Here is a 72,089-nt window from a genome sequence, read left to right on the forward strand (position 1 = left end):
GACTCTCATCTTTAGATTTTCAGGTCACTATAAATAATAAAACCAAATTCATGATTTTTTTCATTAATATTTGTCCAAGTTTCTATCATTTTTTAGGGTTATTTGTTTTTCTCTCAAATTCAATCCCTCTTCACTTCAAAAAATAAATTCCCAATTATATATATATAATTTTTTTTATTCATGTTGTTTTTTATTATATTTTTCCAGGGAGTTTCCTTAAGGTTTCAAAGCACTCGATCAAAATTTTTTCTCAAAAAAATTTCTTAAAGTTTATATTTACACATTTTGTTTTTATAGGGTGAGATTTGGTGCCTCCTTCCTCACTTTCAAAGACAAAAATTCAATTCTTACATAAGTTTATCTACTTTTATTTTTTAATGTTTAGTAATTTTGGTTGTTCATAATTCTTAACTATTACATTGAGGTTATTACTTAAATATGCTTTCAAGTATTATTTTTTAATTATCGAATTCAGCATTTTTCATTTTAATATGCACTTGAGTTTTAATTATGCAAACTCCCTTTATATTTTTCAAACATCTCCTTTTATATTAGTTGCATAGTTATTTACCATATTCCATTCAATTAATTTTGGACTTATATGATTTTTATATTTATAAAAACTCAATCTTCCGCAATATACATTCATTATATAACATAAAGTAAAATGTTACTTATTTAAAAAAAAAAATAGAGCAAACGATTACTTTATTTTTATTATAAAAATTATTATTCTTTATTTTCATTAATTTACATATGATTCTTAATAAAGCCGTGCATCGCACGGGCCTAATACTAGTTGTGGGATACCGAAATTTAATAAGCCATATATGCTATGGTTTTTTTTTTAGAATTGCTCTTGACCTCCATATATGTACCTGTTGTTGTTGTTCAAGATTCTTCATTAAGCCTTCAAATTGAACCCCTCTCTATCTCTTGTAAAAGATCACCAATCACACATAACAAATAACTAAAATCTCTCTGTATATTTATATATTTTTTGTTGTTTGTTTTCACTTAGATTTGATCCATTCACCCCTTTAATTTGATCGTGTTTACTATTCAGTCACTTTTGTGTTTTCCAATTGGTTATACATAGATCAAAACATTAGAATTACAATTTCCATTTATTAGGCTTTCGTAGGTATGGTTTTTGTGTGTACACTACATATATCAATTGCTATTAAAAAACCACAGTTTGCGACCAAGGACAGCAATATCGGCAGCGGGAAAGACCAGAGCAATGGGACAACGAAGTCCGGTGAGCCGTAGCCTTTCTCTCCTCTCAGCCTTTCTCTATCAGTTAATGTTGGGTTTTTATTTTTATTTTTTTAATAATAAGAGTTAACACTTAAATCACTAATTTCTAGGGAGTAATAATGAGATTATTATAAGTGTTTTTTGATCCTTAGATTTAATAGTAATCAATGGTCCATAAAATGTGTAACTCTTGTGAAGTTACACTAGGTGTAAGATGGGTTCAAGTTACACCTGGTGTAACTTCACAAGAGTTACACTTGGTCTAACTTTACCTTTTGTGATCCATTGATTACTATTAGATTTGAGGGTCAAAATGAAAGCTCGAAAATGTGTTAAAAAACACAAGAGCTGTTTAGACCCCCAAATTAAAGTTACGGCTCAATAGATTTTACACTAACTTAATTCTAAGTGCGAAATAGTGTAAATGTGAGTGGATAAATAAACAAGCTACTCTAATCCATAATCAAGACAACAAAGCAGTAAAATGGAATGTAAAAGAGTAGGGAAGAGAGATGCAAACATAAGATAACACGCCGATGTGTTATTGAAGAGGAAACTGAAGAACTCGGCGAAAAACCTCTCCGCCGCCCTCCAAGTGGTAATCGATCCACTAGACAATCAGTTGGCATACATGGGTTAGCAAGAGACCCTCCAAGCCTAATCTATCCAATGTACCTAAGCCCTCCAAGTTCTTAATCCAACAAGACTTCTTGAAACCGTATCTTGTCTAGCTCTCCGGATCCCGCAACAAGCTCCATGTTGCATCTGTCATCCTTGGCATCTTTCAATACTTCCCAGCAACACCAAAAACACTTATTACGTTGAAAAGGTGTGGATTGTGTTTGGGTACAAATCTCCTCTCAAGGTATGATAATGGGAGAGGGAAGGAGAAGAGGCTACAAAGATTTCTCACTAAGGATGAGTAGCCCTCTCTCAAAAAGATGGGTGTATGTTGTAGAAAACCTATCTAAGGTTTTCCTCTCTGAATGACCTCTTTTACATTTGTGGGTAATGAAGATATATATAGCATGGGTGAAGGGTAAGTAAGTCACACTTAAAAAACCTCCAGACAGAAAGCTTCGCGACTATCTCGCGGGAAGGCCTTACCCGTAAGACACTTGCGAAAACGACAACCTAGTAGGACTCTTCAGCTTCCAGACATGTGCTCCTCACGTGACTCTTTCTTGGGTTAGCTTCTTGCAAGCTTCTCGCGAAATCCACTGATTCTTCACCAACTTGATACTAAACCCAATGCAATAAAATCCCACAAAATACAAGGAATAAAATTAAAGCAATTACAACACTTTTTGTTATGGAATAAAGCCAACATAAAACATAGTTGTAAATCACAATTTTATACAAAAAAACACTCATGGTCGTATTATTACTACTCCCTAGAAATTAGTGATTTAGGCATTAACTTTTCTTATTAAATGAAAAAAAGGAAAAAAAAAAAAAAAACCACAGCATTAACTCTTTTTTTTTTCATCCATATCATCATCTTCTTCCTCTTTTCTTTCTTTTTGCACTATACTTTCAAGCCTCCATCATGAATGGTGGTTGGAATAATTCTGAAAATAACATCTCAAGTCTTTTCTTCTTCTTAGACTTGTTGTTGGAAAAAATTTTGAAAATAATTCTCAAGTCCTTTTCTTCTTGCTAGGCTTGCTGTTGAAAGAATTGTGAATATAACATCTCTATATATAAACAAAATATTTTAGTCAAGATTCTCTCTTAAAGTTAATGTGAAAGTTCTTCTCATGGTTCCTTCACAAAGAAATTTCTTCAATAGAAAACGCACCATCCGATTAAAAACTCCTTTATAGATACAAGACTATTATTAATAGTGGTAATGGAAATCCAAATTTAAGAAATATCTTTTCACTGCAATAGTCTTAGAGCACATGTGGTCTCCTCAATGTCAACTATGAAATTACCTAGTAACACCAGACGAATAAACAAAAGAAAAGCTATGTGGCTACTTTCCGACCCAACTATGAGAATTTTATGAATGGTGGAGGCCTGAAAGTATAGTGCAAAAAGAAAGAAAAGAGGAAGAAGATGATGATATGGACGGAAAAAAAAAAAAGAGTTAATGCTGCGGTTTCCCCCCCCCCCCCCTTTAATAAGAAGAGTTAATGCCTAAATCACTAATTTCTAAAGAGTAATAATGATACCACTATGAGTGCTTTTTTACCCTTAGATCTAATAGTAATCAATAGTTCACAAAAGGTGTAATTCCTGTGCAGTTACACCAGGTGTAACTTGAACCCATCTCATATATATACTAGCCTCTGAGCACACGCTTATGTGCATGCCCAAAAAATCTTCTATTTTCTAAATGAAGCTACTCTTCAATAATGAGGGTATTTTTGAATCACTTAAAAGTCCAGTTGAAAGAGGGGAATCATCTTATATATAGTATAGATATATATGACAAAGAGAGACCTTTCACAAAACATACACGTTATCAGCCAATATGCTATGAGGCTTAGAAAGACAATGTGAGACCTTTCACAAAAGGCTTTATAAAGCTTTTTTGTGGACTTAAGCAACACAGGAACCTAATAAAATTTGAAATAAAGGGGGACCATCCATCACTAGTGTATGAAGTCATTTATAAATTTGAGGTTCTGGTTGTATACCCTTTGGATAGTTATTTATCTTTGTATTTTCTACTTGTACAACACAACAATAAGATCACTATTTGGAAGATAGATAGGACCAAGCTTTCGTATAGATATATACAACAAAGTGAGACCTGTCACAAAACATACACATTATTAGCCAACATGTTATGAGGCTTAGAAAGACAATGTGAGACCTTTCACAGAAGGATTTATAAAGCTTTCGTGTGGACTTAAGCAACACAAGAACCTAATAAAATTTGAAATAGTGGATCCATCACTAGTGTATGAAGTCATATATAAATTTGAGGTTCTGGTTGTATACCCCTTTGGATAGTTATTTATCTTTGTATTTTCTACTTGTGCAGCACAACAATAAGATCAATATCTGGAAGACAGATAGGACCAAGCAATAAAATGGCATAGCAAAACCATGTGTATTTGTGCATAATTGGTTCTCATCCATAATAGCAAAACGGAATAGCAATAGTTTTGTTATTAATCAAAGTTATGTAGGCTGTGGCTTTTTTTTTTCTTGGCAGCAACCTAGCCATGGAGTTGGAAGAGCCGTGGAGGAGATTGAGAGCGAAACGTGCAAAGAGAAAGAGAGAGAGAGAGATAGTAGACATATATATTTTTTTTTTGGTTTAGAAATAAGTATGGAATGTATTAAATAAAAAAAATAAATGAGATCAATTAGAATATTAGCATTAATAAGGGTTTTTATTTTTTTTATTTTTATTATTATTACCGTTGGATCTACTTAAATCCAATAGTTTAAAAAATGTGTAACTCTAAAAATTTACATCAGGTGTAACTTGAACCAATCTCTCTCTCTCTCTCTCTCTCTCTCTCTCTCTCTCTCTATATATATATATATATATGACAAAGTTTAGCTACAAAATTTGTTATAAGTTAAAACTATAATATTACTCAATATCTTTTTATTGGAGGCAAATTTTGACAAATCCACAATTGGATTACATTTTCATCTTGATTTCTCCATGCTTGCAAAATTTCTAGAAAATTAAAGATCAATAGCTATGTCACGACGTTTTATTAAAGGAGGCTATCTAATCAGCTTGAAGAACATTATAAATGTCTGGTGGAAAATCTTCCATCTAGACCAACAAATGACATAATATTGCTCATCTTGCTAAAGAATGAGCAACTGCGTTACAATGCCTACACACATGGGAAAGACTACAACTTTGGAAAAAGGATGCAAGGTACTTACATCCTTTGCTAAGTGGCCAAATTGAGCCAAGGAATGGCTTTTGAATTGAAGAGTGTAGATGAGAATTGCACAATCCCCCTCAAGAATGACTTTGTTTACTCCTATCTCAATTGCTAATTCTAGAGCACTTCGTGCCGCTAGGGTCTCTACCTCTAGAACAGTTGAAGGTAATCGAATTTGTTGTGAGAGGGAGGTCATGACCAGACCCGCTTCGTTTCGTACCACAACACCAATACTAGCAAGACTCTCTTGACTGAAAAGAGCTCCATCAAAGTTAATCTTGAAACTGGAATTACCTAGAGTGTTTAATAGGAGTAGTATTTACATATGTAGACCTATATATGCATGATATGTATTAGCAAATATAAATATATGTAATCATATCATATCATATCATATACTGTAAAAGTTGAGCTTAGAAGCCGTGGTTGTTCCAAGTGGCTTCACCAAATTGTAGAAATTTTTAGATTTAATTTTTTTTTCCTCCTATAATTTCTAAGTTGATAAAAATTTTAACTTGGTTACAATCCAGATTCTTCATCTAATTTATCTACTATAATTTTTAAGTTGATAAAATTTTTAATTTGATTACAATCCAAATTCTTCATCTAATCCATTTAATCCTTATTTTTTAAGTGTAGTGTATTATAATCCAAATTCTTCATCTAATCCTTATTTGTACATGTAGTGTATTATAAAAAAAAGAAAAAAAAGAAAAAGAAAAAAAGAAGAAGCAATTTTAACAAAACATGCAACTTATATTAAAAAATAAGTGTTTTAATAAAATATGCTACCTACATTCAACAAAATGTAAAATTTTAAAAAGAGATTAAATTTAGTTGGATTTCTTCTTTGAAAAGTAAATTTAGTTGGTTGGTGCCACATACAACTACAACTTATAATTATGTCTATCTAAATATTATCAACAAAGCCTAAAATAATAGGATAGAAAGAAAAAAAAAATCCAAGGCATAAAATATTAAAATGTGTAGTTGTGTACGTATGTAGAAGTATAGCTAATCCCATGAATTAAAAAAAAAAAAAAAAAAAAAAAAAAAAAAAAAAAAAACCACTTTCATTGGGAGGATATACACACGGGAAGAAATTTACAATAAATTTGTTATCTATTTTTTTTTTCAAATTTTTTTTAAATTTATTTTTTTTTGGATAAATATCAAATTTTTGGATAACAAAAAAAAAAAAAAAATCCAATAACATTAACATATTGATCTTTATGGTATATTAGGTAAAAGTATTGTAATTAACGTTAACAACTTGATTTTTATGGGTTTTTAAAATTTTTTTTTTTTTTATAGGTTGATTTTTATGGTATTTGATTTTAAATGAATTCCCTCTTCTTCTTTTTTTGCTTATAAAAACTTATTTAAAATTTAAAATTATTGTTTTAAATAGAAACAACTTCTTATCAACTTTTTTTTTTTGGTTGAAGTTTTCCATGGTTGAAATTTTGTTTGTTGGATAAATATAGGAATGATTATAGATAACAGTTTACCTACAATTGTGTCTATCTAAATATTATCAATAAAGCCTAAAATAATAGGATAGAAAGAAAACAAAATCCAAAGCATAAAATATTAAAATTTGTAGTTGTATACGTAGAAGTATAGCTAATCCCATACACACAGGAGGAATTAATAATAAATTTGTTATCTATTTTTTTTCAAATATATTTTGTTTTAATTTATTTATTTTTTAGGTAAATATCAAATTTTTGGATAATAAGATATTTATTATACGTTAACAACTTGATTTTTATGGTATTTGATTTTAAATAAATACCTTCTTTTTTTTTTCTTTTTTCTTTTTGGTGCTTATAACAACTTCTTCACAATTTAAAATTATTATTTTAAATAGAAACAACTTCTTACCAACTTTTTTTTTTTTTTTGGGTTAAAGTTTACCATGGTTGAAATTTTGTTTGTTGGATAAATATAGGAATGATTATGGATAATAGTTTTTTTATACCGTAACTCTCATCTTTAGATTTTCAGGTCACTATAAATAATAAAGCCAGATTCATGATTTTTTTCATTAATATTTGTCCAAGTTTCTATCATTTTTTAGGGTTATTTGTTTTTCACTCAAATTCAGTCCCTCTTCACTCCAAAAAATAAATTCCCAATTATATATATATATATATATATAATTTTTTTTATTCATGTTGTTTTTTATTATATTTTTCCAGGGAGTTTCCTTAAGATTTCAAAGCACTCGATCAAAATTTTTTCTCAAAAAAATTTCTTAAATTTATATTTACACATTTTGTTTTTATAGGGTGAAATTTGGTGCCTCCTTCCTCACTTTCAAAGACAAAAATTCAAATCTTACATAAGTTTATCTACTTTTATTTTTTAATGTTTAGTAATTTGGGTTGTTCATAATTCTTAACTATTACATTGAGATTATTACGTAAATATGCTTTCAATTATTATTTTTTAATTATTGAATTCAGGATTTTTCATTTTAATATGCACTTGAGTTTTAATTATGTAAACTCCCTTTATATTTTTCAAACATCTCCTTTTATATTAGTTGCATAGTTATTTACCGTATTCCATTCAATTAATTTTGGACTTATATGATTTTTTTATTTATAAAAACTCAATCTTCCGCAATATACATTCATTATATAACATAAAATAAAATGTTACTTATTTAAAAAAAAAAATAGAGCAAACGATTACTTTATTTTTATTACAAAAATTATTATTCTTTATTTTCATTAATTTACATATGATTCTTAATAAAGCCATGCATCGCACGGGCCTAATACTAGTTGTGGGATACATAAATTGAATAAGGAAATAATGCCACGTGTCATACCCGAGGCAATGCAGTTCCGAGGAGACCATACACTCAGACGATAAGGTCAGAGAGGCGAGCCATGGCCACGTCAATGACACATTACCAGGGGGGCCACACTGTAGAGTAAGAGTTTTAGAGAGGGGGTTAACCTTGGCGTGATTAGAGGGATGGTAGCTGCCACCACATTTAATACACCCCACCAAACCCCCTGGCCGCATTTATGTGGAGAAGACCCCTGAACAATGTTGTCTTGGTTGCTGCAACTCACAGAAGACTTGGGAGAGCGTCTAATGGGATAAGTTCTCGAGTAGTGGCTTACATGATCAACAAATAGAGGGCCAAGATTAGCCAAAAGATGCTATATAATGTAAGAGATCCTCCGGAGATAGGGAGAGGTTCATCTAAGAATCTGTAGAAAAAATACTATAGCACAAAGAACTGAAATTGTAATCAAGTCTAAGAAAAATATACTCAAGAACTACTTTCCTCGAACTTTGCCGAGGAAGGATTTCTTCGCATAAAACCTATTTTTCTTTGTTTTATTTCAATCTTTAATCCATTGTGAGTGTTTTCCAACTCATTGAAACTTAGTTTTCAGCCCACTCTCTAAAAATTCTTTATATTGGGCTCTTTGGGCCTTAACCCTGTTACCTTGTGGGCTTAGGATCCAAAACGTGCCCTTACAATTGGTGTCGTTTGTGGGATCCCAACGCCGAGATCATTTCCTCAACCTTGAACGTAGGATAGATCATGAAGTTAGTGTACATACTACTCAAACTAGTAGGAGCCAGTCTCGAAGTAGGAATCACGTCTTTTATGAAGAGAATACTAAAAGCATGCAATTGGAGATTGACCGTCTGCGGAGGAGGTTATGCTGCGAGCAATGGAGAAAGACTCCTTCAAGCTCTGACCCTTCTTCAGATGATGATAGGGATGGCAACTATAAGCCTAGGTCAAGGACTCCTCCCAGTGTGTCTTTTTCGTATGATGAGGATCGCCATTATAAGTGTAGGAATAAGAGTTCATCTTGCAAAGGTCTGGGCAGCGATGTTATAAGCAAGGCTCTTAACCATATTTCTAAATCTCCTTTTACCTGTAGGATTGAAGGTGGGAAGCTCCTTCGGTGGTTTACTCAGCCAGCGTTCACCATGTATAATGGCAGAACGGATCCAGTGGAACATGTTAGCCACTTCAATTAGAGAATGACTGTTCACTCAAAGAATGAGATTTTGATGTGCAAGGTGTTCCCATCTAGTTTGGGGCTTGTGGCGATGAGATGGTTCAATGGTCTATAGGAAGGTTCTATTAACTCCTTTAAGGAGCTTACCAGAGCGTTTGGGGCTCGTTTTGTTACTTGTAGTAGAGTTCCTCGGCCCTTAGACTCCTTATTGTCTATGACTATGTGAGAATGGGAAACCCTGAAAACGTATTCCAACAAGTACTGGGAAATGTTTAATGAGATAGATAGGAACTTCGATGATGTGGCTATAAGGACTTTCAAGATTAGACTACCCGCCGAGCATGATTTGAGAAAATCTTTGACAAGGAAACCTGTTAGGAGTGTATGTTAGCTCATGGACCGCATTGACGAGTATAAGTGGGTTGAAGAGGACCAACAACAAGGGAAGGAGAAAGCTAAGGTGGTCTCACAGGACAGAAGGGATTTTAGGTTGGATAGATACAACAGCAACCAACCTCGGATAGATTTTGCTGGGCAATCCGAATCTACCGTTACTCAGGTGGTTAGCACTGTGTTCCGAGAGCTTGTGCACCAAATCTTGGAAGAAAATTAAGAGTGAGTCGTACTTTAAATGGCCAAATAAGATGAGGGAGACCCCATGAGGCGTACCCAGAGCCTTCATTGCCAATACCACCAAAAGCGGGGGCATACTACAAAAGATTGCAGGACGTTGTGGAGTCATTTAAAGCAATTGGTTAAGAGTGGGAAATTGAAGCAATTCCTGTATCAACCTAATGGATAGGGTAGTTAGGCAAGGTCGGGAGCTCAGAGAGATGCTTCAACAAGACCACCTTTAGGTACAATTACTGTCATTCTTACTGCTCTAGGAAGAACTGGTTCTTAGCCATCCAGGGTGATGTCTATAGCCTGGCTGTCTACAGAGGATGCGCCCCCTGATTCGAAGAAGAGTAGATTGGAGCCCCGACCAGCTTTGAGCTTTTCCGATGAGGATAAAGTTGGAACCTTGCAACCACATGATGATGCCCTAGTAGTTACTCTTAGGATTGGAGGGTATGATGTGAAGAGGGTGGTGGTGGATCATAGCAACGATGCAGAGATCATGTACCCGACCTATTTAAGGGGTTGAAGTTGAGGCCCGAGGACTTGGCCTGCTATGACTCCCCTTTGATAAGGTTTATGGGAAGAACACCTTTCCGAAGGGCCAAATTAGACTACTCGTTCAGGCAAGGCCAAATTAAACCACAGCAAGTGCACCCGCTCTGATACCAATTGAAAGTTCAATAAGTGTATAAAACACCTTGAACGATTAAACCCCAATTTACAAATTACCAATTCAAGCTTAATATCAAACAATTAATGTGCGGAATATGAACATAAGCTTAATACAAAATTGATAAACAATCTAAACCAAATAAAATCACATCCACAGAAGAAATTAAATGGCAAAGATTAAGGAAAGAGAGATGCAAACACAAGGACAACACACGATGTGTTATCGAAGAGGAAACTGAAGCCCTCGGCTTAAAACCTCTCCGCCGCCCTCGAAGCGGTAAATAATCCATTAAAGAATGTAGTTGGGATACATGAACGGCAGAAGACCCTCCAAGCCTAATCTACCCAATGTACCTAAGCTCTCCAAGCTCTTACTCTAACAAGGTTACTCCGAACCTATTTCTTCTTTAGCTTACCGGATTCCGCTACTTGACCATAACATCAACCAATATGAAATTGGTCCTTTCTTAACTACTTCCTAAAGCACCAAATGGCCTTCTCGCAGATAAGGGTATGGTGAGAAAAGGTTTTGGTAATGTACCACTCAAGGATTTAACAATGGAGAGGAAGTGAGTAGAGAAATTTGAAGAGTCTCTATGTGAAGATTGTGGATGAGTCAATCTTGTTTTTCTCTAGGGTTTCTCTTTCAAAATTCTCTTTGGAAACTCTCTCAATTTCGTGGGTTTAAAGGTCTATATATAGTAGGGTGAAAAGGAATGTGAAAATTCAGTTTTTCCCAAACAGGGTGATCTGGCGACTTGGCCTCGCGACTGGGCTGAGTCGCAAGTTCAAGCCGCAAGCTAACTGCTTGGCCAGCCTGGGAATTTTGTCCTGTAGTGCAACAGCAGGCATGACTCTTCAGCTCCCCTACATGCTTCACACGTGTGCCAACTTTGGCGACTTGCTAGTCGCAAGTCACCCGCGAGTCTAGCTGCGAGTCTCTGCATCCTTGCACAATCTTGAGCATTTCTTCACACTCTCTCACTCACTACCCTTACATGATTCCCACCTAAATACAGGGTTATCAATTTTTAAAATATAAGCAAATTTGGCACGAAATAAAGCCAACAATATGGTTGATAAAATTCAATCTTACAATCTCCCCTTTTGGCTATTCCGTGACAAAACCCTAAAATAAACTCTAGACTTAACATGTAAGTTGGGAACAGTTGAACAAAACTTACTCATACCTAACTCTAGAATCTGATAAGCTCTTGAATCATATGAACAAGAATATCCTGAAACATAACAACACAGTATCATCATTGTATGCAGAAAAACTTGTAATTGCATATGAGACAAGCACAATGCGATCAAGCAAAATGGAATAAGAAATAAACCATGGCTTGACCAAACAGGCAATCACTATAAAATAGTGACCACAATGCTCATTCACACTTGGAATAAACATCCGGATGTACAAGTCAATAAGCTCAATGCAAATCACTTACATGCCTAACACTTAACCAATGCACAATACATAAAATATATGCATCTAGGAACAAAATCATACAAGGGTACAAGAGTGAGAATACTTAAAGAAAAATAGAAAATGCATAACATTTAGGTAGAAGTATTAGACAACATAACATAAAGGCTGCAAAGCATGGTACAAATCATAAAAGCCTACAAACAGCACATGGAAACAAACCCTAAAAGCTTACAAAAGCAACATGGGCACAAATTAGAAACATTTTAAATAGCTAAGCATAATCATGAACTATGAGCAAAGCAAAAACATAGTAAATATAACACAGAGCTCTTTCGCTCTTTCTCTCCCTATCATATCACTCCCCCTACCATGAATCATAGGAGCTGTGATGAACTTGAAACATTTATACCTGCAACCTGAAACACTTGCATAAAACACATTAGACCCTCAAAGTATGGCAAGTAATAAAAAGACAAGTAAAATGAATTTCTCCCCCTACAAATGTGCACAAGAAATAGTATACTCTCCCCCTTTTTGACACGAATAGACAAAGGGGTCAATGAGAAAAGAGGGCAAGAGATGAAGTTATGAACTGTGATAATGATGCATGAGGGAAAAATGAAAAGTGTTTGAAAACGACCTTGAAAATAACCCTCAATATGCAAAACACGCAATTTTCGTGACTGAGCCAAGTCGCGTAAAAGTCGCCAAAACAAGCCGCGAGAAACCTAGAAACCAAAAATTTGAAAATTTTTCTAAGTGTTTTTCGTGACTGAAAAGTCTACCCGCGAGAGAGTCGCGAGGTGAGCCGCGAAAATCTCTGTGTACCCCTCGCGACTAGACCTTTCACCAGCGAACAAGTCGCCATACTGAGCCGCAAGAAACATAAAAACCCAAATTTTGAAAAATATCCTAAGTATTTTTCGCGACTGGGACATTGACCCGCCAATGAGTCGCGAAAAATCTCTATGTGGGCTTGCGACTGGGGCATGCGACTGAACCAACCCGCGACTGAGTCAGTAGAATAGAGCAACACTGTTTTTGAAGATTTTGACAATTTTTTGCAAAAACAAAAAACTTTCCAAAAATAACTAAAAACTCAAAAATCTTTTTGTTATTGATCAACAAAGATTGAGCATGTGAAAACACATTTAATTAAGTACAATCACATGAATGAATATGGCATTTATGGAACATAGACATGTGTGTTGTGTGTGGATATCAAAAATAAAATAGTCCTTAGTCTAATGTGAAACTTCAATGATCAATTCAATCAAGGCATACACAACTAGCACTAGATAATGTGACCCATCTCAATTATAGAAATATGTATATATGACCTCCCACATAAACTTGAGTACAATATCTTTGAAACTTTTCATTTGGCTCCATGTTCAACATATCATTTGATCTTTTTGAATCAACACATCTCATTGTGAGATCGATTCCTGAAATTTTTGATATTTCACTTTGATGAGTTAGCCTTTGGCTTTTTGGGCATCATATACTTTATTTTAGATCGCTTTCCTTTTTTCCTAGTCAAATGCTAGTATGTGCGACAGGCTTTTGCAGTCCATTATCTCTTTTCATTTGGAGATTTACATTTGGTGAGCTCTTTTAGCAAAAACAATAAAATAAAGAGTGGGAAGATATATAGGCACAAGTCTATGCATGTCTCAAGATCAACAAAACATTCACTAATCATTCATGACAAGGTTGAAGATCTATTTACAACAGTCACATAGATTTCAAGATTTCTTCCACAATGATATAAGTGCACAAGGAACAAGTTACGCTCGTAAATGCACAAGGCCATTAGTACAAATGTACAAGGCAAAACATGTTTTGAGACAAAACTCAATAATGTCGATCAACCTTTTTTGATTTTCTACTTTTTATGCATTTTTTGGATTTTTGACACAAAAACTAGAAAAGATTGATAAAAAACAATGTAAAAACATTCAAAGTAAAAAAAAAAAAAAAAAATCAAACAAGCAAAATTTTCAACACATGCTGAAATGATAACAGAAAGCACTCAACCAATCAAAGTCACAAAGCATAGGAAGTATTAATGCATGGACATGTTGTAATGCTTATGCATGTGTACCCTTCTTCACCCACACGACACTTGCGTTTGGGGTGATATCCCTAGAGGATTGGGTACGATCGTTGTGACTTTCAAACCTTCTGGTGAAGCTTGCCAAACAAGTAGTGAAGGCATCAATCATCTTCAACACATCCCTCTGGGATTTCCTTCTTAACCTTTTGATTGCTCAGCAGTCCAATTCCCTTTGCCATGTCTTGGTCCTCTCGACCTTTGAGCATTTGAATTCTTCAATGCTTGAAGCTTATGACAATTTGGTCTGATGTGTCCTGTAATTCCACAATGATGGCAGAAGTGTTGAGTTCTAGAACCTCTTCGTGACTTTGGGAGAGATTTCCCTTTGACCGTTAATTGGTTACGAGGCTTAGTTAAAAATCATTAGTCAGTCACATTCGGCTTCTTTTCCGGCTTCACTTTCTCAACAACTGAAGTTTCTACCACTGGTTCCTTAGCTTTCACAAACTTCATTTCCTTGGATATATTAACCGCCGAACTGCTCTCTCCAGTGTATCCCATTCCACTTTTGTCGAAGAATGGTTTTTGATAAGCAAGCACTTCATCAAGCTTCTTGGAGGAGACTCGCTCTACTTTAGCATTGGCTTGAACAACCTCAAGCTCAAGGAATTTTATCTTTGAGTAGGCTTTGGTCAGCTCTCCATTCAGCGTCTCCATTTCACATTTGGTCTCCTTGTATCGCACTAGAAGACTTCTATAGTCTTCCTTTGCCCTTTTCATCTTTTTAATGTCTACCTTAGCCACTTTTGCATATTCATCGATCTTCTCAATGAGGGAATTATAGGTCTCTTACAGTCCCACTGTAACTTCATCTTCCTTATTATCAGATTCTTTTACTATCCCCATTGATTCCAATTCAGTGTGCTCACCAAGCTCTTCTACCAACACACTCAAATCATCTGAAGAGTGCATAGGTGCAATGGTCATGTATGCAGAGTAGTTTCTCTTTCTAAGGCGAAGACCTTCATCTAAAGATCCAATGATGTTTCTACCTGGATGGTTTTTTATCACTCTTCATAATGGCTTCTTTGAGATGGACACTTCATCATTCCTGGAGATAGGAGGATGAACTTATGGAGGAGTGAGAGGACTTGATGTTCTAGACATTGATCTTGCTTCCAATCTTGAGTTCACAGGAGTTGATTTCTTTTCCGGTGTAGGTCCTTCAACTTCAATATCTTGGGCTTCGCCCTCAGTTGTGAGTTCTTTGGAGCTTGGCACTTCTCCATCATCAACCATCTCTACCTTTGTTATAGCATCATCAACTTCCACATTGATGGACTCCATTAAAGTCTTTGTTCTCTTGTTGAATACTCTATATGCCCAGCTATTAGTAGAATACCCAAGGAAGATTCCTTCATCACTTTTCGCATCAAACTTCCTAAGGTTCTCACGATCATTGAGAATGTAACACTTACTTCCGAATACTCGGAAGTACTTCACTTTTGGCTTCTTTTCATTCCAAATTTCGTATACGGTCTTCTTTGTTCCCACTCGGAAGAATATTCTATTACCAATGTGACATGAGGTGTTCACGGCTTCTCCCCAAAACTTTTGAGGAATTTGCTTGTTGAGTAGCATAACTCTTGCCATTTCTTGAATCACCCGATTTTTCTTCTCAACCACCCCATTTTGTTGAGGAGTTTTGGAAGTTGAAAATTCCTTTTTGATTCCATTCTTCTCACAAAATGACTCAAATCTTGCATTCTCAAACTCCTTGCCATGATCACTCCTTATCTTGACAATAGGAATCCCTTTCTCGTTTTGTAGTCTCTTGCAAAGAATTTTCAATTTCTCACACGCTTCTGATTTTTCTCTAAGAAATTCAACTTAAGTGTATCTTGAGAAATCATCAACAATGACCATAGTGTACCTTTTTCCTCCTAGACTTTCAGTTCTTGTGGGCCCCATTAGATCAACATGAAGAAGCTCTAAGCATCGTAAAGAGGCGATCACATTCACCTTGTGGTGACTTGCCTTTGTTTGCTTCCTAATTTGGCATGCACCACAAAAGGTCTTCTCTATCTTTCCAAACTTTGGAAGTCCCTCAACAGCTTCAAGTTTAGATACTTTAGCTACTTGTTTGAAACTTGCATGCCCAAATCTGTGATGCCAAAGTTCCAACATGTCAACACGAGCACTTCTACAAGAAATTGGTGCCGTAGGAACTACTTCGTAGCAATTGTCAGTAGTCCTATTTCCTTTCAAGACTTGAATCCCTTCTTCATCAATGATTATACACCCCTTCTTTGAGAATTGAACAAGGAAGTCTTCATCACATATTTGAGTGATACTTAAGAGATTCGCCTTCAACCCTTTGATGTATAAGACATCCTTCAATAGAGGTAATCCCGATATCTCAACAGTTCCTTTGCCAAGAACTTGAGCATGACTTCCATCACCAAATGTCACATAGTCACCAACCTTCTCTTTAAGAGACTTAAACAATGATTTATCCCCTGTCATGTGATGAGAACAACCGCTATCAAGATACCATAAACATGAATTGAAAACCTTCAAAGAAGTGTGCACAAATAAGCAAGCATGGGACAAGCACTCTTGACCTTCAAACAGAAACTTATCTTCATTTTCCATGCTCTTGCTAGATTGAATTCTCTTTTTCAAATTATCAACCTTATCACACAACATTCTATTTCTTCTTTTATACTTTTTAAACAAAGAATTAGACTCACATAGACTATTGTGTAATATGTGATTCTCATTTTCAAAATATTTCAGCATGTGAACAAACATTCTAGCATTTTTCTTTGTTTTTAATAACTCTAGGAGTTCATTTTTAGGACACCCTTCAAACATACTCATATAGTCATTATCACAAGTATTTAAACCACAATATAGCATAGCCTTTTCCATAGCTTCATCCATAGCTAAGGGGTCAAGGATCGCACTTAGGTAATTAAACCACAACAAGTGCACCCGCTCTGATACCAATTGAAAGTTCAATAAGTGTATAAAACACCTTGAACGATTAGACCCCAATTTACAAATTACCAATTCAAGCTTAATATCAAACAATTAATGTTCGGAATATGAACATAAGCTTAATACAGAATTACTAAACAGTCTAAACCAAATAAAATCAATCCACAACAGAAATTAAATGGCAAAGATTAAGGGAAGAGAGATGCAAACACAAGGACAACACACGATGTGTTATCGAAGAGGAAACTGAAGCCCTCAGCGTAAAACCTCTCCACCGCCCTCCAAGCGGTAAATAATCTACTAAAGAATGTAGTTGGGATACATGAACAGCAGAAAAATCTCCAAGCTTAATTTACCCAATGTACCTAAGCCCTCCAAGCTCCTACTCCAACGAGGTTACGCCGAACTTATTTCTTCTTTAGCTTACCGGATTCCGCTACTTGACCATAGCATCAATCAATATGAAATTGGTCATTTCTTAACTGCTTCCCAAAGCACCAAATGGCCTTCTCACAAATATGGGTATGGTGAGAAAATGTTTTGGTAATGTACCTCTCAAGGATTTAACAATGGAGAAGAAGATGGTAGAGGAATTTGAAGAGTCTCTATGTGAAGATTGTGGATGAGTCAATTTTGTTTTTCTCTAGGATTTCTCTCTCAAAATTCTCTCTAGAAGCTCTCTCAATTTCGTGGGTATAAGGGTCGATATATAGTAGGGTGAGAAGGAATGTGAAAAGTTAGTTTTTCCCAAACAGGGTGGTCTGGAGACTTGGCCTTGTGACTAGGCTAGTCACGAGTTCAAGCCATGAGCTAACGGCCTGGCTAGCTTGGGAATTTTGTCCTGTAGTGCAACAGCTAGCATGACTCTTCAGTTCCCCTGCATGCTTCACACGTGTGCCAACTTTGGCGGCTTGTCAGTCGCGAGTCACCCACGAGTTCAGCCGCGAGTCTCTGCATCCTTGCACAATCTTAAGCATTTCTTCATACTCTCTCACTCACTACTCTTATATGATTCCTACCTAAATACAGGGTTACTAATTGCTAAAATACAAGCAAATTTAGCACGGAATAAAGCCAACAAGATGGTTGATAAAATTCAATCTTATAGGTTGTGTCTTCCACCTTGCACTTGAAGGTGAAGTATCCGTTAGGAGATCAGGTTGAGGAGTTGGTTGGAAGCTAGTCTATGGCTAGATAGTGCTTGGTAGCTGCAATTAGACATCATATCGGAGGTGAGTCCTCGACTTTTGCTGAGTAGGGTTTATAGTAATCAAGGGTGCCAGTGTGGTCTACGGGCGTGGTGGTAAAAGAGGCAAGGTGTGAGGAGTTAGAAAAAGTTATCATTAGTGATGATGAGGGTAAGTTCTTCCAGGTTGGAGTTCAATTGCCTCCTCAGGAGAAGGAAAACCTGATAGCATTTCTTAGGAGAAATATTGATGTGTTTGCATGGAGTGCTTACGAAGTGCCTAGGGTTGACCCAAATTTTATTTGCCATCATCTAAACGTAAATCCCTCTATCATCCCCAAAAAGCAACTACCTCGGCGCTAATCTAAGGAACATTCTAATGCTGTCAAGGAGGATGTGGTTAAGGTTAAATGGGCCGGCGCCATAAAGGAAGTTTTTTACCCTGAGTGGTTAGCCAATACAGTGATGGTGAGGAAGAAAAGTGGGAAGTGGTGAGTATGTGTAGACTTCACGAATTTAAATAAAGCTTGCCCTAAGGATCCATTCCCCATACCTCGATTATATCAATTAGTGGATGCAACCGTAGGCCATCCTCGGATGAGTTTCTTAGATGCTTTCCAAGGATATCATCATATACCATTAGCTCTGGATGATCAAGAGAAAACTGCTTTTGTTATGTCCACTAGGAATTATCATTACAAAGTGATGTCTTTTGGATTGAAAAATGTAGGGTCTACTTATCAAAGGATGATGACCAGGATATTTGAACCTTAACTGGGCAAAAATATTGAGGTCTACATAGATGATATGGTGGTAAAGAGTAAAGTAGAGTCTGAGCATGTAAATGACCTCGAGAATATTTTTGAGATACTGAGGAAACACAAATTGCGCCTTAATGCTTTTAAGTTTTCTTTCGGTGTCGGCTCTAGCAAGTTTCTGGGTTATATGGTCACTCATCGCAGAATTGAGGTCGACCCTAATCAGATTAGAGCAATTAATAAACTACAGCCTCCTCATAATCCTAAAGAGGTCCAGAAGTTGACAAGAATGACTGTTGCTTTGAATCGATTCAATTCGTGGTCAGCAGACAGGTGCAGGCCCTTTTTCCAATTGTTACATAAGTGGAAGGGGTTTGACTGGACTGAAGATTGTGCCTCGGCCTTCTAGCAGTTAAAGGAATATCTTTCTCGGCCACCCAAGGAGGAGGAAGTTTTATTTGCTTACATTGCTATAGCCTCACATGCAGTGAGCTTAGTACTAGTATGGGTTAATGATGGTGTGCAGAGACTAGTTTATTATGTGAGCAAATCATTACATGAAGCTGAGGTTTGTTATCTACCATTGGAGAAAGCCATTTTGGCATTGGTGCATGCTACACGGAAACTCCCTCATTACTTCTAGGCTCACACTGTTGTGGTTCTCACCCAACTTCCTCTTCAATCACTGTTTCGGAGAGCTGACTACAAATGGAGGATTACAAAATGGGGAACAATCCTGGGAGCTTTTGATATCAAATATATGTCTCGCACTTCCATTAAGGGCCAGGTCCTTGTGGATTTGGTGGCTGAATTTACTGAGTCTTCAATGGGAGAGGACAAGGAAGAGCAATGCATGGATGGAAAATCAGTTGGTGTGGTCTCCCTGTAAAAGCCTTTATCATGGAAGGTGTATGTTGATGGGGTAGCAAATCAAAGGGAATCTGGAGTAGGGCTAGTTGTGGTATCCTTTAAAGGGGTCATTATTAAGAAATCCCTAAGGTTAGGCTTCTTGGCCACAAACAATGAGGCCAAGTATGAGGCTTTGCTAGCAAGAATGGCTATGGTTCAAAAAATGGGAGGAAGAGCAGTGGAGTTATTCTCATATTCAAGGTTGGTTATAGGCCAGGTGAAAGGAGAATTGGAGGCTAGGGATTCGAGAATGCAAGAGTATTTAAATCAAGTTAGGCACCTACAATCAAGGTTCGGGTCTTTCACCTTACGACAAATCCCTAAAAGCAGAAACACGTATACAGACTCTTTTTCCACTCTCACAACTTCCTCGGTGCAGAGTTTACCTCAGGTTATCCTGGTTGAGGATTTGTGTAAACCCACTGAGATGGAGAGAGAGAAGACTAAGATTCATCAAATTAGGGTAGGGCCTAGTTGTATGGATCCTATTGTGTTGGTCCTTAAGGATGACATCTTGCCCAAGAAGAAGGGGGAAGCCGATAAAATGCAGAGAAAAGCTCATCGGTTTTGGTTGTCCGAAGATCAAAAGTTGTACAAGCACTCTTTTTTTGGACCGTATTTGCTATGCATTTATCCTAAAGCAGTAGAACCACTCTTGGAAGAGCTATATGAAGGGATTTATGGAAGTTATACAGGAGGTAGATCATTGTCTCATAGGGCCCTCACCTAGGGATATTGGTGGCCAAATATGCAAGAGTACATGAAGAAGTGTGACCAATGCCAGAGATTTGCTCCAAACATTCATCAGCCAGAGGGCATCCTTAATCCTCTGTCTAGTCCCTGGCCTTTTACTCAATGGGGCTTGAATATCGTAGGGCCTTTCCCTAAAGCAGTAGGAAATAGGAGATGACTTTTAATCGACATTGACTACTTCACCAAATGGGTTGAAGCGGAGCCACTAGCAAATATTAGGGACGTGGATACCAAAAGATTTGTGTGGAAGAATATTGTCACTTGATTTGGGATTCCTCATACCCTCGTCTCAGATAATGGGCTTCAGTTTGATAGCAAAGCTTTCAAAAGGTACTGTTGTGATTTGAGTATCAAAAATAGATACTCAACTCCGGCTTATCTACAAGGGAATGGACAGGCCGAGGCTGTCAATAAAGTCATAGTGAATGGACTCAAGAAGAGGTTGGATGATGCCAAGGGTAAATGGGTGGAAGAGCTACCACATGTTCTTTGGACATATTAGACTACCCCTCGTAGGTCCACAGGGGAAACCCCATTTTCAATGACTTATGGGGCCAAGGCTGCAATTCCTCTTGAGACTGGATTCCCAACGCTAAGGACAAACTTATTCGCTCTAGACAGCAATGACAACCTACTAGCAAAGAGCTTGGATTTGATTGAAGAATGGAGAGAAAATGTAATGGTTCAATTAGCATATTATCAGCAGAAACTCAAACAGGGGTATGACTCAAGTGTGAAGTCAAGACCGTTAGCCCTTAGGGACTTGGTATTAAGAAAGGTTGTGGGTATTGCAAAAAACCCAACATGAGGAAAGTTAGGACCCAATTAGGAAAGACCATACCTTATCACCTCGGTAGCTAGTATAGGTGCATACTTCTTAGAAGATCTAGACAAAAATGTTGTACCACGCCCTTGGAATGTAAATAACTTGCAAATGTATTATTATTAATAAAAGGCAGTTCTGCCACGTTTTGGTTAAAGTTATGTGTCATGTTGATCACTTGTTTGAATATTAAACAAAACCTTGGTCATGCCTGGTTTCTCAGACCACATACCTTGGGTAAATTAATATTCTTGTTTACTTGTTTGAATATTAAACAGAACCTTGGTCATGCCTGGCTCCTTGGACCATATACCTTGGGTAAATTAATATTTTTGGTTACTTGTTTGAATATTAAACAAAACCTTGGTCATGCCTAGTTTCTCAGACCACATAACTTGGGTAAATTAATATTCTTGGTTACTTGTTTGAATATTAAACAGAACCTTGGCCATGCCTGATTCCTCGGACCACATACCTTAGGTAAATTAATATTCTTGGTTACTTGTTTGAATATTAAACAAAACATTGGTTATGCCTAGTTCCTTGGACTACATACTTTGGGTAAATTAATATTTTTGGTTACTTGTTTGAATATTAAACAGAATCTTGGTTATGCCTAGTTCCTCGGACCACATACCTTGGGTAAATTAATGTTCTTGATTAAGTATTAAACAGAACTATGGTCATGCTTGGCCCCTCGAACCACATACCTTGGGTAAATTAATATTTCTTGAGAAAATATCCATGTGTTAAAAAGAGTCTCGGCCATGCCTGGTTCCTCAGACCACATGCCTTAAGTAAAATAATGCTTCGCAATTTCATCAAGGATGGGACCTCGGCATAAACATCATCGTGAGAAAACAAGGACTCACCTTGGGTTCTGGTTAAAGGATTTTGAAGGTACATTCATCAGGTACTCTAAAAATGAGAAACCTCAAACACCCTTTTTCTACTAAGCGTTTCGTTTGTCTCCAAGGACTTAAATATTCCTATCGGTTATACAATTTTTAGTGCCAACACATAGTTATTTTTCTCACTATTTACATGGGCTTAATTTATTTGAATTAACAACAACTCATTACTATTAGCTTTTTTTTTAAAGTATGGGTGTTCACCCTTAGAAGCATCATCAATCTAACCTTTCAGCAAAAGACAGAACAGTTACTACACCTAATCAGAGATAAATATTGCAAGAAAAACAAAAGTTCACTTGCCATAAAGCAAAAGTTGATGTTTTTTCATTAATTAAAAGGAAAGATACATCATAAACCATGGAAAACTGCCACAACAAAAGAAAAGTACTTATAAAAAATAAATTTAAAAAAGAAAAAAGAAAAATCCTAAGTTAAGCTTTGGCTGGAGGAGGATCTTCTGTGCTAGCTGGCTAGGAGACGGGAGGATCAGCAGCCTTGCCCGAGGTGGCCTTCTTCTCCTGGGCCACAGCTTGAGGATTAACCAGCTTGGACTCCTTCATCTTGGGAGTAGCTTCCTTGCCTCGATCAGCCTCTAGGCCCTTGGTCTCTGGCAGAGTTTTAGCTTCCTTGCCTTTCCCCTTATCCTTTGGCCGAGTTCTACCCTGGCTAACCTCCTTGCCCCTGGCCACTTCCACCCCCAGCCTTGGTCACTAGTCTTGTCAGGCCCTTTGGAGGTCTCGGAAGGAGGAAAAGAGGCCTGAGTGGTTGGAAGCTGCTCAAGTGCAATTGTAGCAGGTGCAGCATCCATTCCAAGGCCCGAAACTACTTCAAGAGCTTCCCGGAGGTCTTTTGGATAATACACATTCTCAGCCTTCCTCCACTCCGAGGGAGCAAGAGCTCCAGCCAAGTTTAAGGCCTCGATCCACACCTCGAGGCAGTAATCCCTGCAGACTCCAGCCAACTCATCAGTCAGGCAGGTCTTGGTCTCCTACATTCCGAGGTCGTAGAACTTCTGCCCTGTAGCATCCATAGCCGCCTGAGCAGCCTCCTTAGCCTTTTCCAACTCTGCCTTCAAGTCCACCACCTGCTGTTTGGCCGTGGCAAGCTCTATCTCCATGTAGAGGAACTTTTGATGCTACTCCTCAGCTTGCGTCTTAGCATTCTTGAGGCCAACCTCAACACTCTTCCTCCCCCTCTTCTCAATAGTCAGCTTCGTAGTAATCTCCTTGTTCTTCTACTTGGCAGCGCCTAAAGCCTTGCTGGCCTCTACGCGAAGATTGTCCGCAAGCCTGGCCTCGTTTCAGGCATCTTTCACCCACTCTTCAGTCATAAATACCTTCTGGATGGCCTGCACAAAAACAAAAAAGAAATTTTCTATCAAATAAGAAAAAGACAACCTTGCACGAAGTTAGAAAGGTGTATCGAAAGACTTACCAAGGCCAAGTCCCTCTTCAGGGATAGAAATAGATCCTGCTACTTCAAGTTTCTCAAAGCAGCCATGTCCTTTGACAACAAGATAGGCTGCTCTAAGGCATTGGCAAGGTAATGGGCGCTCCCTTTCTAGAACTCCCTGATGGTGGAATTCAATGGTATAGCAGTCCCATCCAATTCCAACTTAGGGTTCCATGCCGAGTTCAAAGGGCGTACCTCGGCTACGTGATCAGCCTCCCTACCCTCGGCTGAGGAAGCCCTTCCCTTGCCTTTGGCCGTCTTTGGAAGCTTTGGAGGAACCCCCTTATTGTAAGGGACCAACTCCCCCTCATTGACCACCTCCTTGTCCTTCTTCCTCTTCTTCAGATTGGCAAGAGCAAAGGGGTTAGCGGAAGGAGAAGAAGGAGGAAGCTGAGACCTCGAAGCATCCTTGGGTGCCAATCCCTTGGCCCTGCTCACGAGAAGTTCACAGAGACCCTCCTTCCTTTCCAGCAGCATTTCTTCTTCTTCTTCTTCTTCCAAACTTCTGGCTATATGCGCAATGATGAGTCTGGAGGCACGAACGCCTAAAGATCTGTCAAGCTTGTCTTTTAAATTCGAGACCTAAATCACAGGCTCTCCTTGCTCCTCCCTCTCTTTCTTGAGTTGAAATTGGTCTATCTCCGTCTCAAGTGACAGGCATGAAGAAGTTGTCTCTTCTCTCGGAACCATTTCTTCATGAGGAGAACGATGGGAAGGAAACTTAACCTGCACGATACCTTCTCAGGGTAGGAACCTGAGTACTAAAACGACAATCTGAGCTAGTCGAGGATCACCCGCTCTGATCGCATTGCCCACGTCTTGAAAATTATCAAACAGGGGTTTGAAGTCAAGGATAAGGTGGACAGCTCTCAGCTGTCTATCCTCGCTCACGAATGCCATGGATCTCAGCACTCTGTTAAGATCTGGAACATTGACAAAGTTAAGATTGGGAGCCACGTATCTTTTATCTACAAAAAAAAAGCCTAGAGGTAAAACCGCAGTTAGAAAAATGAGTCATCGGTTTAAAGGAAACAAACTACTAAAGAACTGAAGAAAGAAGCAAACTACAAAACTAATTCCCGTGTTAAAGGACCTAAACTTAAGGTACCCCACCTGGTGCTCCCTTCTAGGTTGGGTAGTGAAAACTGTCATGCCATTCACCTAAGACAATCAGAAAGTCATCTTTCATGCCCTTGTTGGATTTGGGGAAACACGAAATGAGCCTAACGTCGGAAGACCTAGACTTAAGATAATAGCTCAAGTCTGCAAGTAGATGGCATTCGTACGTCCAAAAAACGTCGTGCCAGGTGAGGCCCAACTCCATTTGCTCGTTGAGAGCGTCTACACTACTTAAGACTCTAAACAGGTAGGCGCACACATTAATAAGGGCATATCCTATGGGCGATCAAGTAGTCCCTACTCATTCTACCCATGGGAAGCCTCATTCTCCCTTTATGAAGGCGATCATGGGAATAACGACCTCCCCCTCCTTTCTAAGGGTATGCCACTCACCCATAGGGCAATACCTCAAGGAGACACCCCAGGGAATATGATACAAGGCCCTAAACCCTTCCATACCAACAGGGGAATCTACTAAGTGGGCAAACCTACCCATCTAAGCGGGCTAAGGAGAATGGAAAGAACTTTTGTAAAGAAAGAAATGGAAACATGGCTGAGGAGAAAAGAACCTAAGAATAAAAGAACTTATGAAAATAATGACAAGAGTCACCTTAGGAGCTTCTTGAAAGTTTGAAGATTTGGAAAAAGGGAGAAATGGATCCCCCCAAGCACCTTATATAGGAGGCAGAGTTATTTTCAAGAACATCTTTAGGACCCTTCAGTTTTATCATTATTAAGATTAAATTCATTATTTTCAAGAATATCTTTGGGAAAAATGACCAGCATCAAAGATGTAAAACGTACCATGATCTTAATGAAAGTTTTCTAGCATTGATGGTATTAATAGAATGGATTTTGCAGTATTAAACTGATGCATTAATGACACTTAAAAAAGTTTCAGTTTTTATGTCATTGATAGGTACTATAAGTTCCCATCCTCTCGCTTCCATTAGCCTCAAGCATCCTCCATTACCAATTATAAACCAGTACTCACACACACAGCCAGTTTATCCAATTCGATAAGTACCATGGCATATAAATCACAAAGCTTTGCTTTCATATTGATATATGCATGTTTGGCAGTGTTGGTTCCTACGGGGCTAGCTCAGTTGCAACAAACACCTGGATCACCTCAAATACCCGGATTGTCACAAATATCTGGATTGTTGCCACAAATAACTAGATTGTTCCCAAACCTTGGAGCCGGGGGACTTTTAGGGGCAAATGGGCAGTGTTTGTCATCTCTTGTAGACATACCAGGGTGTCTTACTCAAGTTTTTGGGTCACTTGTCAATGGTCAATTCAGCATTATAGGTTCCTCTTGTTGCAAAGCCATCTCAGAGATTGAGGGAAATTGCTTGTCTAATTTGTTCCCCTCCAATCCCATCTTTGCTCCTTTGCTCAATAACTCTTGTGGTCAACCATCTAAAGGAAACAGACAGGTCTCCGGAATCACTGCTAGTAAGGCCGCTTTACTAGGGATTTTACCGGGGAATTAAGACGTACAGGAATGCTGGTCTTCTCTTTCGGGTGTACTAGGGTGTCTTACAGATGTCATGAATTCACTCTTTAATGGCAGAGTTAACTTCTTTGGCCCTACTTGTTGTAAAGCCAACACTTTGGTCAGTGACCATTGCTTACCTAAATTGTTCCCTTTTAACCCCGCTTTTCTTTCAACACTTAAAAACGTTTTCTTAACTGGCTCTGGAGTTGGAGAACCTGCACCTTCACCTCTAGGAATAGATCAGATCACTGCGAGCAAGCTTTATTTTCTAGTGAAATTACCTTTCCCAGGACTATCAGACAGGAATTGGGAAAAAGATGTTGCAAAATGTTGGTCATCACTTTCAAACATTAATCGGTGTGTTGTTGAAATTTACAGAACACTTTCCCAGGGTGTATTTAGTGTGGTCGGTCCTGCTTGTTGCAAATCGATCACTATTATTAGTCACAAGTGTTGGCCCAAGATGTTCTCACTCAACCCATTATTCCCTCCGTTGCTCAAGAGTAAATGTGAACGCAATTCTAGGGCAGCACCAAAACCTTGGAGAATTTGATCATGCCTATGAATTAAGACAGGCTCATCATTGGCTCCAGTAATATTAATAATGCGTTGGCCGGTGATTGTAGGAAAATGTGGTCTTTTTTTTTTTTGGAGTTTAATTAAGGCCAGTGTTTCCCAGTGTGTTTTTTCTAGAATTTTCAATTCATCAATAAAATTTTCGTTGGCATTTAAGCCATTGCATGCACATCATTCTTGGAATGAATTTAGTTCAAGTTGCATTTACTTGAGTGATTTACTCTCTTTTAGAATGAGTTATGCAAAATGGCATTGTGGCTTAATATATATGCTTAAAATATTATGCTAAGTTCATTTTTCTGAATTTACATTTGGGTTCTAATTCATGCTACAATGTTAGGATCATCTAGTCATAGAAAAAAAAATTAAGCGTGATATGAAAATAGTATATTGAAAATATAACGACAACACAATATATTTTTTTTTTTTTAAATTGAAATTATCTTGAGAAAAGAATTGGTAACTTTGGTTCCTCTTTATTTTCAATATTTGAATTACTAAATGTTAAAACAATGAAAGAAAAGGGAACAAACAAATAACAAATAGTTGGATGTGAGTTGGGTAACCATGTAATTTATCAAGACCTAGTTATGAGTCCTTTGACTATATAAATACAATTTTGAAATCAGGAAAATGTGTTTATGCAGTTTGAATACTTTTTTCATGGTATCAATCTATTGGATATTCCATAAAATGTGGTTGTACAATGTCAAAATAAAAAATAAATATAACAATATGTTTTGGTTATTTTCATTGATAATGTCTTTTGTTTTAAAATATTGGACTTGAGTTTGAATTATGGCTACCCAAAAAAAGAAATCAATTAGTGTCTTGGCTTGACATTAAAAAACAGTCATTATGCATCGTAAGTCACAAATTTTCAAATATTATTATAACTATATATGTAAAAAATAAATGTTGGGTAAAAAAAAAAAAAAGATGAATATTCTGTCCTATGGATTGTGAGTTGAATTTTTTTTTTTTTTTTTTTTTTGTAATACAATATGCATATACAGTGATGAGCCACAAATAGTCTGCCAAGGACCAAACACCCTCCTTTCACTCAAAAAACAATAAGTATGTGTAATTTTTAAGTAAAAAAAAAACATAATTACTAATATTTAAAAACAAAAATTTTGTGTATATATATAAAAAATATGTTTTTATTAGGACATCAAATGAATTTATATTTCTATATATATAACAATATTTTTAAATTATTTCATTTTTATTATAAATCTTAAAGTTATTTTCATTCATTTAAAGAGGGTCACAATCCCATAAGTTACATTCACAAGTGTTTAAATTAAATGAACATTCACAAATTTTGTACTGATACTTAATTTAGTTTTTTTTTTGGTGCTTGTCTGGTGCCTAAGTGCAACTAACCAAAGAAAAATTTAAAATATTTGTTATTAACATTATTATTGGCATAATTTGTCAAGTTACACCAAGTGCGAATTTAAGTAATGTTACTAGAGTTAAATTTTTTTTTTTTTTTTTAATGTGAATTTTAATAAATTTATTGTTGAATTACATGTTCTCCGTATAACCTTCATGCATGTAAAATTTCAAAATGATCGGAGAACAATAGCACGTTAATCTATTAATTGTTCAAAATTTATGTCTTAATTTGTATATTAAATTTGTACATTAAAAATGAGCTTTTGGACCACATAGTAAAAAACATTTGATTAGCATGAAATTGACATGCGTATTAAGAATATAGAAAAAATGTAATTCAATAGTGTGTACGTTAGGTTAAAAAATGTAATTCATCAGTCAAAAACTTTTACACAAATTTGATTAATATATTTTTGGTAGTACACATACAGTTTGGGTAAAAGATTTCTATACTATAATAATAGAAAAAGGATCGAAACACTTACAATATATTTATTAAAATGTTTCTAATTTTCTTTTTTTGAGGAGTATTTCTCCTGTGAGTTTTATTTTAATCGATAAAATTCTATTGTGTGTTATATATAGTATATACACAAAATCATGGATATTGTAATTTAGAAGTTGACAACTCTTTTACGTTTGATTAATTGGAAAAGTAGCAACAACCAAAGTAGTTTTATTTGAAATCCTTGATCTTTATATTGAAACACCCCTTCATCAGTTTTATCATTATTAAGATTAAATTCATTATTTTCAAGAACATCTTTGGGAAAAATGACCAGCATCAATGAACTATAACTTACCATGATCTTAATGAAAGTTTTCTAGCATTGATGGTATTAATAGAACGAATTTTGAAGTATTAAACAAATGCATCAATGACACTTAAACAAGTTTCAATTTTTATGTCATTGATAGGTAATATAAGTTCCCATCCTCTCACTTCCATTAGCCTCAAGCATCCTCCATTACCAATTATAAACCTATACTCACACACACTACCAGTTTATCCAATTTGATAAGTACCATGGCATATAAATCACAAAGCTTTGCTTTCATATTGATATATGCATGTTTGGCAGTGTTGGTTCCTACGGGGCTAGCTCAGTTGCAACAAACACCTGGATCACCTCAAATACCCGGATTGTCACAAATATCTGGATTGTTGCCACAAATAACTAGATTGTTCCCAAACCTTGGAGCTGGGGGACTTTCAGGGGCAAATGGGCTTTGTTTGTCATCTCTTGTAGACATACCAGGGTGTCTTACTCAAGTTTTTGGTTCACTTGTCAATGGCCAATTCAGCATTATAGGTTCCTCTTGTTGCAAAGCCATCTCAGAGATTGAGGGAAATTGCTTGTCTAATTTTTTCCCCTCCAATCCCATCTTTGCTCCTTTGCTCAATAACTCTTGTGGTCAACCATCTAAAGGAAACAGACAGGTCTCCGGAATCACTGCCAGTAATGCCGCTTTACCAGGGATTTTACCGGGGAATCAAGACGTACAGGAATGCTGGTCTTCTCTTTCGGGTGTACCAGGGTGTCTTACAGATGTCATGAATTCACTCTTTAATAGTAGAGTTAACTTCTTTGGCCCTACTTGTTGTAAAGCCATCACTTTGATCAACATAGGCTATGGCGACAACCTAGATCGGATCAGCCAAGTGTGAGATGACGTTAATGACTTGTTACACCATAAGGAGGTGTTTTGGAGGCAAAGATCAAGAGCCATATGGCTCCTAGCAGGGGACAAAAATACCAAGTTTTTCCATAGGCGAGTAAGCCAAAGAAGACGAAAAAATCAAATTAAGGGCCTATGGATGAAAACGGGAGTTGATTGTCACAAATACTCGAATTGTCACAAATATCTGGATTGTTGCCACAAATAACTAGATTGTTCCCAAACCTTGGAGTTGGGGGACTTTCAGGAGCAAATGGGCAGTGTTTGTTATCTCTTGTAGACATACCAGGGTGTCTTACTCAAGTTTTTGGTTCACTTGTCAATGGCCAATTTAGCATTATAATTTGTTCCCCTCCAATCCCATCTTTGCTCAATAACTCTTGTGGTCAACCATCTAAAAGGAAACAGAAAAGTCCCCAGAATCACCACGAGTAAGGCTGCTATACTAGGGATTTTACTGGGGAATCAAGACATACAGGAATGTTGGTCATCTCTTTCAGGTGTACCAGGGTGTCTTATAGATGTTATGAATTCACTTTTTAATGGCAGAGTTAACTTCTTTGGCCCTACTTGTTGTAAAGCCATCACTTTGGTCAACGACCATTGCTTGCTTAAACTGTTCCCTTTTAACCCAACTTTTCGTTCAACACTTAAAAATGTTTGTTTAACTGGCTCTGGAGTTGGAGGACCTACACCTTCACCACTAGGAGCAGATTAGATCACTGTGAGCAAGCTCTATTTGCCAGTAAAATTACCTTTCCTAGGACTATCAGAAGGGAATTGGGAAAAAGACATTGCAAAATGCTGGTCATCACTTTCAAGCATTAATCAGTGTGCTGAAGTGATTCATGGAACACTTTCTAGAGGCGAATTTAGTGTTGTCAGTCCTGCTTGCTGCAAATCCATCACTGTTATTAGTCACAAGTGTTGGCCCAAGATGTTCCCACTCAACCCATTGTTCCCTCTGTTGCTTAATAGTAAATGTGCACGCAGTGCTTCTAGTTCGCATTTAAGCCATTGCACGTCGTTCTTGGCATGAAGTTAGTTCAAGTTGCATTTATTTAAGTGATTTACTCCCTTTTAGAATGTGTTATGCAAAAGGAATTGTGGCTTAAAATATTGGGATAAGTTCATTTTTTGAATTTTTAATTTCATCCTAATTTATGCTACAATGTTGCAATCATCCAATCACCAAAAAAATAAATGGTGATCTGAAAGATTATATTGAAATTAAGACGGTACCACAGTATTTCATTTCAATAAAAAAAAATTGAAATGATCATGAGAAAAGAATTGATAACTTTGGTTTTCTCATGATTTTCAACAGTTGAATTTCTGAAAGTTAAATACAATGAAAGAAAAGTCAACAAACAAATAACGTATAATTGGATGTGAGTTGGTAACCTAGTACTTATCAAGACCTAGTTATGAGTCTTTTGACTATACAAATAAAATTTTGAAATCAAGAAAATGTGTTTAAGCTATTTGAAAACTTTTCACATGGTTTTAGTTTATTGGATATTTCACAAAATAATGCAGCTGTGCAAAATCAAAATAAAAAATAAATATAACAATATTTTTTGTTTATTTTCATTAATGAAGTCTTATATTGTTAAATAATGGACTTGAGTTTGAATTATGCCTACACAAAAAAGAAATAAAGTAGTGTCTTGGCTTGACATTAAAAAATAGTCATTATGGATCATACACCACAAATTTTCAAATACTCTTATAACTATATATATATAATAAATGTAAGATTAAAAAAATAAGAACGTGGAATATTGTGTCCAACGAATTGTGAGTTGAAATTATCTCGTAATACAATAGGCATACGAGCCACAAATTTTCAGCCAGGGCGAAACACCTGCCAGAGTTACTTCTTTGGCCCTACTTGTTGTAAAGCCATCACTTTGGTCAGTGACCATTGCTTGCCTAAATTTCTCCCTTTTAATCTAGCTTTTCATTCAACACTTAAAAAAGTTTGTTTAATTGGCTCTGGAGTTGGAGGACCTACACCTTCACCTCTAGAAGCAGATTAGATCACTGTGAGAAAGCTTTATTTGCCAGTGTAATTACCTTTCCTTGGACTATCAGACGGGAATTGGGAAACAGACATTGCAAAATGCTGGTCATCACTTTCAAGCATTAATCAGTGTGTTGATGAGATTTATGGAACACTTTCTTGGGGTGAATCTGGTGTGGTTGGTCCTGCTTGCTGCAAGTCCATCACTGTTATTAGTCACAAGTGTTGGCCCAAGAAGTTCCCACTTAACCCATAGTTCCCTCCGTTGCTCAAGAGTAAATTTGAATGCAATCCTAGGGCAGCACCAAAACCTAGGAGAATTTGATCATGCCTATGAATTCAAACAGGCTCATCATTGGCTATTGCAATATTAATAATGCATTGGCTGGTGATTGTAGGCAAATGTGGTCATTTTTTTTTTGGAGTTTAATTGTGACCAGTGTTTCCTAGTGTGTTGTTTTCCAAATTTTCAATTCATCAATAAAATTCTTGTTAGCATTTAAGCCATTGCATGCATGTCATTCTTGGAATGAATTTTGTTCAAGTTGCATTTATTTAAGTGATTTACTCTCTTTTAGAATGAGTTATGCAAAAAGGCATTGTGGCTTAATATATATGCTTAAAATATCGTGATAAGTTCATTTTTTGGAATTTACATTTGCATTCTAATTTATGCTACAATGTTGGGATCATCTAGTCACAGGGGAAAAAAAAAATTAACGGTGATACGAAAATAGTATATTAAAATTAAAATGACAACACAATATTTCATTTAAAACAAATTTAAAATTATCTTGAGAAAATAATTGGTAACTTTGGTTTCCTCTTGATTTTCAACAGTGGAATTACTAAATGTTAAATACAACGAAAGAAAAGTGAACAAACAAATAACGTATAGGTGGATGTGAGTTGGGTTACCTTGTAATTTATCAAGACCTAGTTATGAGTCTTTTGACTATATAAATAAAATTTGGAAATCAAGAAAATGTGTTTATGCAATTTGGATACTTTTTTCATGGTATCAATCTATTGGATATTTCACAAAAAGTGGTTGTACGGTATCAAAATAAAAAATAAATATAACAACATGTTTTGGTTATTTTCGTTGATAAATTCTTATGTTTTAAAATTATGGACTTAAGTTCGAATAATGCCTACCCATAAAAGAAATCAAGTAGTGTCTTGGATTGACATTAAAAAACAGTCATTATGGATTGTACTTCACAAATTTTCAAATATTATTGTAACTATATATGTAAAAAATAATTGTAGGATAAAAAAAAAAAAAAAAGATGAATATTGTGTCACATGAATTGTGAGTTGAAATTTTCTGGTAATACAATATGCATATGTAGTGATGAGCCACAAATTTTCTGCCAATGACCAAACACCCTCCTTTCCCTTAAAAAACAATAAGTATGTATAATTTTTCTATAAAAACAAAATATAAGTATTAATAATTAATGTTAGGACATATGTGATTTGATGTTAGGAACATATGTCAAATTAAAATTGGCTAATCCTTTAACAAAACGCACTTGTAATTAGGTAAATATAGAATGTGTTTAATACTTCAAAGAACAAGAGTTCAAGTCTAGTATTGAAGCCATACAAATCTGTCCAAGAAACAAGTGAAAAAAGGGCTATTCATTAAAGCTGGCAAGATTCCTGACAGATAGCTATCTATCGAGATCTCGATAGCTGCTCAACAGATACTATCTATCGAGGTCTCGATAGTTGCTTGATAGATACTATCTATCGAGAATTACAAAAATTAGTTTTTCAGATATGATTTCCGGCCCATACTTATGTATTTGTGTAAGGTTTCTTTTGTCACAACCCTAGACATATATAAGACTTATTTTAAAGGTCGTCACATATGAGAATACAAGGAGAACACAACCAAAAGGAGACTGATAGGCCACAAACTGAATGACCCCTTGTGATAGAAATTAATTAATTAATAGCCAAGTTATTAATTAATCAATTTATCTTGAAAATGCATGGTAGCACAAACAAATCACCAATAAACTAAATATGCAGCGGAAAATAAATATCACGGCGATTTGTTTACGAATGGGGAAAACCTAACGGCAAAAACCCCACCGAGTGATTTTCAGGTCACCACTCCCGAAACTCCATTATTATCACAACAAGCGGTTACAAGTAAAGGAATCCAAGTACCTTACCAACCTATAGTTGAACCCTTACCCCAATACCCAATTGGACTTGTTCTATAGTGACAGTTCCCCTTTCAAATGCACGACTCCCAGTACGTGACTAACCAATTACACGGATCCCAGTATGCGACTTTAGTCACCAACTAAGAAGGTTGTTGGTTGCAAAGTTCTTCAGTTCATCCACACGATGAAGATCAAGAAGATGCTTGGTCACAAAACCCTATGGTGCACATACACAGCAACGCCTTCAAGAGAAAGAGATGAACTAGGGTAAGAACTTTGTCTCCGGTCACAATTTGCTTAAACAAAGTTTGCTCAAAGCTCGTGCAACTTGTGAACACTTTGACGGCCCTTAAACTGATCCTTTTATATGTCTAGGGTTAGAAGAAAAGAAAGCCCAAAGACACATTCACGGATCCCAAGAAAATCATATTGGAATTCTGACAATCTTAAATCTCGACAGATAGCAGGTGTCGAGCAGGTGTCGAGCAGCTGTCGAGCACACCGAATGAAGAACAACTTCATTAAGTTCGATAGATGCAGCTATCGAGCCAGCTGTCAAGCTTTAATGATTTTGCACTCTGAACTTGTTTTCTTGAACAGACTTGAAAGCTTCAATACTTGATCTTGAAACAAGGTTTTTTGAAGTATTTAAAACATCCTAAATCTACCCAAATACAAGTAAAGTGCGTTTTGTCAAAGAATAAGCCAATTACATAAAATCATGACATATGTTCTTAACATGTGAAACACATATGTCCTAACAATCTCCCCCTTTGGCAATCCGTGACAAAATCACAACAAACAAATGAACATATGAGAGAAGTCATAAATCACTCAACTCATATTCACTTATTAAATACAATAAAATCTATCCTAACACAAACTCTTGAAAAACTTTGCAAGAAGAGAGTTTATGGCAAGTAGACTTTGACAACCTGTATTTCTGAAACACTTTAAACAAAGCTCATCAAGGTATCTTTGTGTGAAAAAGAAATAATAGATTGCATACAAGTATAAGAAACATGTGTATAAAGGGAGAAAAGAAACAACACATGAAGGGGTAGGTGAAAGAAAAACATACATCAATATAAAGAAAGAGATAAGTACAATGTATGTCTATAAATGGTCACAAGACCTCAAGTACAAGAGTAATGTATTTAAAAAGAAAGAAAAGAAAAGAAAAGATACATACTATCCTCACTACATCCCTCAAAAAGTATCGACACTCCCCCTAACAAAATGGTCCTATACTAACTCTCCCCCTAAGATGGACTACTCTCATACCAAAACTACTCCCCCTTTTTGTCACGAATGACAAATGGTAAGAATGTCAAGTAGACATCTCATCGGTAGAGCTAGCATCTCCATCAGCATCATCCGAAGCATCATCGTCATCACCATCATCATCATCCTCATCCTCAGAAGCAGAAGCCGCAGGAGAAGGTGGTGAAGGAGTAGCCTCAGGAGCAAAACCACCCATGGATGCCTGTCGTCGTGCAATACGACCAACACTAACGTTCACCTAATACAACTCCGTAGAGAGTGTATCGAGGCGAGTATCCATGCGCTGCAGTTGCACAATGATATCTCTTAAAGACACATCGCCTGAAGAAGAAGGAGGAGCCGATGTGGATGGAGCCGAACAGGATGGAGCAAAACGGGAGGAAGGAGCTGTTGAATCCGACTATCGCGACCGAAGCTGGGCCTCGCTACGTTTAACGGTAGCATAATCTATGGCACACATGACGGTAAAATGGTTGGAAGAGGGAAAAGGAACGGAAAAATGGCGTAAGATCCTCGTGATAGCGGAAGGAAAGATGAGCTTATCACGGGACACCAAATCTAGATGAACATCTATAATAGACAAAATGAAATGAGAAGGAAAGTCTATGGTAAGATGCTCAAAAAGAGACTCTTGTTATGGACAACGCCTTATTAGAAGAGAAGGTCATGAATCTTGAGGTAGAGCTTAGTCAAGCTAGAACTCAAATAGAGAGGATGTCTAGTGCAAAGCTTAATGAGGTATTGAGTGCTCAAAAGCCTACTTTTAATAAGACTGGCTTAGGATATACTGTTTCCTTCGGCCCCTCCTCTTCCACGACTTCTGGATCAAGGGTTATCTCTGTGGCCCAATCTAAGAAAGGTGATAAAGGTATGAAATCTAAAATTGATTTGGTTAATTCTAAATCCTTTGTTAGACCTCATGTTTGTCACCATTGTGGTGTTTCTGGAAACATTCATCCTAATTGCTTTAAGTTGTATCCTCAAAAGCAAGTGTCCAAACGGTCACAGGTTTCCTCTCAAGAACCTACACCTTTGTTTGGAGAGTTATTAAAAACTTTGAGCTTTTTAACTCAATTTCAAGAGAATTTTAATTCTTCTATGTCCTTTAGTAGACAGACTAAGACACGTGCCTTTTCATCTTCACGGCCAAAGACTCGTGTTGTGTTGGTGAGAAAGGAGCCTAAGACTTAATTGTCTTTTTTTCTGTCTTATGCTTTGATTCTTTCTATCTAAAGTATGACACTTTTTGCTTAAGTTCTTATCTACTTTTGGAATCATACTTTTATGCATCTGTACCTCTCTATCATGTCTTCATGCATATGCGTCTCTCTTTCATTCTTTCATGTTGTTTGTCCTTTTTTTTTTTTTTGGTTGTTTAGATTTTATTTTATTTTTTGTTTTCAAAAAGGGGAGCGGGGAATTAGAAAAATACAAAAAAAAATGTGTGTTTTGTGTACATTGGTACTTGTGTACCTTGGATGGCCATTGGAACAAAGTTTTCTAAACTTTGTATCTCTTGTAGTTTAGATGAGCATCTCTATGCACAACTAAGCAAGTGAGCTTTGTGGCTCGTGTTTGTGATGAGTAAGATTCAATAATCTCTTGTACTTAACACTCGTATCACTCTTTTTGACGGGAATGACTAAAAAATCCTAAGAGAAATACATAAATAACCATCTCACCACTTTTGCCCACCAATCATGAAATGAAATTTGTATGCTTCGGCATAGCAAAAGTGGAATGTCAAATGCTTAACATAATTGGGTATTTCTTCTCTCTCTTATATGCTCATGCATAGTTTGCTTAAAAAGAAAAATATGCAAAGAAAAATAAAAGCAAAAAGATTAAAATGTTTTATATATGATTACAAGGTGATAGTCCCCATCAAACAGTTATGATTGTGTGTGGGTTAAAGTGATATTCTCATATCTGAAATCGTAATAACATGTAGACACTTATGTAATCTTGCAATTTTTTTCACACACAACATGCAATATTCTTTGTTACTTTTGATACATGTGCAGGTACAATGTGATTTGGCCATCACAAGGAATACATGTGTTAGTTTATGCTCACTAAACTGTCTTAACTTGTTTTTGAAATATAAATTGGTTAAACTTGTTTAGTGTGTGTGTGTGTGTGTGTTTTGGATCCATGTGCTTAACATTTTTCTTGTTGAGAGATGTTTTTGAGAGCTTAAAATGTTGTTTGGATCTTTGGTTGAGTAGCATGTTTGATTACATTCATGTCTGTGTTTTTCTCTTCTTTGAAAAACTGGTTTTAAGCAATCTCGACAGCTTCTCAATACCTCTCAATAGCTGGTCTATCTATCAAGCCCTTTGATCTTCTTTTTATCGTATTCTCGATAGCTTCTCGATCCATCGAGAAACCTTCTGTCTACTCGATAGATGCTCGATAGCTGTTCGATCCATTGAGGTTGGCTTCTGCTCGACAGCTTCTCGATCTGTCGAGATCCTCTTGCATGCATTGTTTTTCACATGTTTTGCATCTTTCTTTTATCTTGTAATTCATAGCATCTTTGTTCATTACATTCATGCATTTATATGGATTCCTTGTGCCCCCTTGATCATCGTTGATCATCTTTATGTTTCTCGGGTGAAGCCTTCTAGCTTCGTGTACCCTTTGTCAGTTATGACAAAAAGGGGGAGAAATTGTGGTTTCTTTTTAAGATTCTACATGTTAGGGGGAGAAATACATACCCTTGTAAGGGGGAGTTATGTTTCATCTTGTTAGGGGGAGTGCCTACCTCCTTCTTCTTGTACACCGGTCTTATGACCATGTTTACATACATTGTACTTATCTTTGAGATATATATATATATATATATATGATGTATGTATTCTTCACCTACCTCTACATGTTTTGTTTATCTTCTTTCTTTATACACATGTTTCTTATTTATTGTATGCAATCTTTTTATTTCTGTTTCACACTAAGATGTCGTGATGAGTTTTATTTAAAATGTTTCAGAAATACAGGTTATCAAAGTCTTTCTTACTATGGATTCTCTTCTTGCAAAGTTTTTCAAGAGTTTATGTTAGGATAAATTTTATTGTATTCAACAAGTGAATATGAGTTGAGTGATTTATGACTTCTCTCATATGTTCATTTGTTTGTTGTGATTTTGTCATGGATTGCCAAAAGGGGAGATTGTTAGGACATATGTGATTTGATGTTAGGAACATATGTCAAATTAGAATTGGCTAATCCTTTGACAAAATGCACTTTACTTGTAATTGGGTAAATTTAGAATGTGTTTAATACTTCAAAGAACAAGAGTTCAAGTCTAGTATTGAAACCATACAAATATGTTCAAGAAACAAGTGAAGAAGGGCTATTCATTAAAGTTGGACAGATTCCTGACAGATAGCTATTTATCGAGGTCTCGACAGCTATTTGACAGATACTATCTATCAAAGTCTTGACAATTGCTTGACAAATACTATCTATCGAGAATTACAAAAATCAGTTTTTCAGATCTGATTTTCGGCCGATGCTTATGTATTTGTATAGGGTTTCTTTTCTCACAACCCTAGACATATATATGGCTTATTTTAAAGGCCGTCACATATGAGAATACAAGGAGAACACATTCAAAAGGTGACCGATGCCTTATTCTCTCTAAAAGAAGCTACTGCGTTTTTGCACCTTAGGGTTTTGTAACCCAAGTGCTTCTTGATCTTCATTGTTGATGAAGTGAAGAACTTTGCAGCCAACATTCTTCTTCCTCAAGTTGGTGAGTGAGTCACGTACTGGGATTCGTGCAAAGGAGTTAGTCATGTACTGGGATCCGTGCATCAAAAAGGTGGTGTTCATATATTGAAGAGTTCAGAGATTTTGAAGCAGTAGAAAGTTTCTGCTGTAAGTTCATCTACGGGGATTGTAGAGTCTAGGGACAAAGGTTTTGTACTAGATCTAAAACTTCTCTTTACTATAGTGGATTGCTTTTTAAGAAGGTTTCCCCCCAGGTTTTTTACTGTGAAACTAGTTTGTTCCATTAGTTTTCCTGGGTCATCATATCTTGTCTTATTTATTTTTTCCGCTACATGATATTGATGTTTGTTTGTTTTAACAAGTTTTATTCATAATAAATCTAATTAACAACTTGGGTTTAAAACTTGTTAATTCTATCAATTGAGGTCTAAATTTCCCAACAATTAAAAACAAAACTTTTGTGTATATATATAAATATATGTTTTTATTAAGACATCAAATAAATTTATATTTCTATATATAAAGCTATATTTTTAAAGTATTTCATTTTTATTATAAATCTTAATTTTATTTTGATTCATTAAAAAAAGAGGGTCACAATCCCTTAAATAAAAAGTAGTATGTACCAAGTATTTAAATTAATTGAACATTCACAAATTTAGTACTGATGCTTAATTTAGCATTTTTTTTCTTTTGTGCTTCTCAGGTGTCCAAATGCTACTAATTAAAGGCAAATTTAAAATATCAGTTATTACCATTATTATTGGCATAATTTGTCAAGTTATACCAAGTGCACCTTTAAGTAATGTTACAATAGTTAAAATGTTTTTTTTTTTTTTTTGAATGTGAATTTTAATAAATCTATTGACAAATTAAATGTTCTCCGTATAACCTTCATGCCTAAAACATTTTTAAATGATCAGAGATCAATAGCTCGTGAATCTATTAATTGTTCAAAATTTAAGTCTTAATTTGTATATTAAAATTATACATTAAAAATGAGCTTTTGGACAAAGGAGTAAATAACAATTAATTAGCATGAAATTTGACACACGTATGAAGAATATAGAAAAAAAAATGTAATTCAATAGTGAGTACGTTGGGTTAAAAAATGTAATTCATCAGTCAAAAATTTTTACACAAATTTGATTAATATATTTGGGTAGTACGCATACAGTTTGGGTGAAAAGATTTATATATATGATAATAATAGAAAATGATCAAAACACTTGTAATATATTTATTAAAATGTTTCTGTTTTTTCTCTTTTTGAGGAGTATTTCTCCTATGAGTTTTATTTTAATCGATAAAATTCTCCGGTGAGTTATATATAGTATACACAAAATCATGGATATTGTAAATTAGAAGTTGACGACTCTTTTACGTTTGGTTAATGGGAAAAGTAGCAACAACCAAAGTAGTTTTATTTGAAATCCTTGATCTTTATACCGAAAGACCCCTTTAGTTTTATCATTATTAAGATTAAACTCATTATTTTCAAGAATATCTTTGGGACCCTACAGTTTTATTATTATTAAGATTAAATTCATTATTTTCAAGAACATCTTTGGGAAAAATGACCAGCATCAATGAAGTATAACTTACCGTGATCTTAATGAAAGCTTTCTAGCATTGGTATTAATAGAACGGATTTTGAAGTATTAAACTAATGCATCAACGACACTAAAAAAAGTTTCCGTTTTTATGTCAATGACGGGTACTATAAGTTCCCATTCTCTCAATTCCATTAGCCTCAAGCATCCTTCAATACCATTGATAAACCAGTACTTACACACACTAAGAGTTTATCCAGTTTGATAAGTGCCATGGCATATAAATCACAAAGGACTGCTCTCATATTGATATATGCATGTTTGGCAATGTTGGTTCATACAGGGCTAGCTCAGTTGCAACAAACACCTGGATTGCCTCAAATACCGAGATTGTCACAAATACTCGGATTCATAGAAATATCTGGATTGTTGCCACAAATAACTAGATTGTTCCCAAACCTTGGAGCTGGGGGACTTTCAGGGTGTCTTACTCAAGTTTTTGGTTCACTTGTCAATGGCCAATTCAGCATTATAGGTTCCTCTTGTTACAAAGCCATCTCAGAGATTGAGGGAAATTGCTTGTCTAATTTGTTCCCCTCCAATCCCATCTTTGCTCCTTTGCTCAATAACTCTTGTGGTCAACCATCTAAAGGAAACGGACAGGTCTTCGGAATCACTGCTAGTAAGGCCACTTTACCAGGGATTTTACCGGGGAATCAAGACTTACAGGAATGCTGGTCTTCTCTTTCAAGTGTACCAGGGTGTCTTACAGATGTCATTAATTCACTCCTTAATGGCAAAGTTGACTTCTTTGGCCCTACTTGTTGTAAAGCCATCACTTTGGTCAGTGACCATTACTTGCCTAAATTGTTCCCTTTTAACCCCGCTTTTCATTCAACACTTAAAAACGTTTGTTTAACTGGCTCTGGAGTTAGAGAACTTGCACCTTCACCTTTAGAAGCAGATCAAATCACTGTGAGCAAGCTCTATTTGCCAGTGAAATTACCTTTCCTTGGACTATTAGACAGAAATTGGGAAAAAGACCTTGCAAAATGCTGGTCATCACTTTCAAGCATTAATCGATATGTTGATGAGATTTACGGAACACTTTCCCAAGGTGTATTTAGTGTGGTCGGTCCTGCTTGTTGCAAATCGATCACTGTTATTAGTCACAAGTGTTGGCCCAAGATGTTCCCACTCAACCCATTGTTCCCTCCGTTGCTCAAGAGTAAATGTGAACGCAATTCTAGGGCAGCACCAAAACCTAGGAGAATTTGATCATGCCTATGAATTCAGATAGGCTCATCATTGGCTACTGTAATATTAATAATGCATTGGTTGGTGATTGTAGGAAAATGTGGTTTTTTTTTTTTTTTGGAGTTTAATTGAGGACAGTGTTTCCCAGTGTGTTGTTTCTAGAATTTTCAATTCATCAATAAAATTCTCGTTGGCATTTAAGCCATTGCATGCACATCATTCTTGGAATGAATTTAGTTCAAGTTACATTTACTTGAGTGATTTACTCTCTTTTAGAATGAGTTATGCAAAAAGGCATTGTGGCTTAATATATATGCTTAAAATATTATGCTAAGTTCATTTTTCAGAATTTACATTTGCGTTCTAATTCATGCTACAATGTTGGGATCATCTAGTCAAAGAAAAAAAAATTAAAGGTGATACTAAAATAGTATATTGACATTATAACGACAACACAATATTTCATTTTTTTTTCAAAATTGAAATTAGGGATAATTACAGTAAACCCACATGTGGTATGACCTGTTTTCACTTTGCCTACCCATGGTTTAAAACTTTACACTTTGCCCACCTGAGGTTAGTTCCGTTAGCCTTCCATAACCCACCTCTCCGTTTGCCATTAGAAAAACACAATTTTAGGCAAAAACAAATATAACAAGAATAAAAAAGCTAGGGTTTTTCATTGCTCATGAACTTCAATGAGAACAACGTGGAGGAACAACACACCAATCAAATGGCTCAATGAAATTATTTTTAATCTATAACAATATCAACAATTTCACAACAACTTAAAATTTTGAACCAAATTTTACAAGAAGACCAACATCTCAAAACAACCAGCAATGTTCTTAACAAAGAAAGAGTGAGATAGAGATAAGCCAACAACTAAAGTGTGAGGAATAGAAAAATCCAGCCATGGGTTTGGATCATGGTAGATCAACCATGGGTTTGGTGTCATGGTGGTGGCTTCTAGGTGCTAGATCGGAATGTAAGACAGGGAGAGAAATCTAGCAACACATTTTGAGAGTGGGTTTGGTTTCTGACTGTTGTGGATTAACCTTGATCTCAACTTGTCCCTCTCCTAATTTCCAATCTTTTTTGCACAACCAACACCACCAAGGAAAGAAAGAAAGGAGCCTTCCAACTTCAAACCTATCACCTAATTTTTTTTTTTTTTAAATCCCATAGCAAATATCTACCTCAAGTAAGCTATATCCTCCTAGATTTCTTCCCCAACCACTATCATCCCTCAATGTCCTCTCCAACAAAAATCACACAAAGCGAACTTGATGAACTGCACTTCTTCTCCGTTACACATATTCACCCATATGTACAGAAGGACCGGTGGTTCAAGTGAGGCTTGGCACTTTAAAAAGATATTGCATCTAAAAGTTGGTATTGTAGGGTGTTTCTTTTGTCTTTTACACATTGATTACATTTTATATATATTTGATGAAATAAGAAAGAAAGAATTGATAGAGATGAGAATAGAAGAACGAGAGAGCAAATTTATTGGTGGACTGCTACAACTGTGATGGGGAAGGGACCGGGCTCATCTTGAAATTGTGTAAATTTGGTTGCCCACTTCTTAATTTAAAACCCTCACTTTTTTATTCTTGTTATATTTGCTTTTTCCTAAAAATGTGTTTTTCTAACGACAAATAAAGAGGTGGGTTATGGAAGGCTAATGGAACTAACCTCAGGTAGGCAAAGTGAAAACGGGCATATCACAAGTTTGTTTACTATAATTACCCCTTGAAATTATCTTGAGAAAAGAATTGGTAACTTTGGTTTCCTTTTGATTTTCAACAGTTGAATTACTTAATGTTAAATACAACGAAAGAAAAGTGAACAAACAAATAACAAATAGTTGGATGTGAGCTGGGTAACCATGTAATTTATCAAGACCTAGTTATGAGTCTTTTGACTATATAAATAAAATTTTGAAATCAAGAAAATGTGTTTATGCAGTTTGAATACTTTTTTCATGGTATCAGTCTATTGTATATTCCAAAAAATGTGGTTGTATTGTTAGGAGACGTGTTTCACATGTTAGGAACATATGTCACTAATTTATGTAATTGACTAATCTTTTGACAAAACGCACTTTACTTGTATTTGGGTAGATCTAGGATGTGCTTAATACTTCATGAAATCTTGTTTCAAGACCAAGTGTTAAAACCATGCAAGTCTGTCTAAGATTCAAGCTGATAAAGCATCTGTCTTTAAAGCTCGACAGCTAGCATCTATCGAGCTTTAAGAGCTGTTCAAGCCTTGTGGCTCGAAAGATAGGGTATCTGTTGAGGTTTATGAAAAACAGAGTTTCAGTTCTGTTTTGACTCCAATCCGTGATTGTATGTTTGAGTTTTCTTTTCTCACAACCCTAAACATATAAGAGGATTATTTTAAGGGCTGTCAAAGGTGACACAAGTTACATCAGTGTTGAGCAAAGTTTATTCATGCAAATTGTGAACAGAGACAGAATTTGCCCCAGTTCATCTCTTTTGGGTAGAAACTGCTATGTTTGTGCACCGTAGGGTTTTGTAACCAAGTATCTTCTTGATCTTCATCGTCTGGATGAACTGAAGAACTTTGCAACCAACAACCTTCTCTAGTTGGTGATTAAAGTCGTGTTCTGGGATCCGCGCAATTGGTTAGTCACATACTAGGGGCCGTGCATTACAAGGAGAGATTGTCACTATAAAACAAGTTCAATTGAGTATTGGGATAAGGGTTCAACTGTAGGTTGGCAGAAGGTACTGAGATTCTTTTACTTGTAACCGCTTGTTTTGATAATAGTGGATTCTCGGAAGTGGTGACCTTAAAATCACCCGGTGGGATTTTTCCCGTGTAGGTTTTCCCATTCGAAAACAAATCGCCGTGTCAATTTATTTTCCACTGCACTTAGTATAATTGGTGATTTTTTTGTGCTACCACGCGCTTTGCATTGTAACTTGATTAATTAAAAAATTTAGCTAATTAATCAATTAATTAATCACAAGGGGTCAATACATTTTTGGCCTATCATGTACAATGTCAAAATAAAAAATAAATATAACAACATTTTTTGGTTATTTTCATTGATAATGTCTTTTGTTTTAAAATAATGGACTTGAGTTCAAATTATGGCTACCTAAAAAAGAAATCAATTAGTGTCTTGGCTTGACATTAAAAAACAGTCATTATGGGTCATAAGTCACAAATTTTCAAACATTATTATAACTATATATGTAAAAAATAAATGTAAGATAAAAAAATAAAAAAAAGATGAATATTGTGCCCTATAATTGTGAGTTGATTTTTTTTTTTTTTTTGGTAATACAATATGCATATACATTGATGAGCCACAAATAGTCCGCCAAGGACCAAACACCCTCCTTTCCCTCAAAAAACAATAAGTATGTGTAATTTTTCAATAAAAAAAACATAATTATTAATAATTAAAAGAAAAACTTTTGTGTATATATACAAATATTTTTTATTTGGACATCAAATAAAATTTTATTTCTATATATAAAACTGTATTTTTAAAGTATTTCGTTTTTATTATAAATCTTAATGTTATTTTGATTCATTTGAAGAGGGTCACAATCCCATAAGTAATAAGTAGTATATACCAAGTATTTAAATTAAATGAACATTCACAAATTCTATAGTGATGCTTAATTTAGTATTTTTTTTTTTTTTTGGGTGCTTCTCGAGTGCCCAAATGCTACAAATTAAAGATAAATTTAAAATATAAGTTATTACCATTATTGATGGTGAACTAAAAGTCGGACCATCTCCAGTTCGTCCATAGAGTCGTCTAGGACCAAGAAAGTTTACCCAACATAGGAAGGACATCCACCTTGGGTAGGTCATCCGTGGGTATGAAGGTTGTCCATTAGGGAAATTGCTGGATGATCTCTCAAAACTAAGAAAATTTTCAGAATGGATTTACCTACAAAAGCTTATGATTTAGACCACATTCTACTATTTAGAAGTATGAGCAAAATCCCTGTTCATTGCTATAACTTCCCACCAAGTTCTTAACTTCTAATGGCAGTTGTAGAAGATAAGATTGAACCTTCCAACTTTTATAGCAGTTGTGGAAGTTAAGTCTGAACCTTATAACTTCCCTACACGTTGAGGAAGCTACTAAACAAGTAAACACTCCAAAGCTCACTATATAAGGACTCATCCACATCAAATGAAAGTAAGTTTCTACTACTCCTAAAAGTTTGAATTCTTGAGTTCTAAAGGGAAAACTAACTTAAGCATCAGAGGGTTCTTGGCTGGTTCACTCCGGTCACCTTTAATCTTGTGTCTCCTTCTTTTCAGGCCTTCTAAGAAATCACTAGCCCATTGAAGCCCGGAGCATTCAGCCTACTGATTTTCTGTGCATCATCAATTATTATTGGAATAATTTGTCAAGATACACCAAGTGCGGCTTTAAGTAATGTCACCACAGTTAATTTTTTTTTTTTAATGTGAATTTTACTAAATCTACTGTTGAATGACATGGTCTCCATATAACCTTCATGCCTATAAAATTTCAAAATGAACAAAGATCAATAGCTCGTTAATCTATTAATTATTAAAAATTTAAGTCCTAATTTGCATATTAAAATTATCCATTATAAATGAGCTTTTGGACCGAATAGTAAATAAAATTAGATTAGCATGAAATTTGACACACGTATTAAAAATATAGAAAAAATGTAATTCTACAGTTTGTACGTTGGGTTAAAAAAGGTGATTCATCAATCAAAATATTTTACACAAATTTGATTAATATATTTTGGGTAGCACACATAGAGTTTGGGTAAAAGATTTAAATACTATAATAATAGAAAAGGATCAAAACACTTATAATATACTTATTAAAATGTTTCTATTTTTCTCTTTTTGGGGAGTGTTTCTCTTGTGAGTTTTATTTTAATGGATAAATTCTTTGGTGAGTTATATATAGTATATACACAAAATCGTGGATATTGTAAATTAGAAGTTGACAACTCTTTTACGTTTGGTTAATGGGAAAAGTAGCAACAACCAAAGTAGTTTAATTTGAAATCCTTGATCTTTATATCGAAACACCCCTTCAGTTTTACATTATTAAGATTAAATTCATTATTTTCAAGAACATCTTTGGGACCCTTCAGTTTTATCATTATTAAGATTAAATTCATTATTTTCAAGAACGTTTTTGGGAAAAATGACCAGCATCAAAGATGTATAACGTACCATGATCTTAATGAAAGTTTTCTAGCATTGATGGTATTAATAGAATGGATTTTGATGTATTAAACTAATGCATTAATGACACTTAAAAAAGTTTCAGTTTTTATGTCATTGATAGGTAATATAAGTTCCCATCCTCTCGCTTCCATTAGCCTCAAGCATCCTCCATTACCAATTATAAACCAATACTCACACACACTACCAGTTTATCCAATTCAATAAGTACCATGGCATATAAATCACAAAGCTTTGCTTTCATATTGATATATGCATGTTTGGCAGTATTGGTTCCAACGGGGCTAGCTCAGTTGCAACAAACACCTGGATCACCTCAAATACCCGGATTGTCACAAATATCTGGATTGTTGCCACAAATAACTAGATTGTTCCCAAACCCTGGAGCTAGGGGACTTTCAGGGGCAAATGGGCAGTGTTTGTCATCTCTTATAGACATACCAGGGTGTCTTACTCAAGTTTTTGGTTCACTTGTCAATGGCCAATTCAGCATTATAGGTTCCTCTTGTTGCAAAGCCATCTCAGAGATTGAGGGAAATTGCTTGTCTAATTTGTTCCCCTCCAATCCCATCTTTGCTCCTTTGCTCAATAACTCTTGTGGTCAACCATCTAAAGGAAACGGACAGGTCTCCGGAATCACTGCCAGTAAGGCCGCATTATAAGGGATTTTACAGGGGAATCAAGACGTACAGGAATGCTGGTCTTCTCTTTCGGGTGTACCAGGGTGTCTTACAGATGTCATGAATTCACTCTTTAATGGCAGAGTTAACTTCTTTGGCCCTACTTGTTGTAAAGCCATTACTTCGGTCAGTGACCATTGCTTGCCTAAATTGTTCCCTTTTAACCCCGCTTTTCATTCAACACTTAAAAACGTTTGCTTAACTGGCTCTGGAGTTGGAGAACCTGCACCTTCACCTCTAGGAACAGATCAGATCATTGCGAGCAAGCTTTATTTTCCAGTGAAATTACCTTTCCCAGGACTATCAGACGGGAATTGGGAAAAAGATGTTGCAAAATGTTGGTCATCACTTTCAAACATTAATCAGTGTGTTGATGAGATTTACGGAACACTTTCCCAGGGCGTATTTAGTGTGGTCGGTCCTACTTGTTGCAAATCGATCACTATTATTAGTCACAAGTGTTGGCCCAAGATGTTCCCACTCAACCCATTGTTCCCTCCGTTGCTCAAGAGTAAATGTGAACGCAATTCTAGGGCAGCACCAAAACCTTAGAGAATTTGATCATGCCTATGAATTAAGACAGGCTCATCATTGGCTCCTGTAATATTAATAATGCGTTGGCCGGTGATTGTAGGAAAATGTGGTCTTTTTTTTTTTTTTTGGAGTTTAATTGAGGCCAGTGTTTCCCAGTGTGTTGTTTCTAGAATTTTCAATTCATCAATAAAATTTTCGTTGGCATTTAAGCCATTGCATGCACGTCATTCTTGGAATGAATTTAGTTCAAGTTGCATTTACTTGAGTGATTTACTCTCTTTTAGAATGAGTTATGCAAAATGACATTGTGGCTTAATATATATGCTTAAAATATTATGCTAAGTTCATTTTTCTAAAGTTACATTTAGGTTCTAATTCATGCTACATTGTTAGGATCATCTAGTCATAGAAAAAATTAAGCGTGATATGAAAATAGTATATTGAAATTATAATGACAACACAATATTTCATTTTTTTTTTTTAATTGAAATTATCTTGAGAAAAGAATTGGTAACTTTGGTTCCTCTTTATTTTCAATATTTGAATTACTGAATGTTAAAACAATGAAAGAAAAGTGAACAAACAAATAACAAATAGTTGGATGTGAGTTGGGTAACCATGTAATTTATCAAGACCTAGTTATGAGTCTCTTGACTATATAAATAAAATTTTGAAATCAGGAAAATGTGTTTATGCAATTTGAATACTTTTTTCATGGTATCAATCTATTGGATATTCCATAAAATGTGGTTGTACAATGTCAAAATAAAAAATAAATATAACAATATGTTTTGGTTATTTTCTTTGATAATGTCTTTTGTTTTAAAATATTGGACTTGAGTTTGAATTATGGCTACCCAAAAAAAGAAATCAATTAGTGTCTTGGCTTGACATTAAAAAACAGTCATTATGGATTGTACATCACAAATTTTCAAATATTATTATAACTATATATGTAAAATATAAATGTTGGGTAAAAAAAACAAAAAAGATGAATATTCTGTCCTATGGATTGTGAGTTGAATTTTTCTTTTTTTCTTTTTTTTTTTGTAATACAATATGCATATACAGTGATGAGCCACAAATAGTCTGCCAAGGACCAAACACCCTCCTTTCACTCAAAAAACAATAAGTATGTGTAATTTTTAAGTTAAAAAAAAAAAAAAAAAAAAAAAAAAAAAAAAAAAAAAACATAATTACTAATATTTAAAAACAAAAATTTTGTGTATGTATAAAAATATATGTTTTTATTAGGACATCAAATGAATTTATATTTCTATATATAAAACAATATTTTTAAAGTATTTCATTTTTATTATAAATCTTAAAGTTATTTTGATTCATTTAAAGAGGGTCACAATCCCATAAGTTACATTCACAAGTGTTTAAATTAAATGAACATTCACAAATTTTGTACTGATGCTTAATTTAGTTTTTTTTTTTTTTTTTTTTTTGGTGCTTGTCTGGTGCCTAAATGCAACTAACTAAAGAAAAATTTAAAATATTTGTTATTAACATTATTATTGGCATAATTTGTCAAGTTACACCAAGTGCGAATTTAAGTAATGTTACTAGAGTTAAAATGTTTTTTTTTTTAATATGAATTTTAATAAATCTATTGTTGAATTACATGTTCTCCGTATAACCTTCATGCATGTAAAATTTCAAAATGATCGGAGAACAATAGCACGTTAATCTATTAATTGTTCAAAATTTAAGTCTTAATTTGTATATTAAATTTGTACATTAAAAATGAGCTTTTGGACCACATAGTAAAAAACATTTGATTAGCATGAAATTTGACACGCGTATTAAGAATATAGAAAAAATGTAATTCAATAGTGTGTACGTTAGGTTAAAAAATGTAATTCATCAATCAAAAACTTTTACACAAATTTGATTAATATAATTTTGGTAGTACGCATACAGTTTGTGATAGTTTTTAGACCCCTTAAAACAATTGATTTAACCTAGGTAATTAGCCAAGTTGTTACTTAGTCCAATTAAACAAGTCTAGGTTATCAAAATATCAAAGATCAAATCATGTAAAGCAGCAGAAAATAAATAGCATAAGATATGATCACCCAGGAAACCAAACTGGTAAAAACCTGGGGAGGATTTAACCTAACTATCCTCAAGGTAAACTTGAATCCACTATCTTGAAAGAATCAAAATTCATACAATAAGACTTACAAGCCTCCATGCTTGACTTCTTATTGCTACCAACCAGTAGAACTTACTGACACGACCACGTGCAAGCTCCGAATTCACGGACTCCTTCTTTCTTGGATTCACCACCAGATACAAGCACACCCGCTTGTGTTTTCTTTAAACTTCAATGGCAGCAACTGAATTGATCATCAAGGTGTAGATAAATCTTCTCCTTAAAAATCCTAAGTTTGTGTAAAGGAAAGCTCCTCTAGATCTCACAAGAGATTTACATAAACCGCAATATGAGCAACACTAAAACGTGGTTAGGGTTTGCCTTTTATACTTAGGACAAATAAGAAACTCTAAAAACGTTTTAAAACACCTAGGGCTGAGTTGGAAAATTCTGCAGAAAAAACATTCTGCCCGAGCTTCGATCGATCGAGCCTAAGCTTCGATGGATCGAGCCAAGCCGAAAGGCATAATGCTTTCCTACATTAACTCGATTCCAACTTTACATAAATGCACAACTTTGAGCTAGACAAAAATACTTCTAAACACATTCTTTTGATCATGGTTTGCCAACAATACAAATTAGAGTTCTAAATACATAAAAACCTAAGTCTTTAGAGCCTAACAAACTCCCCCTTTGGCAATCCGTGACAAAACACAACTAGAGGCTCAAAGTTTACAAAATAAAAAGCCCTTTACAAAAATAATGCTCATAAAACAAATTCAATCCTAACTACTATCCATCAGTTGCAAGTGTAAACAGCAGCTCAATTGAATCAACCTGTATATTTCCTGAAACACTAAACAAAATGCATAACCGCTTGTGTGGAAACAATACAAGTAAACAAAATAAAATCTTGATTTCAAACAACACACAATAAAGACATATATCAATGAATAACTCATAAATATAAATCAATAAACAGTTTGAAACAAGAAACATATAAAGAACCAACAAAAAAAAATACTCCCCCTAACATGAATATCCCATCAAAAACATGGCAAGAGCTAAAAAGGAAAAGTACAAAGTGAAGCACCTAGATACAATCTAAACTCCACAAGCTCCAACCAAAATAAATATACTCCCCCTGAAAGCAAAAACTCTATCCTGAAAGCAAAAACTCTACAAAGTACTCCCCCTTTTTGTAACGAAATGCCAAAAGGCAAACAGAAATCCATCATCAAAAGGGAGGTGGTCTAAACTGCGCCAACTCCGCACGCAAGGCACGAATCTCATCGAGCATGTCCACCAAAATCTGTCCATGAGCCGCCTAAATGGTCAAGACATGATCCAACGTACGACGAATGTCTAAATCATCCGAAGCGGTCGGTGGAGGAACATCAGCACCAGCACCAGCAGCACCAGACATCTCAGCATCATCAGCACCTATAGAAGAGGGAGGAGGGGGAACAGTACTAGATGACGTGCCTCTAGGACGTGAAGAAGCAACTCTCAAGTGAGCAGCCCTTTGTCTAAGAAAGGTGGCACCTATGGGAGCAACAACATACACAGGCTCACTAGACGGAAAACCATCTAGACCTAAAAAGAGCAAAATCCTATGAATGAAAATAGGATGAATAAGCGTATGCCCTACGGCAGAACTCTTATGAACCTCGTTCAAAGAACGAAGGAACAAATGAGGAAAACTGATAGACGCTCCAGAAATGAACGCATACAAAAACACACATCGCTCTAGAGGGATGGTGTGGAAGTGAGAAATAGGCCACAACGAATGACACGTTATCCTAAAGAAAAGATAGGCAGTCTCGGTAAGCTCAACGGACGTGATCCGAGGATCAGAACCCCACTAGATAGATGACCCAGTGATGTATGACATGACAACATCTAATAAGGGTGACTCATAATAGGGATAGTCAGGCTCCCGAACAATCGAAACCCCAAGAGCCTCAGCCACTATCCGAGGGGTAATGGCGAACTCAACAACTCATATCCAACTCCTAACAAGGGTGTTGGAATCATAGACGTGACAAGAGAGGTTCGAGAAGAACTCTCTAATCAGGGCGATCGGGGGTGGATGATCTATCTCTAAGAGAGGCAACCAACCTCTAGACTCAAAATTAGCCCTAATGGCCGGATCAATCTCATCTAACACAACAGCTCGCTCAGCCCATATCTTATGCATACTGTTCAAAGTATCAAAGGCCTCTCTGCACTTATCATTCCTAAACACCTCACTCCTAGAAGGAGACACAGAGGAAGTGGAAGGAGTCCTATTGGCTCTAGTTTTCCTAGGCATGGTGCTAGGATAAGGATCAAAACACAGAGCAAAAGAACAAAAACACAAAAGACAAAACCAAGGGCAGACTAAGAGTTAGCACAAAAAAAAATATAGAATAAAAATCTATATGATGCATGAACAATTTAAATGGTATGATGCATGTTCTAATGCAGTGCAATTAAGTCCAAAAGGTTCAAATTCACAAAATTGGCTTGACATAGAGGTATTAACACAAAAACCCCAAAAATTTTGAAAACCACTTGTTCAATTTGAAAGATATTGACGAATTCATCATTAGACATGATAGAGCTCAAGAATTAATGACCAAATACATCAATTTAACAAGCCAATTTCATCAATTTAACCCAATTTGACAAAATCCCAATTCGAGTCAATTTCAAACCCTAGAATTTTCAATATTTCAAAAACCATAAAATTGATCAAATTAACCATCAAGGATCATTAATATAACATCCTAGAACAAAAACCCAATGATCAATTTCACCACAAAAGGTTTGAATCATCAACAACCCCAATATATGAAAAGTGCCGAAAATACCCAATGAATATGCATGAAAAATGCATGAAATCATGAAATAAAATGCAAAAGGAAGGGCAAAAAGGACTTACCAGCCTTAGAAGACAAAAACCTTGCAAAAATTCTGGAGGAAAACGACAAAAAATCTTTGGTGGAGCCTTAGCCAAGTCGGAGAGAGAGGAAAGGTTGAAAAACTTTTGAAAAAGTTCCTTTGAAAAAGACAATTTGACTTTTTAAAAAACATGTTTCACAAGTTTCGATCGATCAAAAAACAGCCTCGATCGATCGAAACAGATAGAGACTCTATCAAAACATTTTGCAAAAGAGTTCGATCGATCGAAAATCAGGTTCGATCGATAGAAACAGACAGAGGCTCTCTCTAACATTTTTAAAAATTTTCGATTGATCGAAAAACAGAATGGATCGATTGAAATGGGCAAAGGCTCACTAAATTTGAGGAAAAACACAGTTTTTTGAACAACAATTAGAATCAACTCAAAGCATTGAAATTTAAGAACAAAATGCATGAGTATATGATGATGTGATATTCAAAAACAAGAATTTTAAGCCCAAATTCCCAAAAAAAATAAAATTTCTTGCATTCTACATAAATTTTCAAGCAACAAATTAATTTTGCACAAAATTCAAAGTATTTGCAAAACTTGGTTGGTCAGACCAAAAACACACACAATAACATGTACAAAGTTTAGCAAAGAGTAACTCATGTAGTATGTGCAACTAGCAAAAACTTGAGATACATGTGAGGTGATATGTGAATAGAAATCAATTACAAAGTCTACAAAATTCATCACAAAAAATTTAAAAGAGACTATCACCTAAAGAGTTACATCATATAACTCCCACATTTCCTAGATCATAAGCTTGCAATCATGTAAGTTTCTTGTATTTATGCCTCATAATATACATACCAATTTTAAGTCATGTGAGTTTGGCATCAAGCCTAATAGTACACACCAATTTTAATTTTAAGAATTAAGCAATTTAAACCGAGGCTTCACCTTATTTTCTTTTTGTGCATGTGCTACACTTTCTCGAGCACAAATCTTTTGATATACACTAAGGTGTTCATGATTGGCTAGTAAACAGTGGTGAGATGGTTATTTATGCATTTCTCTAAAAGTTCAAGTCCAACATTCAAAAACATGTGACTTCAAGATTAAGACAGAGTAATCAAAAACCATAAACATCTTTCCCACACAACATGCACTACAAAGCTTCAACTAGTAAAGTGAAATAAGTAAGCTCATCAAAGCTAAACAAGGTACAAAAGACATGTTATGTGAAAATAAATTGACCAACCTTGTTCTCAAAAACCAAGAAGAATAGTACAAAACAAAATTTGCTTCCTTTTTCTTTCTTTTTTTTTTTTATTAAAAAAAACACCTAGAATGAAATGCATGAATGTTATGCAACGCAAATCCTAGAAAACAAAAAAAAAACAAAAACAAAACCAAAAAACAATTGTCACAAAGGGTAGAGCAATGAAGTACAAGGACCATGTCAGAAAGACTCAATTAGTTCAAGTCTTTTGCATCCAAAACCTTTTAGATGCACCATGAGCATTGGAGTTCTTATTCACATGGGAATAATTACCAACTCTAGGATTGGAATAAAGGTTTAAAGCCTTTACCAATTCACCAATAAGTACCATAGGATCTTGTGGTTGAGGCATAGGTACTTTTGGTTTGTTTGCTCTCTTTGCAGCTTGCAGCTTGTAATAGTTTGGACGAATGTGTCCAGACTTTCCACAAAAGTGACAAACCCATGCAGGCTTATCATGTGTCTTGTCCTTAGATAGGGTAGGCTTCTTAGACTTAGACTCTTTCAGATCAACCCTAATCTTCCTAGATGGTGAAACTTCTATGGGTTTGACAACCTCACTCACAAGGGGTTTGATAGTTTCACTCACTATCTCACTCACAAAAAGTTCAGAAGAAGAAGATGAAGGAACAAACTTTGTGGAATGGGGAGCAGACACAGAGATGCTTTCAACATAACCTAATCCAGTTTTGTCAGAGGAAGACTTTTGAACACTCAGCATTTGATCAAGTTTAGAACTAGCAGATCTAGCAATAGATAAATCAAGTTCCAAAGATTTAACTTTATCAAGCAAAAGCATATTCTCAGTTTTCACATTGTTCAAAAGTTCATTAGCATCAAACAATTTAACAAGCAAATTCTTCTTTTCAAGCTCAAGAGATTCAATTTTCTTCAGGCAAAGTTCAACATTCATAGTATCCTTTGCAACAATTTTGCAAAGTTTATTATAGGCCTCTTGAAGATCTGCATCTTCAGAGAGTTCCCCATCAAAAGGGTTCTCTTCAACAGATATGCTCCTATCGACTACAGCAGTAGCGGTGAAAGCAATGAAGTTTCCATCCTCATCACAATCAGACTCATTATCAGAAACTTCACTATCACTAAGGGTTACAGCCATAATCTTACCCTTAGACTTCAAATAGGTAGGACATTCAGATTTCATGTGTCCATACCCTTGACATCCAAAACACTGAGAGCCTAAAGAATTATTGGAAGATTGACCTACTTTTTCTCTAGGTTTATCATTATTGTTAACCTTAGTGGGATCATGCTTCCTAAAATTTCTAAGTTCAGCAGTGTTTGTGCCTCTTGCCTTTCTATTACTATTCCTGAGAAAGTTTCTAAAGTTCTTGGCAAGGTAAGCAATCTCTGTAGCAGAGAGCTCATCATCAAATCCACCACCTTCAACATCATCAACTGACTTAAGAGCCATTGATTTGGATTTGGTAGTTTTGGGTAGATCCAACTCATAAGATTGAAGAGATCATACAAGTTCATCAACAGGGATGGAGTCCACATCCTTACTTTCAGTAATGGCAGTCACCTTGGGTCTAAAGTCTTCAGTTAAAGATTTAAGAATCTTCCTAACAATTTTAGGTTGATCATAGATTTCACCCAAGTTAAAAGCAGAATTAACAATGTCATTCAATTTACCATAGAATTCATCAAAAGATTCATCATCAGACATCCTAATGCTTTCAAATTTAGAAGTCAATTGCTGCAATTTATTGATTTTGACAGCCTTTGTACCTTTATGCACAGTCTGGAAGATATTCCAAGCAGTATGAGCAACCTCAATATTAGAGATTCTCTTAAATTCCTCCATAGAAACAGCATTAAAGATCGCATTCATAGTCTTGCTATTAAACGCAGCTGCTTCTTTTTGAGAAGTTTCCCACTCACTAACAGGAGTAGTGGGCTTCTCCCATCCGTATTCAACGGAGTTCCACACTCTCTCATCAATAGATTTCAGTAATGCTTTCATCCTTACTTTCAAATAAGCATAATTATTCCCATCAAAGTGAGGAGGAATAACTAGAGAGTGTCCATGTTCCATGACAACAGGGGTCAAGGATCAGCTCAGTGATAAAAGGATCAACAACAAAAGAGCAACCCACTCTGATACCACTTGATAGTTTTTAGACCCCTTAAAACAATTGATTTAACCTAGATAATTAGCCAAGCTGTTACTTAGTCCAATTAAACAAGTCTAGGTTATCACAATATCAAAGATCAAATCATGCAAAGCAGCGGAAAATAAATAACACAAGATATGATCACTCAAGAAACCAAACAGGTAAAAACCTGGGGAGGATTTGACCCAGCTATCCTCAAGGTAAACTTGAATCCACTATCTTGAAAGAATCGAAGTTCATACAATAAGACTTACAAGCCCCCACACTCGTCTTCTTATTGCTACCAACCAGTAGAACTTACTAACACGACCACGTGCAAGCCCTAAATCCACGGACTCCTTCTTTCTTAGATTCACCACCAAATACAAGCACACACACTTGTGTTTTCTTTAAGCTTCAATGGCAGCAACTGAATTGATCATCAAGGTGTAGATAAATCTTCTCCTTAGATAAATCATCTCCTTGAAAACCCTAAATTTGTTAAATGAAAGCTCATCTAGATCTCACAAGAGATTTACACAAACCACAATATGAGCAACACTAAAACGTGGATAGGGTTTGCCTTTTATACTTAGGACAAATAAGAAACCCTAAAAACGTTTTAAAATACCTAGGGCTGAGTTGGAAAATTCTACAGAAAAAACATTCTGCCGAGCTTCGATCGATCGAGCCAGACCGAAAGGCATAATGCTTTCCTGCATTAACTCGATTCCAACTTTACATAAATGCATAACATTGAGCTAGAAAAAAATACTTCTAAACACACTGTTTTGATCATGGTTTGCTAACAATACAAATTAGAGTTCTAAATACATAAAAACCTAAGTCTTTAGAACCTAACATTTTGGGTAAAAGATTTCTATACTATAATAATAGAAAAAGGATCGAAACACTTACAATATATTTATTAAAATGTTTCTAATTTTCTCTTTTTGAGGAGTATTTCTCCTGTGAGTTTTATTTTAATCGATAAAATTCTCTTGTGTGTTATATATAGTATATACACAAAATCATGGATATTGTAATTTAGAAGTTAACAACTCTTTTACGTTTGATTAATTCGAAAAGTAGCAACAACCAAAGTATTTTATTTGAAATCCTTGATCTTTATATCGAAACACCCCTTCATCAGTTTTATCATTATTAAGATTAAATTCATTATTTTCAAGAACATCTTTGGGAAAAATGACCAGCATCAATGAAGTATAACTTACCATGATCTTAATGAAAGTTTTCTAGCATTGATGGTATTAATAGAATGGATTTTGAAGTATTAAACCAATGCATCAACGACACTTAAACAAGTTTCAGTTTTTATGTCATTGATAGGTAATATAAGTTCCCATCCTCTCGCTTCCATTAGCCTCAAGCATCCTCCATTACCAATTATAAACCAATACTCACACACACTACCAGTTTATCCAATTCGATAGTACCATGGCATATAAATCACAAAGCTTTGCTTTCATATTGATATATGCATGTTTGGCAGTGTTGGTTCCTACGGGGCTAGCTCAGTTGCAACAAACACCTGGATCACCTCAAATACCCGGATTGTCACAAATATCTGGATTGTTGCCACAAATAACTAGATTGTTCCCAAACCTTGGAGCTGGGGGACTTTCAGGGGCAAATGGGCAGTGTTTGTCATCTCTTGTAGACATACCAGGTTGTCTTACTCAAATTTTTGGTTCACTTTTCAATGGCCAATTCAGCATTATAGGATCCTCTTGTTGCAAAGCCATCTCAGAGATTGAGGGAAATTGCTTGTCTAATTTGTTCCCCTCCAATCCCATCTTTGCTCCTTTGCTCAATAACTCTTGTGGTCAACCATCTAAAGGAAATGGATAGGTCTCCGGAATCACTGCTAGTAAGGCCGCTTTACCAGGGATTTTACTGGGGATCAAGACGTATAGGAATGCCGGTCTTCTCTTTCGGGTGTACCAAGGTGTCTTACAAATGTCATGAATTCACTCTTTAATGGCAGAGTTAACTTCTTTGGCCCTACTTGTTGTAAAGCCATTACTTTGGTCAGTGACCATTGCTTGCCTAAATTGTTCCCTTTTAACCCCACTTTTCATTCAACACTTAAAAATGTTTGCTTAATTGGCTCTGGAGTTGGAGAACCTGCACCTTCACCTCTAGGAACAGATCAGATCACTGTGAGCAAGCTTTATTTTCCAGTGAAATTACCTTTCCTAGGACTATCAGACGAGAATTGGGAAAAAGACGTTGCAAAATGCTGGTTATCACTTTCAAGCATTAATCAGTGTGTTGATGAGATTTACGGAACACTTTCCCGGGGCGTATTTAGTGTGGTCGGTCCTTCTTGCTGCAAATCGATCACTATTATTAGTCACAAGTGTTGGCCCAAGATGTTCCCACTCAACCCATTGTTCCCTCCATTGCTTAAGAGTAAATGTGAACGCAATTCTAGGGCAGCACCAAAACCTTGGAGAATTTGATCATGCCTATGACTTCAGACAGGCTCATCATTGGCTACTGTAATATTAATAATGTGTTGGCTAGTGATTGTAGGAAAATGTGGTCTTTTTTTTTTTTTTTGGAGTTTAATTGAGGCTAGTGTTTCCCAGTGTGTTGCTTTTAGAATTTTCAATTCATCAATAAAATTCTCGTTGGCATTTAATCCATTGCATGCCCGTCATTCTTGGAATGAATTTAGTTCAAGTTGCATTTACTTGAGTGATTTACTCTCTTTTAGAATGAGTTATGCAAAAAGGCATTGTGGCTTAATATATATGCTTAAAATATTATGCTAAGTTCATTTTTCCAAATTTACATTTGCGTTCTAATTCATGCTACAATGTTGGGATCATCTTGTCATAGAAAAAAAATTAATGGGGATACAAAAATAGTATATTGAAATTATAACGATAACACAATATTTCATTTTTTTTTAAAATTGAAATTATCTTGAGAAAAGAATTGGTAACTTTGGTTTCCTCTTGATTTTCAACTGTTGAATTACTAAATGTTAAATAAAACCAAAGAAAAGTGAACAAACAAATAACAAATAGTTGGATATGAGTTGGGTAACCTTGTAATTTATCAAGATCTAGTTATGAGTCTTTTGACTATATAAATAAAATTTTGAAGTCAAGAAAATGTGTTTATGCAGTTTGAATACTTTTTCATGGTATCAGTCTATTGGATATTCTATAAAATGTGGATGTACAATGTCAAAATAAAAAATAAATATAACAACATGTTTTTGTTATTTTCAATGATAATGTCTTATGTTTTGAAATATTGGACTTGAGTTCGAATTATGTCTACCCAAAAAAGAAATCAATTTGTGTCTTGGCTTGACATTAAAAAACAGTCGTTATGGATTGTACGTCACAAATTTTCAAATATTATTATAAGTATATATGTAAAAAATAAATGTGGGGTTAAAATAAATAAATAAAAAAGATGAATATTGTGTCCTATGAATTGTGAGTTGATTTTTTTTTTTAATACAATATGCATATACAATGATGAGCCACAAATAGTCTGCCAAGGACCAAACACCCTCCTTTCACTCAAAAAACAATAAGTATGTGTAATTTTTAAATTAAAACAAAACATAATTATTAATTATTAAAAACAAAACTTTTGTGTATATATAAAAATATATGTTTTTATTGGGACATCAAATGAATTTATATTTCTATATACAAAACTATATTTTTAAAGTATTTCATTTTTATTATAAATCTTAAAGTTATTTTGATTCATTTAAAGAGGGTCACAATCCCATAAGTAACATTCACAAGTGTTTAAATTAAATGAACATTCACAAATTATGTACTGATGCTTAATTTAGCATTTTTTTTTTTTTTTTGGGTGCTTCTCTGGTGCCTAAATGCTACTAATTAAAGATAAATTTAAAATATTTGTTATTAACATTATTATTGGCATAATTTGTCAAGTTACACCTAGTGCGGCTTTAAGTAATGTTACCAGAGTTAAAATGTTTTTTTGTTTTTTTTTTTAATGTGAATTTTAATAAATCTACTGTTGAATTACATGTTCTCCATATAACCTTCATGCCTGTAAAATTTAATAATGATCGGAGAACAATAGCACGTTAATCTATTAATTGTTCAAAATTTAAGTCTTAATTTGTATATTAAAATTGTACTTTAAAAATGAGCTTTTGGACCAAATAGTAAATAACATTAGATTAGCATGAAATTTGACACGAGTATTAAGAATATAGAAAAAATGTAATTCAATAGTGTGTACGTTAGGTTAAAAAATGTAATTCATCAGTCAAAAACTTTTACACAAATTTGATTAATATATTTTGGGTAGTACGCATACAGTATGGGTAAAGATTTATATACTATGATAATAGAAAAGGGTCAAAACACTTATAATATATTTATTAAAATGTTTCTACTTTTCTCTTTTTGAGGAGTATTTCTCCTGTGAGTTTTATTTTAATCGATAAAATTCTTTTTTGAGTTATATATAGTATATACACAAAATCATGGATGTTGTAAATTAGAAGTTGACAACTCTTTTACATTTGATTAATGGGAAAAGTGGCAACAACCAAAGTAGTTTTATTTGAAATCCTTGATCTTTATACCGAAAGACCTCTTCATTAGTTTTATCATTATTAAGATTAAATTCATTATTTTCAAGAACATCTTTGGGAAAAATAACCAGCATCAATGAAGTATAACTTTCCATGATCTTAATGAAATTTTTCTAGCATTGATGGTTGAAAGCTCGAAAATGTATTAAAAAACATAAGAGCTATTTAGACCCCCAAATTAAAGTTACGGCTCAATAGATTTTACACTAACTTAATTCTAAGTGCGGAATAGTGTAAATGCGAGCGGATAAACCAACAAGCTACTCTAACACATATTCATATAATTACAGCAGTAAAATAAAATGTAAAAGAGTAGGGAAGAAGAATGCAAACACAGATAACACGCTGATGTGTGATCGAAGAGGAAACCGAAGAACTCGGCGAAAAACCTCTCCACCACCCTCTAAGCAGTAATCGATCCACTAGACAATCAGTTGGGATACATGGGTTAGCAAGAGACCCTCCAAGCCTAATCTACCCGTTGTACCTAAGCCCTCCAAGCTCCTACTCCAACAAGGCTTCTCGGAACCATGTCTTGTCTAGCTCTCTGGATCCTGCAACAAGCTCCATGTTGCATCTACCATCCTTGGCTTTTTCCAATGCTTCCCAGTAGCACCAAACGATCACTTGACACTCTAAAAGGGTGTGATAAGTGTTTGAGCTATCAACCTCTCAATGGTATGGAAATGGAGAGGTAGGAGTTGAGGCAAATCCACAAGCTATTGTGTAGAGGATTGTGAGTATAACAATCTCTAACTCTCAAGGTGTTTGGCTAAGGTTTTCTTTCAGAAGCACTCCCTTACATTTGTGGGTAATATGGGTATATATAGTGTGGGTATAGAAAATGTGTATCAAATAGCACAGTCTGGCAAAACAAAATGTCTCGTGGGTGTCTCGCGGGAAGGCCTTACCCGCAAGATACTCGCAAGACAGAGCTGTCTCCATCTATACTGACTCTTCGCATTCCAGTCATGTGCAGGGCACATACATTACTTTGCGGGATGCTAAGTCGCGAGATACGCGCGAAAACCTCTTCAGTTTTCAATAGCTTGAGTCTTCACACTCTCTCTCTCTCTATCACACAGCCCTTACAATCAAATCCCACAATAAATACTGGGTACAAAAGATTGATTAAAATTACAATTAAATTTGGCACAGAATTAAAGCTAACAAAACACATAGTTGTAAATCACAACTTTACAATCTCCCCCTTTTGGTATTCCGTGACAAAACACATAGAGATCATAACCCTTGGCTTTATTTCTCTTGTTTGACCACTATAAGAGATTTCATTACATTTATTTACAATATGATAACGGATTAAAATATCATAATAAAAAGATGGCATCTCATGCAATCATTATATCCTTCTCATAATAAAAGGATTTTATTTTTATAGATCTAACTTTATATATATATATATATATATATATTTATATTTATTGTATAGGTATAGATATAATGGAGGTGGGGACTGGGGTTTGGACAGGAGCGGAGTTAGAATTTTTTTTTTGGAGGCCAAATTTTGATACTATTATGGTAGTCACGAATCATGATAAACCATCATACACATACGTAAACGCGCACACACATATGAACATTAATATTTTGATACTAAACTAGGTCATAATTTATAAATATATTGAGTATATAAAATTAACAACTTTCACATGTGTATGTTTGCAAGATAATTTTTTAAGAGAACTTATCATCTTTTAAATTCCAATGAGTATACAAAAGCTGTCTAATTTGATATTAAACATGTAAAAAAAATTGAGAAATAAAAAATTACCTTGTTTCTATAACTACTAGACCGATTGACAAATTCTATTGGTTTTTAAGAGCATCATTGGACTAACTCAAACATTTGGAAGAGCCAACTTCTATTTTTGTAGCTGAATATTTAAATTTTTTAATACTTAAACATAATATAAAATAATTTTTTTAAATTTTTGGGGGCATGCCCCCCAAGCCTTACTATAGCTCCGCCCTTGGTTTGTGAGCATGTTGTGTTTGATTTTGATTTTTTTTAGGTGGGTTTGTTTTTCATTTTGAATTTGTTGGGCTAGTTATAGTGTTTGTATTTTGTTTTATTTATGTTTTTTTGTTTTTTGTTTTGTTTTGTATCTTTTAATTTAATTAAAATTGTAATTTTAATTTAATTACAATTTTAAAAAAACTAAATTTTTGGTAATCAAATTCTTATTTGTTGGTTTTTTTTGGCTATAGTGGCATTTGTAGAATGCCACTATAGGGTGAGTCTATAGTGTCATTCTAAACCAGCCTTTTTTAAATTAAAAAAAAAAAAATGGTCTATAGTGACAGTATAGGTCTGCCCTATAGCGGTGTTCTAAAACGCTGCTATAGTCTTTTTTAAATTAAATAAAAAAAAGGTCTATAGTGAGGGTACTATAGTGGCATTTACAAACGCCACTATAGCAAACATTACTATAGCCTAAATGGGCCTATAGTGGCGTTTTTAGTACTTATAGTGGCGTTTGTAAAACGCCACTATAGGCCCATTTTTTGTAGTGATTCACTAGACTATCACTTGAACCCGTAATACTATACTTTTATTCGGGGTTCAAGTAATAGTTTAGTGGCTCTATATTTGTGGCTTAAACTTTAAACCTCATTTTCCCCTTACCATTACCTGCCTATTAAACAAACAAACAAACAAACAAACAAACAAACAAAAAAGTAAAATTTAAAAAATTATCCCTACCCAAATAAGCTAAATAATTTTTTTTAAATGTATAACTTTTTTTTTATAAGAAACAAACAGATACACACAAGAAATAATAAATGAGATTCTAATACAAAGGCACACCACAATTATATATTCGTGAGAGTGAGACATTTATTTTCTCTTATAGTAATTTTTTTCTAAGTTTTTCTATTATAGTTGTAAACCAAACCAACTTGTAACGAATGTATTTTATATTTCTTCATATTGGATGTTTAGATTTGTTAACCTGGATTTGCAAGTCAATAAGGTAAAACGATATTTACAGTAAAATACATGAAATTTGGGAGAAATTTAATTACAAACCAATTAAAAAGTATGGGTTGTTTCTCAAAAATAAAATAAAATAAGGTGGTAGACTGGTAGACATTTGTTTCACAAATCTTCGGTTTACGAAATAACTCAACCAAATTAATTGTACTTTTTTTTTCGTGGAACTCAAATAAATTGTACTTTTTTTTATATTGTAATTCACATTGTCTTCTTCACCGTGTCATTGCGTGTCCATTTTGGTTCTATCATAAGCTAAGCCCAGTGGTGGAAAGTTACATCAGAATATAATTATTGGGTTGTGTTAACAGCACCGCAAGGTGCTCATTAACAACAATTTTTTTAGGTTTTTTTGACAAAATTTGTCTTTTTTACAATTTTATGTTATTTTTGTTGAGGTGCACGGCTGCACCAAGATTCCAGCCCAATTAGGAATGCAAGCACATAAAAATCCTATTTCAATAAAAAAATAGGTGAAAGTGGTCTACATGAATAAAACTTCTATTCCTAATGTAATTAGGAGAGTGGCAGGCGATGGCAAGAGCTTTTATATAAAGCTTGGGACGTGTATTTCATAGATATAGAGATATAGTGAAAAAGAAGAAAAGTGGTGTGTGCTGCATAAGAAAAAGAAAGGGTGCTGCACAGTGAAAAAAAAAAGAAAAAGAAATAATTAGTGTGTGTGAGAACAAAGAAAAATGAGAGAGATTTTTATTTAGCCGTGAGACATACACAAAAATTATTGTATTTGATTTGATAATAGTGAAATTATTCGGAATTTGTCCCGTGATTTTTCCCTTCAAAGAGAAAGGGTTTTCCACGTAAATATTTGTGTTCTTGTGTGTGATTGCTATTTTGGATTGCTAATATTTGTGATAATATTATTTGGGATCCAACAAGTGGTATCAAAGTCAGGTTAGAGTGGAAGCGATGTCCGGAGAAGAAGGCAAGGGTTCAGGAATTGAGAAATTTGATGGAACAAACTTCGCATATTGGAGGATGCAAATTGAAGATTATCTCTATGGGAAGAAATTGCATCTGCCTCTTTTGGGGACGAAACCTGAAACTATGAAGGATGAAGACTAGAACCTTCTTGATAAACAGGTATCGGGAGTTATTCGATTAACTCTGTCAAGATCAGTTGCACACAATGTTGTGAAAGAAAAGACCACAGTGGATTTGATGAAGGCTTTGCCTAGCATGTATGAAAAGTCGTCGGCTAACAACAAGGTGTATTTGATGAAGAAGTTATTTAATCTGAAGAAGGCAAAAGGCACTCCTGTAATGCAGCATCTGAATGAGTTCAATACAATCACTAATCAATTATCCATGGTGGGAATTGAATTTGATGATGAGGTTCGTCCATTGATACTTTTGGCTTCTTTACCAAACAGTTGGGAAGCCATGAGAATGGCGGTGAGTAATTCTGCAGGGAAAAGCAAACTCAAATATGATGATATTCGAGATTTGATTTTAAGTGAAGAGGTTCGCAAGAGAGATGCAAATATAGACAATGCACAAGATCAAGTTTTTGTCATGGAGAACAAGAGTAGAGGCAGAAGCAGAGGACCTAATGATCAGAAATTCAATGGTAGGTCACAATCAAGAGATATATCTCAATTCAAGGAAACTAGAGAATGCTTCCATTGTGGGAAAAAGGGTCAATTAAGAAGAGATTGTTGGCATTGGAATATGGAACAAAATAAAGGAAAATATGAAAAGAATGATAATGAGAAAAAATACTACAGCTGCTGTGATTGATGAGGATGTTGTGATGCTCTCTATTGAAGAGCAAAAGTGTGAGCATGTTGTTAATAATGATGTTGAGTGGGTTGTTGATTCTGCAGCCCCCCACCATATTATCCCTACGAAGGGGTTGTTTACCACATACAAAGCAAGAGATTTTGGTACAGTAAAGATGGGTAATTCTAGTTACTCAAAAATTGTGGGAATTGGTGATGTGTGCATTGAAACCAATGTTGGTAGCACTATGATGTTGAAGGATGTGCGACATATTCTAGATTTAAGGATGAATGTGTTTTCTACATTGGCTATGGATCGAGCAGGTTATTATAACTACCTTGGTAATGGAAGATGGAAACTTACTAAGGGGCCATTGGTTGTTGCAAGAGGACATGCATGTTGCGGTTTGTACAGGACTCATGTGAAGACCTGTAAGAAGAAGTTCAATGAGATTAAAAATTTTAAGAAGACTCCAAAGATGAGTGTTGGGATAAATGGTGTTGAAACCAAGAAAGTGAAATTCTCATTGCCTAATAGTGCTTTAGAAGAGGAAGTGGTAGGTGATGAAGAATATAAAGATGCTAAGACTACATAGGATGACGATGAAGTGAAAGATCCTAGAGGTCTTGAGCAGGGGGAGCAATATCCTCCACTAAAGATTGTTGAACCTTATGAGAAGAGGACTGCTGGAGAACATCGAACTGCTAGCTTCAAGAATAATTGGGCTTCTAATGAGAGGGAGCCAATGGATTGGATTAAAGAAATCCAAGATGAGATTAAGTATTTGAGAATGAAAGGGATTGACGTTGATGAGGTGTTCTCAGTATTGGTGAAGATAATGAAGTAGGCCAAGCCTTGTGTTGGCTTGACTAACATAAAATTGAATTAAAGAGATGGAATGAAGATCTCTTTCCTCAATGGGCTGGAGAGGGAGATTGTTGAGGTGCACGATTGCACCAAGAGTCCAACCCAATTAGGAATGCAAGCACATAAAAATCCTATTTCAATAAGAAATAGGTGAAAGTGGTCTACATGAATAAAACTTCTATTTCTAATGTAATTAGGAGAGTGGCAGGAGCTTTTATATAAAGCTTGGGATGGGTTCTTGGTCTCAAAGTGCTTGTACTGGGCTCGACTAGGTGTACTCCCTAGTTCGAGTCCTGCTACTTGCACTTTGAAAAGAATTTCCTGGGTCAGTGCTTTACCCCTTTGTGGGCCCACCCGGCACGAACAGTGATTAGTCTCTGGTTAAAAACCTTGAGGAAACACTGTGGGAAACCAAAAAAAAAAAAAGTGGTGTGTGCTGCATAAGAAAAAGAAAGAGTGCTACACAATGAAAAAAAAAAGAAAAAGAGATAAATAGTGTGTGTGTGAGAGCAAAGAAAAATGAGAGAGATTTTTCTTTAGTCATGAGACATACACAAAAATTATTGTAATTGATTTGATAATGGTGAAATTATTCGGAGTTTGTCCCGTGATTTTTCCCTTCAAAGAGAACGGGTTTTCCACGTAAATATTTGTGTTCTTATGTATAATTGCTATTTTGGATTGCTAATATTTGTGATAATATTATTTGGGACCTAACAATTTTTCAATTTTATAAGTACTATTTGGTTTCTTTTTTTATTTTTTCTGACATTTCCAATAATTATTATCCGCCATTGTCCCCTCAATAACTATTTCATGGCCTACCTATCATCACCAATTCACCATTATTTTAAAAGCAATCATCCATATATTTTTTTTTTAAAGTAATTTGATAAAAATATAGGTTAAAAATTATGATAATTTGGAGGCCAATATGGTCACTTAACTGAGATATGGGCTAATTTCAGTTTATTTATTTACAATTAGACCTGATTTCATGTTGCCCAATTGCAATTTAAAAAGTATTGTTACCCCCTTGAAGGGAAAATTATTAGGTATTCTCGGAGTACCATAAATACATACTCCCCTCTCTCACATAAATGATAGGTTCCACCATAAATTTAATTAGTGGGACCCACCATTTATGTGAGAGGAGGGAGTATGCATTTATGGTACTCCGGGAGTACATAATAATTTCCCTCCCTTAAAGTTGGTTTTATTACGTAGATGTTATCCAACATATAAAAAGGGCATTTAAAAACAAGATCTAAAAGGGATATTTAAAAAATGGTTTGACTTATTTCAAGTATTTTTTTAACTAAAATATCATTTTATTTTAATGAGAAATTGTCATATCATATGCTAACTAAGTATTTGTTTGGATAGGACTTATATGGCGTTTGCGTTTTACTCTTTTTTTTTTCCCACGCATTTCAGAGACAAAATTTAGCTGAAACGGCTACTGTTCATGCACTGTGCATGAACAGTAGCTGAAATTTTTGACTTTTCAGCACATCAGTGGGTCCCGTGCACTATTCACGGGACCCACAAACTTCACTTTTCAGTAACTTTTTCATTAAAAATAGGTCCCATGGCACTATTTACACATTTAAAAATTATTTTACTACAGTATTTTCAGTTTTCAATTTCAGTAAAACAAGTTGTGTCTAAACGGACCCTAAATAAAAACTCCCTACCACTTGTCATTATGTATTTAAAACAAAAAAAAAAAAAAAGACCTCCAGTTAAAAAAGTACTGCAGGTAAGCCAAAATCTTTTAAAAAATTATAGAAGTTACTTATGCTATGGCTTAAAAACACTAAAGGAAAGCCCGAAAAATTGATTTAGGTATAAATGATATAATTTATTTAAGTGGCACTTTTCAAAATTATGGATAAGATTTGAAATTGTAATTAACCCTATACATATCATTTAAAATAATATTATATTATATGCTATATAATAAATGTTTGAATACCACCGCACACCCTTGGTGCTGGTGCGATGGTTATTTCACATATATAAGTACTTGTGGAATGTGAGAGGCAACGCTCAAGGTTCAAGTTTCTAGGAAGGAATTCCACACACATATACATTTAGATTAAGTTAAAGTAGAATTTCTATCTTGTATATATATAAAAAAGAAGCGTGAATGTTAAAAGTTTCAAATCATACTATATCTCTATTTTTAAAAAAAAAAATTAAAATATGATCATAAAAAGTTATGAGTGACTAGACTCATTTATCCTGATTAGTGATTACACTCATTTTTTAGCCAAGTGGGTAATGCTTTAAAAAATATATACTTAATAAATTATATAATTCCCTTATAGTTTGGTTAGTCCATTTACACTCTAAATTTTAGTAATTTTCTAATTAAAACCTTGAAAGTTTTAAATCATTTCAATTCAAACCTTTAATGAATCTCTATAAATTAAAAGTAATAGAAATGACACAAATTGTGACTAAAACCTATTTAATTACAAAATTTCAGTCTATGCGAAAACATACGGTCTCTGATATACTATTTAAGAATTATGATATAATAAGTAATTATTTAACTATTATCACCAAAATATTCATAATAAATTACATTTTTATACAATATCATGTCCAAAATACATCATATTATAGAATACACGATAAAAGATATATTGTACACCTTGTGGCTGCACCAAGTGGACGCCCTCTTTTGTTTCCCTCTCCTTTTGTCACGTAGCACGATATAAGTTCATTAAATAATTACCATAATTTATTTAAGTGAAATTTTATTACTGAAAATTCAAAAATTTTAAAAATTCTACTACTAGGAATTTTCAAAATTTTAAAATGTTTCAATATTTATTTTATATTATTTTAATAATCTTGCATTTTTTTTATAATAAATTTTAGGTTGTATATGTCATGTGTTCACTACATAACTCAATTTAAGTATTACAAGTGGTACTGTAGAATTTCATGGTGTGACTTTTATTATAAGTACATTACAATAATGAAACTCTATCACCAAAGTTTTGAAAAGATTAAAATAATACTCCAATTAACAATTAATTTTCAAAAATTTCAAGATTTTTAGCAGAAGTTTCCTTATTTATTTTTAAATATTTTAATATATTACAATAATTGGTTTGTTATAATAAAAAACTGTACTTACAAGATGTGCATATGACATGTAACTTAATTTTTTTCCATTTATTTTTAAAATATATTTCATTTTTAATGTTAATTTTATTATTAAAACATTTTCTTTGGTTTATGTTGGAAATTTTAGTAAAAATCAATGGAAAATAAAAATTTTGAAGTAAGCTTAGAGGCACAAATTCATTGTTTCCCTTCGGATGATATTTGCCCTTGCTAAATTGAGTTTACTAATGGGTTCCAAGAAAATCACTCCAATGATATAACTAAGGTCAAATTCTACAAGTAGCAATCTTGGAGAATCTTAAGAATTTATTTATGGCCGTGCAAAATCTATACGTACTCTAAAAGCATAAAAAAATACCATTAATTACTTTTAAAAACTGAATATGGATCTCTATTTATAATCAATGAAGAGCTGCCTTTAAAAAGGCACACTTATATTGTCTTTTGGTGGGAGAAAATGGGCAAATGCCCCTTTCAAAAAAAAAATCTAGCATTTTGCCCCCTTTCCTAAACTAATTAGGGAAATGCCCCTCTTTTGAAACTCGATTTTCTCAAAATTGAGTTATTAAAATATATATATATATATATATATATATATATATATATAGAGCCCTATAGTGACGTTTTAAGGAGTCTACAGTGACGTTTTAAGGACCTATAGCGGTATTTTGTAATCCGATCTCCATGAAGCCGAGTTACATGAAATTTTTTTTTCTTTTTTTTAACTATAACTCAACTTTATGGAAATCGGATTACAAAACACCACTATAGGTCCTTAAAACGTCACTATAGGATCCTTAAAAAACGTCACTATAGGGTTTAACTCAATTTTGAGAAAATCGAGTTTCAAAAGAGGGGCATTTCCCTAATTAATTTGGGAAAGAGGGAAAAATGCTGGATTGTTTTTTTGAAAGGGGCAAAAGCCAATTTTTTCCTCTTTTGGTGATATAAGTATTTTAAAATATTGTCTTTGTGCTTATGCGTGTGTGTTTCTATAAAAAAAAATTGACTTGGTTGTTATTAGCTGTTAGAGATTGAAACAATATCTTTTCCCTTGTCTTGTGCAAAATATTGCAGAAAACACTTATGCAACTGTCTTACTCGAGTAGCCTAGAGTGAGTCTCTACTCAAGTTTGCTTGTACGCTCTTGTGACTTGCATGTTTAATCATGTATCCCACTCAAGCTTGCTCGAGTAGCCCCCACTAAAGTTCCATTTTTGAAACACAGTTTCCTAATCAACGCTCTCATTGAGTAGCCCTGGTGCTCACTTGAGTGAACAATTAAAAATAATTTTATTCTTTCTCATTATTAGTACTAACTCGTGCATATGCACGAATACAATTAAAAACGATCACAATTACACAGTTTAAATTATACATTTTTTTGAGAAGAGATTCAAATTATACATGGTAGCTTTCACTTTTTTCGAACCCCCCCCCCCACCCACACACACACAAACATATATGATTTATAATTTAAATAGATTTAGACTTTTTGGTTTTTGCACCCAATAATTCACTTACCACAAAATTTTAAAAATTAGATAGACATGTGATGCAAAATTGGACTCTAATTGAAATCCAATTTAGAATCTAATTAGATTTTAACTCTTTGATTTTAACACTCAATAATTCACTTGATACAAAAATTAAATAGGACATGTGGCGCAAAATTTATAATCCAATTAAAATCTAATTGGATTTTCTTTGAGATTTGGCTTTTAATATATATATATATATATATATATATATTCCTACTTTTAATTTAAGCACTCACATGTTATAACTTACATGTATATTCACAAATATACAAC

General features: G+C 34.8%; 2 protein-coding genes across 2 annotated transcripts; both read left to right on the forward strand.

Annotated features, from left to right (window-relative positions):
- The first annotated feature begins 25,859 nt into the window (after positions 1-25,859).
- On the forward strand, positions 25,860-26,330 carry LOC115970306. The gene has a single exon (XM_031089958.1). It carries the CDS (start codon positions 25,860-25,862, stop codon positions 26,328-26,330), a length of 471 nt encoding a protein of 156 aa, XP_030945818.1.
- Positions 26,331-29,342: 3,012 nt separating this feature from the next.
- LOC115970307 lies at positions 29,343-29,984 on the forward strand. The gene has a single exon (XM_031089959.1). It carries the CDS (start codon positions 29,343-29,345, stop codon positions 29,982-29,984), a length of 642 nt encoding a protein of 213 aa, XP_030945819.1.
- Positions 29,985-72,089: the final 42,105 nt, after the last annotated feature.

This window comes from Quercus lobata, chromosome 12, assembly GCF_001633185.2.
Source record: "Quercus lobata isolate SW786 chromosome 12, ValleyOak3.0 Primary Assembly, whole genome shotgun sequence".
NCBI lineage: Eukaryota > Viridiplantae > Streptophyta > Magnoliopsida > Fagales > Fagaceae > Quercus > Quercus lobata.

What these genes read in the sequence shown, in the direction of transcription:
- LOC115970307 (XM_031089959.1), top strand. Translation starts at nt 29,343, where the DNA reads ATGGCATATAAATCACAAAGCTTTGCTTTCATATTGATATATGCATGT.
- LOC115970306 (XM_031089958.1), top strand. Translation starts at nt 25,860, where the DNA reads ATGGCATATAAATCACAAAGCTTTGCTTTCATATTGATATATGCATGT.